Genomic DNA, 67,434 nt, shown 5'->3' on the forward strand with positions numbered 1-67,434 from the left:
TAAATAAAAATGTAAAATGTAAATATAAAAATGGTCAAGTATATATATATATATATATAGACTTCTGTGTGCTGGGGGGGGGGGGGAGCAGACAGCCTTATGATCCAATGCTATATCTTTATATTTAATTTCTGATTAATTGTTTGTAAAAAATACAGGTGAAATTTAGATATTGTATTTATCTGACAAACAGCTAAAAATGTAAATTATTATGTAAGGCAACAAGAAACAGCATTTAAAAAGCTGGAAACTGATTTTTTTTCTTTAAAAGATATTTACCTGAATGTGATTCTTAAAGACTTCTGCAAAAGAGTCCCTATTTATTTACCATTACTTTCATGTTTGGAAGCTCAGTCGCGCCATATGTTGAAATGAAGTAATCTAGGTCAACCCTAATAATGCAAAACAGCAAAAACGTTGTGCACAAACCACATGATCAATGATTTCTTGGCAAAATGGCACGAGTCCATCATCTGGCCAGCCACCTTAAAACTCGCTCCTGACTGCGCGTTCCCGCGAGAGCTGTGAACGGCTGTCGGCAGTGAGATCATGGGAGAGTCCATGCTTGGAGAAAGTGGGTTAGCAGGGTAGAGTGAGAGAAAAGCAGGCTGAGACTCAGATCGCAGAGGGGGGGTCCGATCGCCGGTCGTCCACAGTCGGACTATTCTGTCAAAAAAAAAAAGAAAAAAGTTGGGTTAAATCTATTTACCAGCGCACTGAGACGGTTACGATGCGATCCACAGAGACTTTACGCACTCTTTTATTTCGGTCGGAATTGACTGAGCGATAGAGGAGCGGAGTTTCAGGTAGTTTTCTTTTTTGCTGGACGAGAGCTGTCTCCAGTCGGAACGAAGTGAATCTCCACAGAGCCACTGTGGTTCTGTTCTCCTCCCTTCTGCATCTACATTAAACCACATGTAGCCGAGTGGTTGTACCGTTCAGTCAACAGATACACACCAACATGAGAGGTAAGTTGATCTTATTAGGCAATTGAGCACTGCATGTCCAGTTGTGCTTGAATGCTGAAGAATCTGCTTCTGCACGACAACATGTATGCGCACGGAGACTTTGAGTGCGCCTGTTGGTTTGTTTTTTCCTCCCCCTGTGCGCATTAATGCTACACAGGGACCGGGGCGGCGTGCTCCACGCTGACGGTCAGCACGCACCAATAGTCAGCTGGTTGCAGCTTGTGCAGAAATGAGAATGAGTTCAACGAGATGGGTTTCATATCATCTCTCGTGGCTGTCGACGGTGAAATCAGTCCAAGACACACATGCACACACCATTACTTTATGGTTCATGGCGAAGCCAAATGGGATCGCGTTTGAACCAAAGTGAGTGAAATCTCACTCTGGGGAGTCATTTTTTTTTCAGGGGATCCCTGTTAGAGTTATGCAATGGGGAGAGGGAGGGGCGTCCGAGGAGGTTGTTGTTGTTAAACCTGCAATTATGTAATCAAGATGTAATGCGAGATCATCGGGTTTGTGATCAGCTGAATTAAACAACCAGATAGCGAGCATTTACCAAACGTCAGCTGACACGAAGGATGCGTTAAGCTATTTCAATATTCAGGTGTCTCGTTATTTTTCAAGAGAAACCCGTGTTAGTGCACTTGGTGAGATGTTGTTGTGTGATGGCTGTGCCTGCATGGCCTACTGTGTGAGCGGACAGAGGGAGAGGGATCTGGCTGTTCCACTGACCTAGTTATGTCACCCAACATTATACAGCATGCACAGCGGAGGGAGGAGGAGAGGCTCTGGGAAGCGCCGCGCCGCCGGCGTGCAGCGCCATGGCGCGCACGGACGCTCGGCCTTCATGTGTCACTTCAATGCCAGGCCGAGCTTGAACTTGGGCAGAGGGCTGCAGATAACTGTTATTAGCAAGGACGTTTGTTTCCCGTGGGTTGATTGTCTGCAGCATCCGAATATCGTTTAATTGAAATAAATCAATCATAATTATTTTTGGTATATTTAAGTATAAATATGAGCAAAACACAGATGGCGTTAGTTATTTAATGTCTTTACATATAGGTGATTTAAAATCACAAAAATCTTCATGCATTATAGTTGAAAGAAATGGTGTCGTAAATATTCACTAATGCTAGGTTGCTTTAATGATGCAGTTTAGCCCTGCAATCTTTTTTGTGCAGGACAGGAGATTAGTCCTGTCCTGCACAGACTTTGTTTTTTAATGGGGGGAGGAAAGAGATGTTTTTTTTCGGTGAAAGAGGAAGAAGCCGTGGGGGGGCTGAGATGGAAGGAGGCTCCATTTCTGGCAGGATATCTAAATGTAAACAAACCATGGACGTTTCGTAGCACACTGCACCGAAAATATAAATGAGTTGCTCAATCTGCCGTCTGCTCATAGAAAAGCAGCTCAGCATTTTTTGTCCCAGTTTGAACATTCGTCCCGATTGGTCTAAATTATTGAGTCATTCCGACAGCTTTGGCCTGCTGACAGACTTTTAAAGCCCTGGTGGTGTCTGAACTCCTGACACTTCCTGTGGTTTATTTTACTGGACAGCAGTGTGCATTTAGGCAGAACATATAGCGACAGTGTAAGATCATAGGACAGACAGAGTGACACCCGGTGGAAGAGGCCTATGACATTCCTACTCCCCCCCTCTTTAGGCCTCCTCTGTTGTTTATCTTTTCCAATAGAGCCCCTTTATTTGAATGCACCAGTAGCCACAATATCCAGTATATGTGTATTTTTAGCATGTGAGTGAAGTCTCGTGCTTTGTTTGTCAAGCTTTATCATCCTGAATCCACGGTCAAATTTTTTTTGCAGGAGTTATGTGCTACAAGGTGTCAGCTCAGTGAGACAGTCATACGTTCAAGGTGACACCGGGGAATCAAAGTGGGTCATATCTGCAAATCTATTTGCTCTTGCGCTGGCCATGATGCTTTGTAAATGCCTGAAAATGGAATAATCAGGATATTCCTGTGCACTTAACTTGACTTCATAAGATGAAAAGGGCAACTGCATTGGACTGTTGTGATGCAGCTCTGTGCTGCACTGACGGCCTCCCCCCCCCCCCCCCAACTGTGAGGCACGACACAACAACTGCTTCAGAATTGCTGATATGTGTCGAGGCCGAGCACAGGGCCCCTCGCCTCCTGTGGCGTGTCCCTTTCACAGCTTGCAGTTTTTCTTGAAGCAAGGTAATGAAAAAAAAGCCTTTGCGTCAATCTGATCCTCAAGGGCATTTAGCTTTAGTCTTCAGGGTATTGTGACCTGTAGCAGAAGCACATGGGATGCTGACAACAGAGAAGTGATGTGTGGGGGAACATGTAAAGGGCCAAAACGTATCTTTTCTTTTAAAATATATCCACATGCTGACTGTGTTACTCCCAGGTCATGGCCCCCCTGCTGGAAGATATTTGGCTCCTTGTTTTACTAGATACCAAGAACTGAGCGATTGGATGCGAAACGTCTGTCTCTACGTCTGAACCCCTTCCCCTCCCCCTATCCCTACTGAATTAGCCTTTTTCTTTAACACATGACGCGCTTACACATTTCGCGCTGTGAAAAAGACACTGCAGCCAGCGTGTACGGAGACAAACACTAACCGTTTTGCTGCGGTTGTGCTGCTGGTAGAAGTGCTTGGGTTTGCCCCCCTGCTGCTCACACAACCACGTCAGCCACTCCGTCCTCGTGTTAGTGAAAAGCAGGTTTGCTACGGATCCCCTTAGTATGCAGACGGTCTCTGGAGAGCTAAAGGTCAGGCGCCTCATATGGGTGTTTTATCACAGGTCAGCAATGACATTCGGGGTTCGAGGTAAATGTTTCTTTAACAAATAGTGCGGTTACTGCTGCTATGTCTCTCTCAGCACTGTCTGACATTTCAATGTGTAACATCTGTTAAGTACGCACATTATCCCCTTAGGTGCACATCTCATAACAGAAGTGTTTTCTCTAGATCAAAAATTATTATTCACCTAATACATTATTAGTTCTCTTTTTGAAGCAATAATGCGGAAGATACACATGTTACAGCTTCAACATTGTGCACATGGTGTTCTTCCTGACATTAAATTGTATACTATATGTATATCTTTTCCAGTCTTTTGGCCATTTAAAAAAAGTTTTCTGAAGTTTTTACAATAAACGATTACTGAAGTAAATAGTTCAATAAAAAGAGTTGTTATCAGTGGCTGTTGTTTTGATTCTCTAATGAAACAGCGCTTCAAATGTTCAAGATGTCCCTGTTCATTTTCTGTGCTTATTGAATCATTGTACGTAAGTAGATAATTGTTTCAACTGGTAGACCTCTATCTAGTAACAAGACAATTACATTAAATAAAGGACTTCAAAAGGATACAAATAGTTTGCTCTCTCTGGACTATGCCTGTATATCTGGAGTGTCAGAGAAGAGGAGTTAAGAATCATGTATGTGTGGTTGTAGCTAAAGTTGTGGGCGGCTGGGCATCTGTGCAATCCTGGCTCACAGCACGGGACGAGAATAGATCGGGTCGAAGAAGAGGCTCAATGTCAAAGACTGGGGAGTGGGCCGAATAACTGACATTCAAGGTCAGACTGTGTCTGCTTTGCGTGTTGACTCTTGCCAAGCTACTACAGACTAATCAAATGTGATTTCTCATTAATTTAACGGCACCAGTGCATAGAAACAGCCCATACAGAAGTCTTTGGGGAAATCAGTGCAGATCTGTGTTTTGGCACCAGCCGAACTCTTCCGTGTTATTTTTCCTAGGCAAGTTATCTTTTCCATGCTTGGTTCGTTTTAATGGGAAAGCTTGAGCACGGTTCAGTGCTACCTTAAAACTGGTCTGCGGAGGGACGGGCCGTGCATGCCGCCCTCCTCCCTCTCCCCCTGCAGTGGGAAAGTGTGTCAGTGGGACAGAAGGTCCACATGGGCTGACAGGCTGCAGCCTCCGTGTGACGGAAGACTCGGCCAATGCCCAGGAAGCTGCGAACGCTGCTCGGCCAGTGGGAGAGAGAGCGAGCCCGAGGAGGGGCGGGGTGTCGGTGTGCTAGAGTGAGCCTGCTGAATGAGTGTTGTGAGGAATGCTCACAGACGAGTTATATAATCGGGAGATGAGGGAGGGGTGGGGTGGAACATGAGAGAAAGGAATATTTTTCCACTGATGGCCTGCAGCTGCCTCGATCAGTTGGAGTACTTTCGTCAACAGTTTGGGCGAAGAGACAGTCGACTGTGGGGAAAAGGAAAGCTGAGCGGAGCCATTCTCCCTCAATAACATAAACCTTTTGGGTGTCAAAGATTCTGTGAATAAGTCTAAGATTGTAAGCAGGAGAGAGCTGAGCAACAAGCATCAAATGTTGTAGCTGCATTTTTTTGCCCCCTTGGTCGATAAGGAAAGATTCTTTGTATGTGTGTGCAGGAGTCATGTGAGTCCCTATCAGTTTGTGTACTCTGTTCCCTCATGGGGGCCACAGGAAGGGTGCAGTCACACAACGTTCCTTGAAAATTATCGTACTGCACGTGCTTGTTGTGGGTCAGTTTGTCTTATGGATAGCTTCCATCTGCAGGAAAATGAATACAAATCAACACTTGATATTATGTACCAAATACTATGACATTAGATGTATAGATGTGGCTCTGGAGAGACATCGCCGCCCCGCTAACAGTCATGTTTGAACCAGAAGGACTAACACCTGCATCATACTGTACTCTGACTCAATGGGGACTGGCATGAAATGTGTCAAAAACCCTCTTACATTGTCCTTAAATATAATAATCTAAAACTCACGGGCTACCAGAGATGAGAGGCATGAATAGGTGTAACATAACAGCACTGCAGCTGCATTACTGCAATCTGGAGGGCACTCCGAGTACAACTGTGAATAGAATCAAGCATGGTTGACCTTTTCAAGGTCTACAGAAGATACAAAGGAGATAGTTTGTTCCAACGTTTATGGATCGAGAAAACATGATAAAAAATGACCAACTAAAGAGAGAAACAAAAAGATCTTGACCGTGGTACAATTTGGCCATTTTGTCAGCTTTTCGTGGGACCAGCTGTATCGTTAGAACATTTTTTGACGATATGCCACAAGGGCTACGAATAAGTTTATGTATTAAAAGTTTGTGTTAAGTTAAGAGACGCAAGACCAGTTAAAACCTGGGCTCAAACTAAAAAGCAAACAAACGCCACAATCATTCGTGACCAATAAACAATTACTAACAGTTGATGGGCCGTTACAGTAGTCGGATATCTAACTTGAGTTTCTCAAAAAGATAATTTATCTTGGATTTAGGCGCTCAAAGTGGCGCTCAAAGTGAAATACAGGCTTTCTGTGAAAGGCATGAGTGTGAATGAATAGATCATGTGACCCAGTGTTGTTTTTGAAGACAACCCAGAGAATGACTCCGCAAGTGTTGATCCGCTGCTCTCTTGCTAATCGGATGTTAACTGATTGTTTAATCTCTACTTCACTCTGCATGGAGATCTCACCTCTTTTGTCTGTGTTTGTTTTGGGATCCTGTAGCTCAGATCGAGGTCATTCCCTGTAAGATCTGCGGGGACAAGTCCTCAGGAATCCACTATGGAGTCATCACCTGCGAAGGCTGCAAGGTGAGGAGGAAACCAGACCCTACCCAGCTTGACCTCCGCTGCCCTATTCAATCTCAGAGGTGCCCGTCATTTACAGTGATGTTATGTGTGTGTGTGTGTGTGTGTGTGTGTGTGTGTGTGTCCAGGGCTTCTTCCGCCGCAGCCAGCAGAACAACGCCATGTACTCGTGTTCCCGCCAGAGGAACTGCCTGATCGACCGAACTAACCGCAACCGCTGCCAGCACTGCCGCCTGCAGAAGTGTCTGGCTTTGGGCATGAGCAGAGACGGTAAACGCATGCAAACACAACGTAGTGAAGACAATTTATTTTGATTTTCATTTCAGCCAGGTATTACTCATTTCCACCGTATGTCAATGAGTTGTCCTGGTTCTGTAATGAAAGGCCCTTTCTCTCTGCAGCGGTCAAATTCGGCCGCATGTCCAAGAAGCAGCGCGACAGCCTCTACGCTGAAGTGCAGAAGCACCAGAAGTCCCAGGAGTGTGCGGGCTCGGCCGGCGGGGGCGCTGCGGCTCTGTCCGTTCCCAAGGATGAGGGCGTCCGCGGCGGTGGAGGGGAGGACAGCAAGGAGGCTCTGAGTCGGTCCTACAGCAGCGGGGGCTCAAGCTCCACCCTCAGCGACCTAGAGGACATCGCAGCGCTGCCGGACCTGTTTGACCTGCCGCTGACCCCCGAGGAGTCCAGCGAGTACTGCGGCCATGAGCTGCTGGGGGGCGGCGCCAGCACGGGGAACACCTCCAACTCATCCTCCGCCTCTTCCTCTTCGTCCTCCTTGTCCAATCAGAATTCCCCGGAGCCGACGATGCTGGACGGAGCGGACAGCGCCGGGATCCACCTCTTGCACACGCGCTCTCTCGCGCATCCTCTGCTAAAACGCACACACGCGCTGCTGGATCATCTGCCTGAGGACTGCTCAATAACAGAACTTGGTGAGTACTGACAAAGATGATTGTTTCTTCCATTACCAGGAGGGTATGAGCATTCACGCATCTCTCCAATAGCTTTCACGGCTTTTATGCACTCAAATGAAGAGGGAACTCAGCCTTTACTTGTGACTAAGTATAGAATATAATAAGTGACAGGCATTTATTTATTCATTTATTAGGTGCCTTTTTTCATATTTCATCTTTTTGCTACGATTCAGGGAGATGCTTTGCTCTTGACCCAAACTCAACACTTTTTTCAAGATATTAACAATAAGTCAGTGAATGAACAGAAATTCAGGTAGCACTTGCAATACGTTTTTACTTTGTGCAGCATCAATTTAGATTAAGCTTATAGCAGGCAATGCCAATTGTAATTATAAAGGAGTAATTCAAGTATAGTAAAAAAGAAAATGGCATTATGTCATACTGTTGGATAAATATTTCTATGAAAATGTATTATCCAATAAAGATGAAGCACAAAGAAATGTCTATAAACAGGCTAGCAAAAATAATAATTGCTAAAAGGATAAAAGCAAGAACATTAGCTATATGAAACCGGCATAAGAGATCAAGCTGAATAAGATAAAAAAACGATGAAGGCTATCAAAATTGCTGATTGTGATATTTATAGTAAGGATAAAAATTCTTTAGAAAAGCGTCGGTGAAGGACTTGCTGAACATTACATCTCTATTGTAACTGGGGAAATTAGTAAATCCAGTTATCAGTGCAGAGTAAAGCTGCAGATTCAAAGATGTAAGAAGTAGATGATCCGTTGCCACTTCATCTTGTTTGCGGGCAAGAGTGTTGGTGCAAAGCATGTCTCACTCCACCCTGCTGCCATCACACACCACTAGAGTGATAAATTCTTATCGGCTCGTGTTTGTTTTCCCCAGAGCGCATCACTCAGAGTATTCTCAAGTCTCACTTGGAGACGTGTCAGTACAGCGCTGAAGACATGAAGAGAATCACCTGGGCACAATACACACCCGAGGAAACGCGTGCTTTTCAAAACAAGGTACACGGCGCTCAGGTTGAATTCCATGTGTGCTTTGTGAAGTCTCAAGAAAAATATGTCAATAGGATTTGAAGCAGTTTCAAATTCACTATGGCATATCAACTCTGTATTTTTAATAACTTAAATAGCTTATTTTACAGACGTATTGTTTCAGTCTCACATGCAAAAAAAAAGTGCTATTATCAGTACTGCGAGTATTGAATTTGATCTTATTGGAAAAAACCCTAAAAAGATATTATATACTATAACATTTCTCTTGTGTGTGTTTCTCAGTCAGCCGAGTGGATGTGGCAGCAGTGTGCACACCACATCACCAACGCCATTCAGTATGTGGTGGAGTTTGCCAAACGAATCGCTGGCTTCATGGACCTGTGCCAGAATGATCAGATTATATTGCTGAAAGCAGGTCAGTGCACAGGTTTTGTTCCAAAGTGATGCAAAAGAATACTATGCCATTCTTTTGCATCACTTTGGTTCAAGCACTCAAATGATATTCTTTTATCTCTTTGACACACACACACACACACACACACACAAAGATATATGTGTGTGTTGGATATAAAAGGCATATATTTAACAATGCGTTACTCTCTGAACTTTTATCAAAAAAATCGTTCTGGATATTAATTTTATGCTGTTAATTTTTAAATTGTTAAAAAATGTCATTGCTTCATCACCAATCTGGGTCAAAATGATTTGTGTTTTATTCTATCGTTTTGTGCATGTTGGAGCATCTTGGCTCCTCTTCGTCCCTCCCTCGCCCTTCCTCTCCTTCACCTGCGTCTTTGCCTCTCTCTGTGGCTCCCCTTCAGGCTGTCTCGAGGTCCTGCTGATACGCATGTGCCGGGCTTTCAACGTCAACAACAGCAGCATTTTCTTCAATGGAAAGTTTGCCCTGGCTCAGTTCTTCAAAGCGCTTGGTGAGGATCAAATGTAGTTTTCGTGAGCTCTAAATAATTCAGCCACTTAGCAGGGTGACACGGGAGATCCACACTATTGTGTGAAAGCCGTTTTCATGCATAAAGGCAACTTGTTCATTGCTAAGAAAAGGCCCCCTATCCTTACAAAAGTAATTCATTATTTGGAATTACCTAACTGCGTAATGTTCTTAAAATGACACCGTAAGACCATCAGCTTTACACTCATCGACACCAGAACTGGCTTAAAACGGCCTCGCGCTGGACATTGTTTCCGACTTCTAAGGGGGTCAAATTGGATCCTAATTTGGTTTCACACTTCCCATTTTTGTCCAATAAGTCCAAAAAAGTGCAAATTGAGTATTAAACATCCAGACACTAACCCCATGTATTGACTATGTCAATTAATCAAATTAAGTAGGACTATAAATGTATTCAAGCCATGAGTGTTAACAGTTAAAGTATGTATTTGCTGTGTTTATGCAGGTTGTGATGACCTGGTCAGTGCAGTGTTTGACCTGGGTAAAGGACTGTGCCGTCTCCAACTGTCTGATGAGGAGATGGCCCTGTTTAGCGCTGCCGTTCTATTATCTCCAGGTGGGTTTTCTCTTCCTATGTCTCTGTTTCTCAGAGATACACCTATTACTACCAAATGATAGTAGTCTATTACAGACCATTCGATTGATGTCCATCCGCAACCTACACATTTAACTAAATGTATAGATTTCTTGTGGTAGTCTTCATTATACATGTGATGACAGATCATTTTAATTATCTCTGAAAAATTTGCGTTTATTATTACATTACATTACATGTCATTTAGCTGACTCTTTTATCCAAAGCGACGTACAATAAGTGCATTTCCACATAGAGATACAAACTCAGAAGAACAAGTAACAAGAAAGTACATTTTCATCAAATAAGCAGTTTCAAAACATGTTATAGAAAAGTGCCATTATAAGTACAATTTAAGTGCTACCATTTGTTAGTGCTACGGTTTGCTAGTGTATTAATTATTATGTTGTTTATTATGTTAATGGGAAAACTTTTTTCCTGTAGATCGGCACTGGCTAACAGAAGGCCAAAAGATTAAAAAACTCCAGGAGAAGGTCTACCTGGCTCTGCAGCACAGTCTACACAAGAGTGGAGCTTCAGAAGAGAAAATGGACAAGGTAAAGACAAGCAGTCACTACACTTCTAAAATGCATCCTAAAGTATACGCATGAAGAAACGCGTGAGCTTACATGTCTTCCTCCCCTCGCAGATTGTGTCGAAGCTGCCCATGATGAAGTCTATCTGCAACCTCCACGTGGATAAACTTGAGTTTTTCCGCTTGGTCCACCCAGAGACCGCCTACAGTTTCCCACCACTGTACCGGGAAGTGTTTGGCAGCGAGATGTCTCTGCCGGACTCCACCAACAGCTAGAAAGACGGATGGAGAGTGTATTGAGAAGTAGGGAAGCAAGTAGGCGAGACAGAGAAGGATAGATTATGTTGAAGCTCACCAACCAGCAGTTAAGAGACAATCCAGGATTTCTAATACTCCGTCTCCCTCGATCCCAAAGAAGTCCTCCACCCTCCCAGCAGGCAAAGCACCTTACACTACAGACCACACATGCTCACGGCCCTCTGCATACTGTAGCATTGACAACACGCGAATGGGTATAGAGGTAATAACACCCCACTAGAAGTGAGGCTCTTTTATTGACATCAGATCCACTGTGGATCAGCAACTAGTTATGAATGTACCTCATCGATACGCACCAGTGCATAAGCCAGAACCCAACAACGGCGAATGTACAAACCTGAAATCCTTGTGACAGAGTTTTACACTAAGTATTAGAATGATGTTGTGTAGATTCACAGGTCCCACTATTAATACACCTCTGTCAATATTTCTTTCTGTATTAATACATCTCCGTAGCGTACGCCCGCGTATTCAAACAGACAATATCCGCCGCACTGACAATCGCTTAGGGACTAAGACCTTGGGTCATTTTCTCTGACATGAAACACACAGATGTGACATGACTCTGGGCTTGGGCCGACCTCTTCAATCAGCTGAACCAGTTTCACACACAGTTAGACAGTGTTCGGTGCTGCCTTTTTGTATAGGCTCTTGTAATGCAATGAGAAACCTCAGTCCCATGCACCCCTTTCCTTGTAAATGCCACTTAGAGACAGGATAAGATGAAATTATCTTTAATTTATATACACATTTATACACATATTTTAAATAAGAATGTAAATAGATTACTAAGTATATGGAGAGAGTTGGAATGTGTGAGTTCAGTACACCAAGAGAGGGAGAGAAAAGTACGTTGTAAGATGTGGAACAAAGATGGATGATATCTGGACTCAAATCGTTTTCTGGACTACATCTCCTCCTGGCAGTTTTCTCAGGTTCCCATGGAAACAATCCCGTCTTGCACTGAAGGCAAAACCCAGCGCGGTTATGGGAGGTCATCACGCAGGTGGCGGGCACTTGTTTTAGAAGCGACACAGCAGGGGGTGCTGTGTATCTTTACAAAGACACGTTTAAATGAGTTTTCAGGCTGCGCTATTGTGCCCTAACTAAAGAGACGAGAGACACATGGAAACTAAGAGAAAGCAAGGCAAAAGATGACTTCCTGAACTTTATAATAAAATGGGATGCACAGGATATCCCCACCTCTTTCTAACCAGCAGTCAGTACAATAAGGGGTAGTGAATTTTCTTTCACTCACAGTTTCAGTTGGATAATAGTCAGAACGTGGATGATAGATATAATATGTATCATGAACCGTCCTTGCTGGTTGAAAGAAAATTGTATTATTTTGTACATTTGCTGTTCCTCTCTCCTGTAGTCCCTAACCCAACACTTGTCCAAACACCAAGCACTTATACTTTCCTCACTGGACACTAATCTATGGGCAGACAGAGCTACTAGCCCCCCCTGAGTCGGGCCCAGAATGCCAGTAAGACTTTAGGGTTGTTTCATTATTTTAGTTTTTTATTCCATATCCGATACACAAGGTCACCTATAACTGTTTACATTGTTTATGTACATAACACTATCTGAAGGTTTGTTACATTGAGCAGAGTCTGAGGACCTTCTGTCTACCACTCAGGGAGCTGGCTGTGGTCTCTTGTCCCTTTTTATTACCAGTGTCGTCCTTTAGCATTGTGCTTCTCACACATTTGCACCTAAAATAAAACCCATTACCCTAATTAATGTGGACGTAATTTCTATTTTTGTGAATGTCACCCAAAAAGTGTCGAAGCCCACCCCTTTTGTCCTAATATTGTGAAATCAAATTGACAACATAGGAATTGAAAAATATATATATATTTTAGCATTACAGAAGAATTCATTATTAGGGTTTAATGTTTCTTTTTGCTGTGATTTTCTTTTATCCACCGTTTCCTTTGTGTCTCCACTCTTGTCTTGTAAAGTCAGTGATCTATTTTTTAATTCAAGAAAGACTAGGTACAAACAAAAAAGAATACTTTGTCTCACTTCTCTTTCCCTGTATGACACAATGTACAAGAGGTATATTACTAGTCCAAGAGTAACTGAGTTACACAGCTCTATATATATTGTTGTCCAATGGGATGCATTATATGTGGTTTTAAGAATGTAATAAATGGTTTCCTTTTCTTTTAAGGTGTTTTGTTGACTCTTATTTGAGCGGAATTTTATGGGGCGCAGTTTTGGTACATTTAGCATTATCATACGAAAAAAAAGCAGGACAATTTGTCACTTTTTCAAACATTTAGAGAGAAATTCATGTAAATGCATGCAATAACTTTTCCAAGGATAATGTTTGGCAGTAACAGAGTTGTTAAATAGTACAAATATTTAATCTAAATGTAAATGTTGAGTTTAAATCAGATATGACGACTGAACATTACAATATTTACGGTAATTCATGCAGCAAGCTAAGATAGCAAGTCCGTATGAATTAGCTCTTGTCATAGAGCAGAACCACACACTACTATTTGGTGCATGCGAGCCATCGCCTTAGACATGCAACGAAAAGTGAATTAATAAATGGACCAAAATTGGCCGTAATGCTGATAAATATCACATCATGGCAGTGTTTAATCATTAAATCATTCCATGGTTGCTGCTTTTTTGGATTTGGACTTTCTCCGTTATACATCGCAAAGTAACTGAATATAATGTTTGAACATTTGAGCAAAGCTGAGCACACAATTCGTCACTTGGAAAATGCGATTGTTTTTTTGTGTCTTTTTCAGCCCTACACAAACATTTGTGTTGAATAATAGTTTTGGAAAAAAACAGAAGTATACAGCGGCAATACACAATGAATAGTGTTTTTTGGGCGTTGAGGGATGTGTGGTGCAGGACGGGACCTCCCACAAATGAAGATGGGACCAGGATATTAGGGTTGCTTTACAAGTTTTACATCCCCGGTCTGTGGACGTACTGCTCGGCTGCTGCTGCTGGACACTTGGAAACTAACATCAACTATCGAACAAAAGAAAACTTTCCTCACTGACTGTGCAAGATGTCCGTTGCAGGGTTTAAGAAGCAGTTCTACAAAGCCAGTCAGGTAAAAGCCCGACTTTAAGTAGCTCAAATCCAACGTTAGCCGATAGCTTAGCTAAAGCTAGCATTAGCTCACCATCCGTACTTTTATTCTTAGTTTACTCTGGCTTAAAGCTAACTTTATACGCCTAACCTTAAGTTACGTGAGAGACATTGAGATCGACGTTATCTAACGTTGTATGACACGCCTCAACTTGATGAAAGTAGGAAAGTAGGCGAGTAGTATCATTGTTGTCAACCTCTCAGGTAACGTCAAGTTAGCGTTAGCTAACTGACAGGTAACGTCACCGATAGCCCTTTAAGTTAGCTTTGTAGTCTTTTAACGTAACGTCAATCGAAATGATGTTTGTTAACTTTTAAGTTACTCTAACATAATCTAACGTCAAACATGTTTTGTTTTTTTCTCGTGGGCTTCCCTAATAGGGTTTCACCGTATTATTGAAACACCTCCAAAGGCTTAGTGGTAAATTAAATTAGTTGACTGCACGGTAGGCTAACTTTAACTTTTTATTGAATTAACGTCAAACTACGTAAACTGTATTGCTCAATTATTAATTAAAACTGCATTTGCATATAATTAGTCGATGTTTGTGACTGACACCGAGCTTTGGCATTTTGTGTGTGTCAAACAGCGAGTAGATGAATCACTCAAGTGTAAATACCTTAAAGTGATGTTTGTTTCTGATTTCTAACGTGTTGGATCACACTGTTTTCAAAACAAGTTAGCCAACGCGATGGGAGGATACTACAGTCCATCTTTCACCTGGATGTGTTTATGTTTCCAACAATAGATCTGAGCCTACCTGTGAGATCATACCGTAATTGAGCTATATCATTTATATAAGAATATTACAACACCTCCCTATTCTAATGTTGTTACTTAGCAGTCATGCTGATATGAAGTTGATTATTATTTTCTAACATATACATAACTCTACAATGAGATTATTAACGAATGAGCTATTAATTCCAGGGTCATGTCTTTTATTTTCGGCATTGCTGTCTCATTAAGGAAAGGTGTTACAGATGTTGCATAAATACCAAACTGAAAGCACACGTTATGACTGATGCCACATCAAAAGTGTTAAAAAAGCAAGTTAACTCAAATGAGAGTGTCCGTCAAAGTCTGACTGCCGTATAGTGAACAGACTTTAACAGTAATTTGATGTATTAAAAATCAGTTAATTTATGAACTGCCTCCAATTGCTTAACTGTAACTGTTGGCTCTTGAGAAAATGAAAATTTAAACTCGTCACCGCACACGTAACGCTAAACAAGACATGTGTTGCTAAACCGGTGGCCTCTGTTTTGACAACAGCTGGTTTGAAACGGGTTGATGCTTTGGCGTAACACTTTTTCACATCCAAGTTCCGCTTCCCGTCTCAATGGGTGTGAATTGGAATCCAAGCTATGTGACGTGACTACCCAAAGGAGCATCCAGGGTTAAGTAATGCCGGAGACACAGATTTAGTCTATGCGAACAATAACAAACCAGGGGTCAGTGCACAAAAAGCCTTCATTCAATAAAAAGCGTTTGCAAAACTCAAGCAGTGCTTTTGGTGTTGGCCAACTCCCAATGCAAAGTCCTGGACTTTTTATATAGCTTGTAACCTGTAGGTCCTACAGTGTACACCTTGCCCTCTGCCACCACCGGCCTGGCTGACATGATGTCTGTTTTTTTATTTTAATAACCCACTGTTATCAGTTTTGTAAATTAGTTGCTCAATAACCTCCACGTCATAATGTCATAAAGATATGTTTTATTCAATCAATGATTTACCTGAAATGTCAGGGATGTTGCTGTGCAACTTTAAATAGTGCCCACGGGTTATTAATTATGCTGTTTTATTTTAATCCACAGCGTGTATCTGGATTTTGTCATTAACCAACTAGACTAAACCCACATGGGCTCCACAAACAAGCTAGAAATAATCTGAAGCTAACTATTTTATAGCAATAAAGACATTTTTATTTTGTTTTTCAAGATGGATTACACACTCTAGTCTCATCAAGAGGTCAAAGTTTATCAGTCATGGACTAATGCTCTATATGGAAGCCAGATGGGCTGCTCAAAGTGCATTCATTTCAATTTCACACATTTAAATGCCAAAACACTGATAGATGCATTAATTGCATTTTAAATTATATTTATAAAACCATTCTAAAAAATTAATATTTGTTGCTGAATTATATCACCGAACTGCTGAGGGTATTGACTGACTGTATATAGTCTGTATATCATATAAACAATGGAGATTGATGGATCCATCTGGTCATAGAGTTTCATCTGCAGTGTCGTGCCGACAGCTGCACCGATTTGAGAGAACACACACGTGCCAACTGCACTGGATATTAAAGTTTGTAGCTGTGGATGAGAAATGGAGAACTTGTGAGTCAGGCTAAGAATTGAGAGCGTGCCTGCGTGTGCGCTTTAGTTAAAGTGTCCATCTATGTGGTTGTAGTGTATAAAACTGAAATGGCTGAGCTGATGGAAAAATAAGGAAAACAAAGTCTCTCAGTAGAAAGGAAAGCCCAGTTTTCAGAATGAATTTCCTCAAGCAGACTTGAGGCTCCTCCACTGATGGAAAAAAGTGTCTGTCTTGGAATCTAAGAATTATGTAAAGCAGGCCGCGAAAATAATGAATGGTGGGAATTTTTGAATACCCATTTAAGTTTGTAAATAAACAGCAGTGTGGTTGTGAAGGTTAAGGCCCCTTTGCCAGCCGGTTGTGACTTTGCTTCACTGCTGTGTTTGCAGATGGTGAGTGAGAAGGTTGGAGGTGCTGAGGGAACCAAACTGGATGAAGACTTCAAGGACCTTGAGAGGGTAACGTACACACATTTTCACAAAATATTCATACTAAAACAATTACACCAGTATGTTCTTTTGTTACACTGAATGTTAAATGATCTCCCCAGAGGGTCCTTTACTCATTTAAACACACTGCACACGCAAACACACTTACACGATTGTTTCTAACATGTTCTCCCAGAAAGCGGATATTACCAGCAAAGCAGTGGTGGAAATCATCAATAAAACGTCAGAGTACCTCCAGCCCAACCCGGCAACGAGAGCTAAGCTTTCGATGGTCAGCACAGTGTCCAAAATGCGCGGGCAGGTCAACAGTCCTGGCTACCCGCAGCCTGAGGGCCTCCTGGGGGAGAGCATGACAAAATATGGACGGGATATGGGCGAGGAAACCAACTTTGGTAAGAGCCGTGGAAGCCTTAGATATCTGATGAAAGAGAGGTTACCATCATGGTTGTGGTTTATGTTTGTGCATTGGGATCCACGAGTGTCCTACTAATTAAAAATGAGTGTGTGTGTGCACTGCAGGTGGGGCTCTCACAGATATTGGCGAATCAATGAAAAGGATGGCTGAGGTCAAGGACTCCCTGGACATTGATGTGAAGCAGAACTTTATTGACCCACTGCAGGCAGTCGCTGAGAAGGATATCAAAGACATTCAGGTAGAGTCATAGAAGAAGGAGACAGCTTCTGTACAATTTTATCAAAACCGTCATATGCAAGGGAAAACAGTGTTCTGCTAAACTCCAACCTCCCAATCCCAACTCTTTTACCCCATCAGTACCAGCTGAAGAAGCTGGAAGGCCGTCGTCTCGACTACGATTATAAAAAGAAACGTCAGGGTAAAATCCAAGATGAAGAGATCAGACAAGCCCTGGAGAAGTTCCACGAGTCCAAAGAGATGGCTGAAGCCTCCATGTACAATCTGCTGGAAACGGATGTGAGTATCCTTCAGGCTGTGGTGTTTTCTAGGGTTGAAGGGTTTTTTTTCCGACTGGACTTGCCCAATTTACATTGTAAATGACACATAGAAACCCACCAGACCCGTTTATAAAACACTGGAAAACAACGACTCTTAAAAGAGTATAATCCTGTTGCTAATGACATATTCTATAATGAGTATTAACTTCATGCCCATTCACAATAGAAGTAATGCAAACTGACACCAGATTACCATTAGAACTTTATGCAACATGATAGCCAAACATAGAACAAAATGTATCATTCACAGACTACCTGATTTTATTGTGGTTGTAAATTTCAACTTGTATTTTCTTGCTATTTTCTAATGCATGTAGCTTACCAGCTAGCAAGCCACATGTTACTTCTTTAAAGAAAGAATGTTTCACGTTACACCTCCTTTTTTTCTCTTCTTTTTTTGACACAATGACTTGCACTACTGTGAGCCTGTCAGACCGGTCTTGCTTTGTATTTACCGCTTTCCTAGCGGCCATTATGAGATTTCAACAGTTATTGGGATAAACAAGTCTGACCTGACGATGGAATGACCTGAATGTAAGCAATTAACCGGTAAAAAATGCTCTGAAGGACCACCGGCCCTTTTTTAGTTTTGTCCTGAAATAGCTTTTTTTTCGCATTTAGGTGGAGCAGGTGAGTCAGCTGTCTTCATTTGTGGAGTCTCTGCTGCAGTACCACAAACAAGCTTCAGAGATCCTGGAGGAGCTTACCGGAAAACTGAGAGAAAGGTCAGTGCCATGACTATTTGTAGAAGGATGCAAACCTTTTGTGTATTGATGCTGCTTGATTTATCAACTATAGTTTTTTTTTTTTTAGTAGTAATTGGATAGCCACATTTTGCCACATTTTGTCTCTTTGCTTAACCAGCCTGTATAATTCATGTCGTAACCCCCCCCCCCCACACACACACACACAATTCTTAGCTCATTGAGCTGAAAGCTTTCATTCGGATTGTGTGCAGGGTGAATGAAGCTCAATCTCGTCCAAGACGTGAATACACACCCAGACCCAAACCAACGTATGACTATGGAGAGGTGGAAGAATCAAATGGAGGATACTCACCAGCTGCATCAACCTCTCCAGCTTACTCTTCCGGTAAACTTGACTTTTTGTATGTTTTTTTTTTGTTTTTTATCAGGCAGCAATTTATTTATTTCCTCAGTAAACATTGTAAACTTGGGTTTATGGTCATAAGCTGTGTCTCAAAGTCGCTAGGCTGCATCCTTGTAGCCTCCAGCCTTCAGCAGCCGTCGTGGTAGACCTGGGCTGGTCCTCCAACAACCGCATAGGCTGAACCGAGCGGTCTCTGACATGGGGCGGTCTGTCCTACGGGGGTCCTACTTCCTGTTGCGTCATCAGCATTACCTCCGTTGCTCCCGTTGCCTAGCAACCTGCTGAACTTAACAATAGAAGCCGTAAAACCCGAAAAACTAGTGTACAGATAAAGAAGATAAACTAATTTAATTTAGGAAATACACTTCTCCTCCGGAGCATAATATTTTTCAGGCTGAGAGAAGACCATTTTCTGGTTATTTTAAATTCTAATTAAATCAGTTAATGTATAATACTTTACTAATTAATCATCTCTTTCAGATTAAAGTAATATTACAATCTTAAGGCAGAGAAGATTCCATCAACGTTGTCAATAAAAACCACAACGGCAAACAAATGTATTAACTTGAATGCAGGCCGATGGAATGGGACAGGGAAGTCGCAGCCGAGTTGAAGTGGCGTATGCGGTCGACTAATATGTCCGTAAGGATGCAGCCTAGTGACTTTGAGACACAGTTACAATCTCTAATTTGAGGTCTTCTGCAATGGTCAGATGGTCAGAGTAAGGACTATGCTTGAGGGCGGGGCTGCCGTGTGAGTGACAGGTTTCACAAATTGCCAAACTCAAGGCTTAAAAACAAAAGTCGGCAAACCAATGGGTGACGCCAAGAAGTCAACGTCCACTTTTTGATACAGGATATGAGCGCGTCAGCGTCTACGCATGAATGTGTGCAACTTAATCCAATCTCAAGACTAATGTGTCTTTCATTTTGCGATCTATAAACCAGCCCCTGCACAATATCCAGGTCCATCCTTCAAAGGATCCTCCAGCAAGAGCCGACCGAGTGAGTGAGACTGATGAAGATAACGTGTCACTTACACAGAACTAAAAGGATTCCCTACCTGCACTTACTCTGGTGCACATTTTTGTGGCACGGAGCTGTACGCATGTTGGTGTGATGGTAACTAACGATGTTGATTTGTTTGTTGGGTCCACTATGTGCAATCTGTCAGGTTCCCACACCAAGACTGGGCTTGTGTGTGGCCTTTTTACCTGCAGTCATGATTCTGCTAATGTGTATGTTTGATCCTCTTGAACCTTAAGAAAATTAAGTTATGGCACATGGTTGCCTTTACAGCTGTAGTGTGAATCGGATTATTCACCTCGTTCCTTATGGTTCAGGAGGATTCTCACTCACCACTTATTGATGACTAACTCATGAACATCTACGGTTTTAATGGATTCCGTTTCATGGTCCCACTGTCTGTTCTTTCCCCTATTTCCCAAAAAAAAGTTTGAACCAGATATTTTATTTTCACAACATGACCCCATTTGTTCTTTCTCCCCCCCTGCGTCTCTCTACTTGTGTGTCCCCCTCTGCAGCTGAGCCGTGCTGTAAAGCTCTGTACGACTTTGAGCCAGAGAACGAAGGGGAGCTGGGCTTCCATGAGGGCGAGATCATCACCTTGGTCAATCAAATTGATCACAACTGGTTTGAGGGAGCCATTCGAGGCAAAACTGGATACTTCCCTAGCAACTACGTCGAAGTGATGGTGCCTCTGCAACACTGAAAACCGCAAAGCGAGAGGGAAGTGGAGAGGATAAACATGGGGGATGGTAGTGGATCATCAGCTCTCAATAACCAAAACATATCTAATCTTTGTTTTATTTAAAGGGTAAACTAAGACAGGGACCTAATTTGAACCAAGGAGTTATTTCAGTATAGAGCTTTTTTTTTCTTTTTTTTTAAATGTGTGCGGTCTATAAGGATAGGGAAAATCAGTCAAAAAATGACACCACAATGTGAGCATTCACCGTATTCTGAGTATTTACAGTCATTCTCTAACCACCGGTGCACTTTCTACACTACACCTCCATCACTGGGACTGATGAGGCAAGATCACGAGAGAATAACATCTTCATGTTAAATATTCACAAACACTAAGAAGTGCAAGTACTTCTTCCTATATTCCTTACCGATTTGATACTCACAAGATGACGTTCTATGTATTGTTGATGTTGGTACGGCATGCATGCATGTAGAGGCTTGTCTTCATGGCCTCTGTCCATGTTTGAGACTCCGCTGCCATCTAGTGGTTCTACGGATCACTCTTAGCGATGTAACGATGCTACTATTGCTTTCCAAATTCACGTTTGGTGTCTTGTGTTTGTGTGGATTTTTTATTTGAAAAATAGCCGTAGCCAGTCCATAGGTTGACTGACAGCTGTAATCATTTGTTTTGTCATTACTACACCACTGCCAATCAGATTTCTTCTTTGGCAGCTCTACAAACGTCAGCAGTTTGTTTGAGACCAAAAGGTTGTTTTACAGGCTATTCCTGTTGGGATTGTTTTTCTATGAATAAGCTTCAATTTTCAATCTTTTAACACAATCAATTGTTGTTTCTTTGCTGTTAATTTACCGACCGCAATGTTTCTCACTGCTTCTCTACTCGTGGATGAGACAGCCTTTGTCATAAGAAGGAAACATATTTATGTTCCCATGCATGTGCAACTCTGCAAAATGTTTATACTCCACATTTTAAAGTGGAACCTGACTTACAAAAATGTAACGTGAATCCACCCCACCTCAAATATTTTTGCAGCATTAAGCCAAAGCCATAAGCCTCCTTCAGTTCCTCTATTTTCTCAGGCTGAATTGATACTGCAGGCGGTGTCACGCACAATGTTTTCTTGGGCTTTTCTACCAAGCTGTTTGACAATGAATTTTGGTCTGTTTGTGTCCCCCCCCCCCTCCCATCATGCTGAGGTAAGCTTGGCTTTAGTACTCTTGACATATAATTTGGAGCATGTAAATGAATCTGATGTGTTTTTGTACCTGCCTCAGTGTTCAGTCTGAAATTGTGCTCCAGACCGCACAGAAAATGCTGCAAAACTATCATTCAAACAATCGTGTGCGGCGTTTACTAATAATGAGGAAGGCCTCTGCACAATGGCTAGTTTCAGTTCCAATTAAGCGTTTTACACACTGACCATGAGCTGAGGAGGGTTTGTGTTGTTCACTAAAATACCAAACTTTCTCTTCCTGTCATGATCCCCTTGTTAGGCCCCACCGCCTCCACCCCCCCCCCCCCCCCAATCAACTCATCTCTCCCATCTCTGTTTGTACCGGGAGTGGAACAGACAGGTCTTTTCAGAAGGGAGGCTACCAGCAGTGGATTATGCCCTCCCTCCCCCAGTGGTCTTTATCCACCACCTGCCCCTGTACCCCCCCCCCTTTTCTCATTATCATCCCGATCCCATGGTGTCTCTGGGAGCCTCCCGGTCCGCAATAATGTCCTTGTATTTTGTTCATAGTCTCTTACGTGTTATCTTTGCATGTGCTGAGCAGTAGCTGTGAGGTTCAGGTGTGGGTTTACGTGCCTCATTACACTAAATCAAAAGCCATGACTTTTTTAGAGGGGAGAATAGGGTCAGGGGTCCAGCTGGAGCCATTATGCAGCTTGTATAATATTGATGATGAATAATGTTGTTGTGTAAAAGGCGAAGATCAATTTTTGTGTGGCCCTGCTGTCACATCTGAAATAGCTGTCTTAATAGCTTGGTTGACATTTATTGCAACACTACATTCTGTGATTGCTCGTACTGCATCCATAGCCATGTGTCTTTCAACTATGCAATAATGATGAATGAAGTATTATCTGACTTTTAAGCTTTATTTTACTATGCACTATCTTATTGGAGTTTTCTTTGTTGAACTGTAAACGCTTTGCATGAGTCCTCATTGCAGCCTTTGTGTCTTACACAATGTCTTATCTTTTGTAACTGACACTGTGGGGAGGCAAAAAGTGGGGTTATCCTGGATTAGTTTTAGGAGATATAGATTACCTCTGTACAAAGTGTATCTGTGTATTGTATGCGTTTGTTACCATGTAAAGGAGAATGGATGCTGCGGTCACTTCTTCAAATAAATATTAGAATATTCATTTGGCTCTGTGTTTTTACAATCCTCTTACTGAGTTTACCTTTTCCATTTCATATCATTTGATCAAACTGTGATACTGATGCAGGAAATTGAATAAAGGCGAAGGAGCATCCCTTTATTGATTTCTTATTGAACTCCATCATTTGACATATTTTCACAACTGCTCATTTCTCTGAATATTCTGGACATTTATCTCCCAGCCATCCCGTGTTCTAATCCGCACCACCAAGCCCATCTGCACGATCCCCACGGACACGGACGGCGGCAGCAGCCAGCTGTTGGATTACCGCCAGAAGCACCATCTCGTCGTGGAAGGCGTGTCACTCCCAGAATTAGTCAGCGCCCCTTTGTCCTCGCGCGGTGCCCAGCCAGCGACACTCATGGCGGCTGCACCCGTCAGGCAGCGCTCCGGGCCGGGGGGACCCCGGGCGCAGCTCCCCCCCTGCTACTACGAAGGGTACCTGGAGAAGCGAGGACCGAAAGAGAAGGTAAGCGCTCCCCGGCGCAGTGCCATGTTGTTCTAGGGTGCATGATGTGTGGGTAGCGGTGGTCGGTGAACACAGTCGCCCCCCGACAACCCTCATAGCCCATTCCCAGAGAGCTGTCAACTTCCCCACGGGGGGAGACTGGGCGAGGCGAGACCGCGGCTTAAAGATCGCTCCACGTTGCGGATCACAGATTAGTTCCGTTGAGTCCGGATTTGCAAGAATCTGCGGGAGTTAGTGTGCAACAATCCTTGAAGGAATCCCGACATGTCAATCATCGCATGTCATTTGAATCCTATTATTTGACTGTGGCTGTTCCCTGATAACTGGGGTGTCTGTGTCACATAGGGGAGCGTGTGTGTGTCTGCCAAGCGTTTGCATCACCCACAATTCAACGCATAAAATACTCTCATTTGGACATATCACTATCTCCAATTACAAAGTTGCATACAGTTATGAAGGAACCATTATGCTCCTTCATTACTCTCTTGCCTATATTGTTTTTTTGACCAATACAGACTGGGATACCCTCCCCCCAGAACCCAGTGTCTCATTAAATTCAATTTTAAAGCAAAATGGACATGTAACGTGAGCTTGGCTCAGGTGCAGGGCATCTCACTGATCCATGGCCACAGAGAGCAGCTGGGGCTCACTTCCTATTCATCTCCTGGGACAGGAAATGGAGGGGTGGGGGGGTGTTAAATAACAAGGGAAATATCCATTACGCACATGAGGCTGTAAAGTGTCTCTTATTTGCATGTCTTCATCTTTCGGACAGGCGGCCAGGCGACTGTGGACCTGTCTGTGTGGCAATTCTTTGTACTTCTTCAATAACGCCAAGGACAGTCATGTGAGTTTCTGATGGTTAATGAAGCGTTGTTAATGCGTCATGGTGAATTCCCAATGAAACGTGTGTGTGTGTGTGTGTGTGTGTGTGTGTGTGTGTTACAGTTTGTGGAAAAACTGGACCTCAGCGGGTTTGTGTCCCTGAAGGACGACTGCAGCCGGGATAGAAATCTGGAGGCAGCCAGACTCATTCTACGCATGAAGGATGGAGAGACCAAACTTACAGTAATGCACAACACACACACACACACACACACACACAACAAACACATTTTGTAAGATGTAACAATGCCGCTGTCTTTACCAGGCACCAAACTTGGAGTCAAGGGAGCTGTGGAAAGGTTTCCTCTACTCCGTTGTTGACGTAAATATTCATCCGTGTGTCATTGCATTCATCGTTACCCCTCTTGTCGCCATCTTAAAGACGTTCTCCCCTCTGATCCAATCACAGCTGAACGTGCCATCCTGTCTCACGCTGCTGCCGGGCCAACTGCAGATGCTGAGGGAGATAGTGGACAAAGAAAGGTCCAGGAGAAGAAATCGCACACCCACTCGCGCTCCTCCCTCGCCTCTCTCCGTGCCTTTAGTAGGGGAGATCCCCCCGTGAGTTTTCCTCGAGAGGATGCGCCGTAGCTGTGTAGACCTTTAGTTCATTAGCAGGACGGTGTTATCATTCTTGGTGTCTGTGTCGGTGTGTGTGTGTCGTGCAGGTGTTTTCGACCGGTGTCCCGAACGGAGGCTGAGGTCCTCCTCGAGAGACACCCAGACTGTGGCAACATGCTGCTCCGTCCAGGCAGAGATGGCTGCTCATTGGCTGTCACAACCAGGCAGGACCTCAATGGGTAAACACCTGGCGAACATCTGAGCACCACGGCTGCAAATCTAGTCGGGCGCAACATTCACTGCAAATGTTACACAATTTTTTTTGTGTTCCAGGTCAGTGTTCAGACATTACCGTGTGACTCAGAGGGACCAAGGGGGTTATGTCATTGATGTTGAAAACCCTGTGAGTGTTTCATCCTTGCAGAGCATCATTCTATATATTTAGTTTTTATTATTCCCAGTGCCAGTGCTCTCTTTTACCTTGACTAAGGTAATCATTTTATTTTATCACTTTATTAAAGGAAATAATTCATTGCAGATACCATCTCTCCTTTCAGGGGATATTTGGTATGGCATGGCAGCCACTCACTTAAAAAAGAAAAAGAAAACACCATATTGACAAATATGAGTAATTCTCTGAGAACAATGTCTGTGTGTGTGATTAGCATTAACAGACGAGATGCTTTGGGTTTCCACCTCCAGATTCCCTGTGCTACGCTCCACGAGGTCATTGACGCTTTGGTGGAGAAGACGGCGGGAACTCTGCAGCCTTTCCTGCTGGAGGAGCCGTACGAAGAGAACATCAGTGAGGCCACCACGCAGCACGCACATATTCACAAGACTCTTATTTTGTTAAACGGCTGCCCTGATAAAATCCCGTTTTTCTTATCAGCATACGTTTCGGCCAACGATGAGAACGGAGAAAAGATTCTCCACACTGCCCCCTCCAGCCCTCTTCCAAAGGCCCCCGCCCTGCCTCCAAAACAGGGTTTGTCTCCTCCACATCAACGACGTGAGGGCAGTCGCAGACGGACAGGCTGCAGTAATGAGCACCTCTTTTGTTCTGGTGCAGATCGTTGGCCCAGCAGCCCCCTGTCCCGGTCCCCCGCCACCGACCGCCGCATCCTGACCTCGCCGGTGCCGGCCTCGCCCACCAATCCGATGCGACGGCTCATCCTCTCCCCATCGCCTCTTGCACAGAGTTAGTTTATGCGAGGCTCACGCGCTGCAAATCCGTCCCGACAAACCGTTTCGATTTAAATATTCCGAGGAGCGATACATTCAATAGTGTTTAAATATTTAATATTTCAGACATAACATGACGTGTTTCCTCTGTGTTTCCCCAGCGCTCAACGAGGAACTCAAAATGAAGCTTGAGATGAGGCGAGCCGGTCAGGAGTGATTCGCCCGTTAGAAACAACCTCCTGTCCCATCACAAGTAATCTTCAGTGCCAAAACCCCTTCTCGCCACAGCTATGTATTCATCCTGTGCCTTCATGGTGGAGACAAGAGACTACAAGTACTGCCACTTGTAGGGAGAAGCGAAGTGTTGGACTTTGATGTTTAAATGAACTTAGCTCCATAAGAGCAAGATTGGCTGGTAAACACTGGATTAAGGGTCATAAAACCTCACAGAGCGCTTCCTGCCTTAGGGGGGGTAATAAGCCACTAGTTATTGTCCACTTTCATGAAGCTTTTTTTCAAATTGCCTCTGATCAAAAGATGCAGTGCAACCATAAATGATTCAAGTCATTCAGATCAGAGTCCACACTGAATCAATATACCTGGCAGCTAAAAGAAAGCTATCGGAGAAGCATTTCCACGTTCAGGACCACCAACTGAGAGCCTGATGTTTTCACCTCTGAGCCCATGTCTGAATGCTGAGCTCCGGCAACAGAAGAACACACAAACCACTGCCTGTTAAGATCAACACCAGAGACCCGAGACACTTTATCTGCTCTGAAAAAAACAACACCGTTCAGGTTTCAGCAAATCTCTTCAATCACCTTATCATCACATGGAACGTGACTGAAAAAACAACCGTCTGTTGCTGGTGGAGCTGGTCAGAATCTGAAAAATGCTCAAAAATCTCTGCCTGCTGCTCATGTGCTATTTGTGAATAATAAGCAACCTGTAATGTATTGTTGATTCAATGGCACCGTTGCAGCTCATATGTGAATCAACCTTAAGCGTACTGTTGGTGCTAATTTGAAAGTGTTTCCTTATTCTCTCCTATGCTGTGTTCATGCTACTGTATGATTCAGTGGCTCACGGGTGCTCAGACCTGCCTGGAAACTCCAGGGGATTTTGGTTCCTCCTCTAGCAAATAAACCGTATTCGTATGTGATACTGACCTCTGGTACTGATATGTGTCGACTAGACAGAAACCTTATCACCACAAGTGCGAAAGACTTTGCAGACCGAACCAGCCTTTTGGCTTCATCACAGTAGTTACTGCGTGTCCACCTTTGTAACAAAATTCAAATTTGTTAAAGGCCAATAGATTTGTGTCTGATTGGCAAATTGTGATTAACCGACTCATAGGTTTCCTTTTACAGTGAAAGGTTTCTTGTGTGTGTTTTTACATGTCGTCTCTGCTTCATCAGTATCAAAGAAAAGTGTTTGTTAGATATCAAGGGCATTAAATGGTTTTGCATGGATTCTATTGGTCCTTGTTGTGAATTGTTTGTGTCCCACTTCTTTCTTTTCTCAAGGGTCAACAGTAAATCATGTTGGTGTGGTGGAAATTGGTGAGAAATCGAAAGTAGGTAAAGAAGTGTGGAGGAATGCACACTTTGACCCTCTCCGTCACCCTCCTCAGTGTGGCCATAGACAATCATTGTTTGACACACAGATCATTTGAATAAGACAATAAAACACTGTGCTGAGTGTAGGTAACTAAGTCACTGAGAGAGGGCACCAGTTCACGGGAGAGGAAGTTAAAGAGACTCAGTGTGCATGAGATTAACTCTCAACCATCAGTTGGCTTTAATCAAAGAGGAATACATCACGTACACCACATTTCTCTTTATTCCTTAGGAAAAAATCGAAATTATTTCATTTACAGCTAAAATCCCACATTATCTTCTTATATGCATGTGTTTTTTACTTTATATACTTTTGTTCTTAATATGACAAATTTCATGAGAGTTAAAATTAAAAAAAATATCGTAAAAATGATATTTCACCACGTCAAGTCACGTTAGTACTCTTTTTTTGTACTTTTGTACTAGTCGTGCCTCAAACTCGTCCTGAATCAGCCGTGCCCTTCTCCAACGTGTAAACGTACGCCACGACAATGGATTCCGAATCAGACCTGAGATCAGCGTGCCACTGTGGTTCATCCGCAGTTTGAAAGGAAGTACCGACTTCAACCTGCGGGGCCCCACCGGAGCCGCTGCCAGCCACCCGGGACTCCTCGCGCGCCGCGAGACTGTCGCCACAGTAACGGGTGACAGCCGCGCGACTCTCAAGAGGACCCGGCGGAGGCGCGCTCAGACGCGGGAGGGAGACGACATTATCAGCGGGTCCGAGGTTTGGGGGGGAAGTGAAACTCCTGCCGCACCTTTTCTCGGGGATACAACTTTAAAGGAAGTGGCGGACTGACTCGGGGCGGCGTGTGTTATTAGGCGTCAGCAGCGCGTGCGAGGGGGAACCAGTCGGCCGTTTATGGATGTTGGGAGATACTTTTTCTACAGACCTGTTGGGTAATGGGTCAGAAAGTTTACGTCTAAACAGGTGTTGTGATTTTCCCCCTTTTTTCACGGAGGTCTACGCAGTCTTGGGCGTGTCAGTGCGCAGGTAAGTGATCAACACTGACCGTTTTCTTTGCCTTTTAACCGCTTGACTTCGTTGACTTAACCGTCTTTCGTAAGTGCGCGTGCAGGTGCGAGTCAGCTTTGAGCTCGAAGCTGTTCACATCAAATTGGTAAAACTGACTTTAAAAAACAACAACTAATGAGCTAAAACGAATTATCTGAGCGACATTTTCTTACTGAACTCATTTTAAGACTAAGTTGTCGACGAGCTTATTGTCGCTGCGGGACATATGGCGCGTGTGTGTGTGTGTGTGCGTGCGCGCGCTTTCGACACATGTCCAAATATGCTAAACTTGGGCGCTGCATTCTCTGACATGCCGCAGCTCATCAGCCGAAAGCGGCGCACTTCACTTGGGAAAGAAGCAACCAAGCGCGCGCACACACCCACCGAGCAGGCTGCAGCGCACTGCTGCACAAAACCATAGACAACTACAGCCCGTGCTGTCATTACAAGAGAATCTAACCGGCAGATTGTTGTGCTGTTGGTAGACTCCCCTATGTGGTAAAGATGAGTCTAACCGACATGTTTCCGGTGTGAGTGTGAGTTCATTTGAGAAACGGCGCTTGCACCAGAACTTCTGCAAGAGCTCCTCTCTAATCTGCTCTTTGATTCTCTTGTGTTAGGGTTGGCACCGACCTACACACCTACCTAACCGACCTACCTAAGTACATACATACATTTGTTTATTGCATCAAGGCTTTTTGACTTTGTCAGGGACCTCTAATTCAACAAAAGAAAGCAACAAAAAAATGTCACTGAATGATAAAATGCTCTGATTGAAATGAAGTTTGTGTCGTCCGGGTTGGTTTTGATCCAGTTTAAAAATAATTAAATCATAAGTTCACCGTCAGCCATTTTGCCATGTTATCTCGTAAACCTGCACAAAAACAAAGGTGTGCCTGTGAGGTCCTTTCAGTACAGAGTTGACTTGTTTTCAGTGTATTTTACATCTGATTTGCAACATTATTAACACCAGAGATGTGTTAGAAAGCTAACACAAGAGGAAGGTTGAGTTAGTCCTCTCGGTGACTCCCTCATTGTGCGCCTGTGTTTGGTGCTGCAGGAGAGCTGAAGTTGACATGGCCTGCACCCTGCTGAAAGCCTTTCATAGCCCTGCATTAACATCACTATGGCACTGACAGAATTACTGCCGACTTCGGCTCCCTCTGCCCTTCTCTGGCTGTTCCTACGCTCTCTTCGTTGATTCTCTCCCCTTTTTTGTTTTCAACATTTTTCCTCACAAGCTGTTTTCTCATCTACTTTGTGAGATTTTATTTTATTTTTGCTTGACACATATTTAGAGTCTCTTTTTGTCAGGTGATCCGATTGTGGTGCTCATACAACGTTGTGTCTTTCAGCCCTCCTGCGCTTCGTTTCTTTGGTCCGTGCCATCCATCTCGTCATGGACTGCCCGCTGAGCGGGGCCAGTAAAGGGGCCTGTGCCCTCCTTCACTCGGAGCAGACCTCATCACGTCACAGATGCCGCTCGCTCGTCTTTGCCCCTCTATGAGTAATTGCCGAGGGAACAATAAAGCCTAAATTCCTCTTAGTTTGAACAATAGAGCCATGCATCCGCTGCTGCCCCTCTGCGTCTTTTGGCTGCTGCCCTTGGCTTGGATGCTGGAGAAAGACTCCCGCCTGGCTTACCCCCGCAGATCTGTGCCCTACCATAGTGAGTGTTAATTAATGTTTTGTTTTAGTCAATATTACTTTAGACAGCAGAGAGTCTGGGCTCTCTCTCACAGAGATACATTGTGTTCCGGGTCAGATGATCAGTTTCCAGATAATCTCACAGGAACGTGTGGTGTTTTATGTTCTAAGTGCAAGATAGTGACCTTCACTGACAGTAAGATTAACAACACTGTTTTTGTTATTTGAAGACAAGATCAAGATCTTGTCCAGACCTCTGTTTTAGTGTGTTTATGTTATCTTAAACTTTATAGTTCAGAGCCGCAGAGGAAATCCTTCGAGAAGCCTTGAAGATGAGATTTCTTTTCTCCTGTCTTTAGAGGACAATTGCCACCGGTTTCATGAGGAGGGAGTGTTCAACTATTCCACCATGCTGCTGAGGGAAGATGTGGACCTGCTACTGCTGGGGGCCAGGGAGGCAGTGTATGCTCTGGACCTCAATGACATCTCCAAGAAACTTGCTTCGGTAAAAGCATTGTCAACAATGCAGTTTTTGGCCAATTCTGAACGCAGTACTCTGACATGTGACCACCTTTTAAGATCAAAGCTACGTGCGAGCCTATGCAGATGTTTTAAGACCTTTTACCACGTCACAAAACATACTAAAACCTCTTTACCAATCTTTACTGGAAGTTGTTTGCTGACTTGTACTGTTAAACCATCACTTCAGTTGCATTTGGTAGGGAAGGTTAGCTGCTTGTTGCACATTCCCCTTACAACTGTATTATGTGTTGCCTTGTGGCATGTCATATCTGTCTTTACTGCCCCCCCCCCCCCCAAAACGTGTCCTATCTGACAAATAAAGGCATGGTATACTTTAACATGGAAAACGGAAAAACTAAACTAAAGTTGTTTTTTTTACTCGTTTAGGTCAAATGGGAAGTGACCCAAAAGCAAAAATATGAGTGTAAAAACAAAGGAAAAGATCCCGAGGTGAGCCCCTTTTGGACCTCTGCTATTGAAGACATATTGCATATTGAGTAGATGTAGTCATTCCTCTCAAAATGCATTTACAGACCGAGTGCAAGAACTATATCAGGATCCTGCATCAGACTGCGGATAATAAGACGTATGTGTGTGGAACCAATGCTTTTGATCCCGAGTGTGATTACATGGTGAGACAAATTCAGAGCCGAGCGCTCCTTGAGCTCACCACATATTCCATACTGTGCAAATGAATGCTGTGTAGTTGATTACATCCAAGTCATATCGTATGTAAAAAAAAAAAATAACTAAGCTGACCCTGTTTGTCTTCAAAGTCCTACGCAGATGGAAAGCTAACCCTCGAGAAGAAAAGAGAGGACGGCAAAGGGAAGTGTCCTTTTGATCCTTTCCAGAGATACGCGTCCATCATGGTTGGTGAGTGGCAATTGTACAACAGCTAACACATCGGACAAGAGCGGCAGACAATCTTAATCCACCGGTGTGTCTCACCAGAAAACAACCTGTACTCGGCCACTTCAATAAACTTTCTGGGCTCTGAACCCGTCCTGATGCGCAGCTCTCCCACCTCGGTACGCACCGAGTTCAAGAGCTCCTGGCTCCACGGTGAGCAATAGCTGTGTTATCGATGTGCAAGATGCCACGGTGATATTTTCCACTAGCTCCGTCCAACTTTACGTTTTCTCCCTCTCTATGGCAGAGCCCAACTTTGTTTCCATGGCCCAGATGCCAGAGAGCTATATGAGCAAGGAGGGGGATGACGACAAGGTCTACCTGTTCTTCAGTGAGACCGCTGTGGAGTGCGACTGTTACAACAAACTGGTGGTTTCCCGGGTGGCCCGTGTCTGTAAGGTGAGGACGACTTAATTCACTTTATTTGTCTCCGTTTCCCAGAGCCTAAAGAATACTTTCCCCAACCGGGCTCATTGCACCCTTTCCGACACCTGATAGTGCATCCCGTCGTTTTTCTCTGCCCCGTCAGCGTGGCACATGGTTGTCTTTCTGTGCTCACAGGGCGATCTTGGAGGTCAGAGGACCCTGCAGAAGAAATGGACGTCCTTCCTGAAGGCCAGGATTGACTGTCCGGGGCTGGAGTCTAAGCTGCCGTACCTAATCCAGGACACCTACCGCCTGTGTGACCCTCTGCGGCAGTGGAAGGACTGTTTGTTCTACGCCATCTTCAAGCCGCAGTCGTACGTTTTTGAACTGACAAAACGCGTCTGAAGGAGCATGGTCTCTTTCTCTTTAACGGGCTTTTGGCGAACCACTCGGCTCACGCTATCTGTGTTTCAGGGAAACGTCGGACCTGTCTGCAGTGTGTGCGTACCGCGTGTCTGACATCAGCAGAGTGTTTGCGGAGGGGAAGTATAAGACCTCGGTCCCCGTAGAAACCTCTTTTGATAAGTGGGTGATGTACAGCGGAGATGTCCCCGTCCCTCGGCCCGGAGCTGTGAGTCTGTCCTCTTTTTTTAGTGTGTGGCTGTGTGTGTGTGTGGCTGTGTTAAAAAAAATGCAAAAAGCAACTGATTCCTTTTGGACTCTGTTCTTTCCTTTCCTTCTTCCCCTGCCAGTGTATAGACAATGTGGCTCGTAAAGCAGGCATAACTCAGACCCTGGACCTCCCAGACCGGACCCTTCAGTTTATCAAAGATAGGCCCCTCATGGACCAAGCTATCCAGCCAATAGGAGGGAAGCCTCTTCTGATACGAAGGGGAGCTACATTCACTCGCATCGTAGTCAACCAAGTGCAAGCGGCAGATGGCGAGCAGTACAGTGTGATGTTCATAGGCACAGGTTGGTGTACCAGCACATTTCTTCCTCTATATATTTCCCCTTGATGCGTTTCACAGCTCGGCATCGGTGGTAGGCGTCAGACAACATCAGTCGGCACGTAAATGAAGCATGCGTCTGTTTTTACATATGAAGAGAGAGGCACAATACTGAAAGCAGCAAATCACGACGGAGAGATGTTCATCATCGAGGAAGTGCAACTCTTCGAGCCTCCGGAGCCAATCAAGATTTTAAAATTCTCCAACGTCACAGTAAGACCCTGTTGTAGCTGTTACTTTCAAATCACTATTTGAAATGTGTCCGTTCATCGTGTAGTACCCATGTGATGGATCCTTTGTGCACAGGGTCAGCTGTACGCGGGCTCTGACTACGGAGCAGCACAGATACCACTGGCCACCTGCAGGAGGTCCTCATCTTGCATGGACTGTGTCCTAGCCAGAGACCCATACTGCGGCTGGGACACAGTGGATAGGAAATGCGTTTTCCTTTCTGATTCACCAAGGTAGGTGGCTGTCTTGAGAGCTAGCTCTGATATCGGTTTTATCCAAACTGAATTTCAATCGTTGCTTTCTTTCTTTTAGAGGACTAATCCAAAGCGTGAAAGCTGGAGATGCCTCTCTCTGCCCAGATGCTGGTGAGTTGGTGCACACCATCCCATGAGTAGTTTGTTCTGGAATGAAAACGTTACGTGGTAGGAGTTGCATAGTTTTTCACTCCTCAAACATGTTGGTTAAAGAAAACTAAAATGTCTTTGATGTTTTGTTTTAAGATGTGAAGTCTATGAATCTGACCATCTGGCCTCAAGGGAACCAGAAGCTTCATTGCTCATCACCCTCCAACTTGGCGAAAACCAGTTGGGAGCGGGATGGCCGCCCTCTGACTCCGTCCACTCGCCTCCAGGTTTTGGAGGACGGACTGCTCATCCTCAACGCCACCGACTCTGACGCCGGCTGGTACCGCTGCCTGTCTGTGGAGCACTCCAGAGCCACCATGTACACGACCACCGTGGCAGATTACTGGGTCAGCGTGGATCCAGCTGGATCCAAGGACACAAGGGCGACTATTGTCGAGGCTCGGGTGGACGGCCCCTCTGTGGGCGGACTGCAGGCTGCAGTTGCGTTCCTGGTAGTTTCTCTCCTTGCCCTGTTGACTTGGAACTTTTACAAAGGCCACCTTCCGCTGCCCTGGACCTGCACAAAGAAGAATGTAGAGCAGTACCCGGAGAGCCATGGGCAGGTTGGTCTGGACACCTGCCAGGAAGCAGCCAGGTCGGCACCGGCGGAGGACAAGCCTCTGGTGGCCGGAGCGAACAACGGCCGCGACAACCACCTCCTCGAGGAGAACGACGTCCCGAACGCTCTCCTCCCGTCTCTCCAGTATATCGACGACGAGTCCGAAATTTGAACGGGACAGGCAGCTTTACTCCCTTTTGTTTACCTCACCGCTTTTAAAAAATGTCAAGCTGTTTCTGGGCAGAATTTTTGGATTTAGAATTTTAGCTCTAATGTTTGCGTGGAAAGCTCCATGAAAGTTAAATGTTAAACTGTTAACTCAAATTGGAAATGAGGATTCCCCCAAACACACTCAAGTGTCCGTAAAGCTTCCTAATAATTAAGCCCCATTATTGATATGATGTACCTAAATGTAACATGCTTGTGTATGATTTTCCCAGGGAGATGGAAAATAACTGAAATTGAGCCATTCATTTCTAACCACTAGATGTCAAGATGTTGTTGTATTAAACCTTTTCTACCTGTTCCTTGAGTTGTTTCAGTGTATCTAAATACAGCCAACTGGGTTTATTGGTTTTAAAATGAGACCAGACATGCAAAGAATGTAGAGAACAGATGTGGGAGATACCTGCTGTTATGAATCATCTTTGTAGTTTGGTGTGTATGTAACTCTAAAATTACATGTTTTTAAACACGTGTCCAACAACACCAGAGGAAACGTACAATGAGTAAAAAGGGGAAAAAACTTTAATGTCAAATTTCTGACAACATTACAAAGTACTTTTGCAGATAACAGTACAGAATTTGATGCTTTAACCAACTGCTTTTTGGTGTTGGAGCAGCTAAAAACCATAAAACAAATAATGTAGAAAGTATGGTGAACACCCTGCAAGCTGGGGTTCTGGTCCCTGCCCTCTTATCTCCTGTAGCGGTACCTCTTGAAGTGGAACCACAGCTGGAAGATACCGTTGGAGAACTGGCAGCGGAAGCCGTGCCGGTGCGAGTACTCCCACTCCCTGTTCACGATCTTAAAGGCAATGTCCTCGTACGGCGGGCCCGCGTGGAACCGCAAGGTCCCAAAGTCCTTGTTGTCGGGACTGGGCTCGAGGAAGTACTGCGGCGTGGAGCGCTTGTCGATCAGGTCCGGGTAGAAGATGTTGAACTTGTAACCCTGGACAATCTTGGGCGGAGGGTTGTCGAAGTCGTAATGGGTCTGGTTGTATTTGTTCCACTCGAAGCCCGTGTGGACCCTGTTAAAGAAGCGGGGCTTCCTGGGCCGGTACTTGTCCGCCCACAGGTACATCTTCCCGGTGATCGGCAGCTCCACGCTGAACTGGGCCTCGTCGTTGCCCATGCCCTGTTTAGCGCGGCGTATGAAGGCGTCCTCTGCACTCTCGCTGGCGTCGCCTGACGGAGAGGTAAAAGAAGCATCGGGTGGGTGAGAGGAGGGGCGGGGACACACACAATACATGCTATAGCTATACCACACACACACACACACACACACACACACACACACACACACACACACACACACACACACACACACACACACACACACACACACACACACACACACACACACACACACACACACACACACACACACACACACACACACACACACACACACACACAGTTATGAAATGCTTTACTTCCTCCTTATTTTCTGGCGCGTTAACGTCCTCATACCTGTGACCTGTAGCTGTGTGCGAGCTAACTGCAGCCTCGTCTCATCCTCCTCCGGGGTGGTGGTGTGGGTGTCCAGCGGCAGCTCGGAGGTCGTGAGCAGCGTGGGGCTGTAGCGCCCGGAGTCGTACTCCGCCTGACTCTGCTGGATCAAATCCTCCTCCGTCAGCACGGCCTCCACCACCTCGCCCTCTTTCTCTTCGTTCTTCTTGTCTCCTCCGTCGGCGTCTCCCTCCGCGGACGTCGATGGACCCGCCCCCTCGTCGTCCCCTTCAGTCTCTCGGTTCTTATCTCTTGTGGAGGGCGATGACGATTGGCCAGGCTCCTCTGCTTTGGTCTCCCTATTTTATTTTATTTTTTAAAACACAGAAGTGAAAATTGACGCATTGTCAAGTCAAAGTTGAACCTCAGGTCACTGTCGCCAAACTAAGCCTTCATATCCCCCCCCCCCCCCCCCCCCCCGCCCACCCAGTTTCGGGATGCGTATTGTTTCGATGGAACTTACTCGTCATCCTCACTCAGCTCCTCTTTGATGATGGGGAACAAAGGTTCACTTTCCACCCCTTGTTCCTGTTTCAGCTTGAACAGCTTCTGCCGCAACACATCTTGATGCCTCTCCCTCAGCCTGGGATAGAAAATTGTAGTTTTACACACAGACACTTCTCCGTCTATAAGCTGAGGGTGGACCTTCTCAGCCAGCTGATTAAAGGAGCACAGCAAGGGTTCCCCCACATTGGTACCTTGCCCTGGACATGTAGACTCTGACTTGCTGCAGCAGACTCTCCCAGTAACCGACATCCAGATTGGATCCTCCGGCCCGAATCTTCGTCTCGATGTTCAGGTGCAGCGCCTGCAGCTGGCTGTACGTCTTTCCTTTGAACACCGTCTGCACATCGATGGTCACAGCTGTGTTGATGCCCTCACGACGATCACCTGAGGTTCCAGAGAAGGTGGAAAGCGGAGCACGGAGGTTGAACAAGTTCCCAGGAGCCCCGGTGCAAACGTGTAAAAACAACGCAGGCAAAATGACGCACCTGGTCCTTTCCCAGAAGCCTCCAGTTTTCTCAGTTTGCTGATCTCGTCCTCGGTGATGGTGGTCATGTCCCTCCAGAAGTCCACGTTCTTCCCCTGCTCCAACTCCATGTACACCTGCCAGCACAGCAACTCTCCATTGACACACATTTGGTCTGCACTTGATACACTGCATGTGATCGTTCTAGATCAAAGGGTATGTCTGCGATGCAACGGGCATTGTGGTACGGGCACAGAATTGTTTTGGCAATTTAATGCCCAACTCAACACAGTTGAATACAGCCAAAGTCTGTCAGGGTGAGACATCCCAATACTTTATTAAAATGTTGGGATTTGATGCCCCTCTGTGGCAGTTAATAGAAAACGACAGCGGCGGACCGATCGACCCTCAATATCATTTCAATGACGCTGTAATCAAATTCTGGATAAAATGAAATGATAAAATGAAAATAAAATAATAAAAAAATAATAAAATGATAAAATGGCTATAACTTGCAACAAATTAATATTTCGTTTTTCTACTAGACATAACGTATACTGACTGTGGCGCCTCACATTGAGTGGATTACAGCCGGTGGTCCAACAGTAATACTACTTCATTTGAAAATGAAGTAGTATTGATGATGTAATGTGCGTTAACTTGACATTTTTAACAAGTAAAAGGTGGCCGCATTCTTAAAAGTGCACTTATACTGCTTGCTGCATCTCCCCCAGAAAAGCGCTACCCGTCATAAGAGGTGTTTAGAGAAGGCCGTTCACACTTCAACGTACACACAACCTCGCACCTTAATGTCCTCCAGCAGGTCGTCCATGTCCGTGACCGTTAGCCCGTTGAGGAAGGTATACGGCTCGTGCATCTCCACGGCCAGATCGTCGTCTTCGGCACTGATGTACTTTGCCAATAAATCAATGGGCTTGGCTCGACCGTCGCGGATTCGGATCTTAGACCTGGACACACAATATGCCAAACGCTGCGAGTCAGCATGGTGCCAGGTTTCATCACGGAGCAGCAGCAGAACTCCACTGGGACGTGAGAATAGGACGTACAGCCACGGTTACCTCAGTTTGGCCTGATGCAGATGGAAGTTGTCCTCCTGCTCAGCCCAGGTCTTGAAATGTTCGGCTTCCTTCTCCCTCTGAAGCATCTCCAGCTCCGTCTCTCTCATGGCCTTCTCCCTCTCCCGCTCCAGACGCAGCTGTTTCACCTACAAGCACAACATCGCAGGTCAATGAAAGGGTTCCGTTGCTCCCAACTGTTACATCGCCACGAAATGAGGCTCACACCTTCTGCAGCTCTCTGCGATTCTCCTCTTGAATGCATTTGTTTCTGTCTTTGAGCTCTTTCTCTCCCAGATGGCCGATGCCTTTCTTGTCCAACGCCTGGAGTATAGACACACAACCAGATTCTTGAATATAGTACAATGAGAGATGGGACAGCAAATGTATTAAAACTACAACTCATCAACTCACCTTCTGCCATTTGAATGTTCCCAATAAGTTGTTGTCGCCAAAGGGATTGTCTGCATTGGTGTAACCCATGTACTCCTCACTCCAGCCCATCTTTTCTCTCCTTTTCTTCTCCTTCGCCTCCTTCTTTGCCAGTCTCCTGGACCTCTTCTCCTCTGGCGTCTCCAGTGCCTTCATCATCTCCCTCTGATTTTTCTTGTCCTCCTTTTCTTTGACTACGCGGCCACCATGATCAGACTCTGAGCTATCAGACGAATCGGGGGAGCTGGAGCGCTGCCTGCCCCTGGCGGCCGGCTCTCGGCCTCTCTCGCTCCTCCCTTGCTCCCTGTCTTCACTCCTCTTCCTGCGCTCTAGGCTTTTGTCTCTGTCTCCTTTGCCTTCCCTGTCTATGTCTCTGGTGTTGCTCTCCCACCTCTCTCTGCCTCGGTCTCTATCTCTGTCCGGCTCCCTCCTCGAACGATTTCTGGTTGGACTCCCCCTGTCGGGGCTTCTCTGCCTTCTCCTTTCTATGTTGCTGGTCTCGTCATGGGAGTCAGAGCTGGAAAGGGACCGTTCCCTCCTTCTCTCTCGAGAGTTTCCACTCCGGTTCTTCATCTTCTTTCCCTGCCTCCTCGCGTTGGGATCACATGAATCCGAACTGAGAGAGAAAAGTGGTTTTAGTACATTTTTACTCCTGGATGGAAACTAAATGAATCCTTTTCTCTTGAATAACCTTGTTTGCGTCAGAATCATTGAGATGAGAAGTTAACCCCAATCTTTCTCAAACTTGGGTACAGATGCCCAACAACTATTAAGGAATTAGTGACATGGTTAATATTTACATGAATGTTTTTTTGTTTACGCACATATGTGTGTGTGTAGATCATTGCCTGGATTGGAAGTTAAAAAACGAAAATAGTAGCTCGTTTGAAAATAAGCACAGCAAAAGCAGTTGTTAATTATTTAATCATCACTAAATGAGATACCCTTCTCCCCGCAGACGAAAATGAGGCGGTCAATCGCAACTATCAGTATCATTGTGCATCAGTCTGGAGTCCGTTAAATAGATCCACACTCGATGTACAGAACGTGTTAACTACGCTGTATTGATACTACGTATCTGTACTGTATTCCATTACATCGACTCGAGCGGCGAACGTGTTTAACACCCACACCGACGAACCAGCACCAGACCGCAGGCAGTCACCTTGATGAGCGGGCCCTGGACCTGCTGCCGGGGCGGCGCGCACCTCGCCTCCTGTCGCTCTCAGAGTCGCTCCTGGAACCCGGCCGGTCTCTGTGTTGGGGCCGACGTCGGTCGGGAGAGCCAACGCTGGAGTTCCTGCTGCCTGACCGCCCCCGTCCGCGGGCGGTTCTTTTCGGATCGAAAGACGGACTGCGGTGTCTTCTTGTCTCGGGAGACCGTGACCCGCTTATTCTGGATCTGTTTCGCCGATCCCGGCTACGGCTTCTGGACTTGGAGCGGGAGCGACGTCGTGATTTGGAATCCATCACGAACTTTCCGTCAATGAGGGGTCCTACGTTAACTCAGTCGCGTAAATAAGAGGTAACAAAGAAAACGGGTTCCTGTATTTACACCGTGTAGGGTATACCTGTTATTTAAAAAATACAACTTGAATAAAGTGAATATATATCCATGTCTTACCTTTATGAAAAGGGGTAGGAGTGGACTGTCTATTTAAAAAAAATACATTGATCAGACAGGCAGCAGGAAGCCACTTTAAAGGGGCTTTCTACAAAATGGCACATATTTTAGACGTCATGAGTAAAGCTCGAGAAAACAAATTATAATACATGCAATTGGATTAGTTGCCGTAGCTATGGTGCACGGGGTATCTACAATCAATCCAGCGTCATCGAAACATGTTATTTTTTTATATAACGTGCGAGTGAAATTAGGTCATGGCTGGTTATCAGAAACACAAACAACATTCGCATTTCTGTGACGTCAGACGAATGTAGTCTTCTCCATTCAACTTTTAAAAATATTTCTAAATAATGGTGACATATCAACGATATTTTTCTTGGTCCCATTCCCCCCATACAAACAAGGGCATTAATAAACCATTGTGTGAACTTTATTTTCTTTGTACGGCTAAAAGTAATGTTTACAGATGAAGCGTGGACTACAAATCCCAGACGACACGGAGCGCCATCGCCTGTGTTGAAATGAGAAGGGACTCCTTTCAGCAACATTCTTCTTTACCCAGTCTTCTGTTCGGCCGTTATTTACTAAATCGGCGGCTTATTGTCACATTTTTTGCCCGCTAGCATTTCGGATCTGCAGTCGTGTTTTCTTTTCTCATCCGACTCTCGTTCGGAGTTAGAAAGTATTCACGTTGAGGTAAACTCGTCTTCAGCTGGTCCGGGGAGGCAGAGCTTGTGAGCTAGTTTACGTTAGCCAGCAGCTACCAGTAGATTTACGGCTTATACCCGAGGCTGCCCTGCCAGGTAGATCAACTAAAGCTGCAGGCGCGTGTCAGCCACGATGGTTTGGTCAGTTCACCGATTTATTGATCCGACTTTGAAATAATTCCGCTGGTTCGGGTGAAATCAACGCAACCTTTGTCTGACTTATAGGCAGCCCGTCTGGTTCGGCCTGTTTCATTGTCTCCGAAACAACAACAGCCAAGTGGGGTTTTTTGGGGTTGTTGTTGTTGTTTAAGTGTCAGTGAGTTGTGTAAACAAAACCTTTCAGCTGTCAACTTCCAGATCATCTCGAAAGCCACCTAGCAGAGTATGGCGCAACACAACCACTCTCATGTAGCCAGTTCACAGAAAGCCCTCATGTTGGAAATGAAGAGCCTCCAGGAGGAGCCTGTCGAGGGGTTCAAAATAACACTGGTGGACGAGGCCGACATGTACAACTGGGAAGTGGCCATTTTCGGGCCCCCAAACACTCATTATGAAGGAGGGTATTTTAAGGTAAGAATACAACTTTTAATAGCCCCACCTGGAGTGGAGAATCTGGCCGGTGGTGAAAATGTACAAACACTGCGCGTGATAATAGCATTTCTTTAAAAAAAAAAGATACACATCAGTACAAAATCTATGACAATCAGTAATATGTGTATTCTGCAGTGATGTGATGACCTGTTGTTGTTGTGTCCCAGGCTCGGATCAAGTTCCCTATAGACTACCCATACTCCCCACCGGCCTTCCGCTTCCTCACCAAGATGTGGCACCCCAACATCTATGAGGTAACGCTCAGCCCCTGATCTTCTAACATGAAATGTGATGACTCTGAATGCACCCGTATCATTAGATTTCATTCCACGTCTTTAGTGTGTTTTATAAGATGCACCGCATAATGAAAGGGGGGGGGGGCTTTTTTCCCCTGTTTTTTTTAGAACGGGGATGTGTGTATCTCCATATTGCACCCTCCAGTGGACGACCCGCAGAGTGGAGAGCTGCCTTCAGAGAGGTGGAATCCCACCCAGAATGTCCGGTTAGCTCTCTCCCTCGACATCGCTCCTCTTACGTATCTCCTTTCTGGGTGCCTCCCTTCTTTGTCTTCACCCAACCACCTCAATGGTTGACCTGACTCATAACATGACATGTCATTTTCCTTTAGTGGAGACCCTTCAGACTCTCACGGGTGTAATCGGCCGCTGTCATTAGATATCTACCTTTTTGTATGAGGGTTAGTTGTGCGATATTTGTATAAATGTGTAGTCGTTTAAACAATAATCCTTAAAACAAAATGTGCTCATAAAAAATTGCAATGGTAGATTTGTCTCAGTGCTCCGTTTCCTCCAAATTATTTATCAAACTTTCATTTATTAAGGGCCGCAACATCAAGAAACTCAACATCACGGCTTAAAATAAACCACCTACGTCGTACGCAGTCACAACAAAAACATTTTCAGTTTCTTTTATAAGTCAACATAGCAATGATTGGGAATCACATGAATAATTTGTAGCATCTTTGTGAATGAGTCACATATGAGGTGATAGTAACTTTCCTCAAGGGAAGACTAATTAACTAATAAACATATAGTTAAAGTGAACGAGTAAGATAACCAAACAAAATAACCCTCTCTGATAAGCTAGCGAGGTAGAATATATGGCAGATATTCTAGTACAGGTCTTACTCTCTTCAAAAGAATCGAGAGTAACGTTAGGAGGAGGGTCATTTTAGCTTCACAGTTGATAATCAAATATACATTTCACGTGTTACATCCTATAAAAGAATTGCAATGTTTTCCTTTTTATATAACTATAATTTATTTCTTAAGATTAAACACATGTCACTCACTGTTTTGTGTTCCCATCCAGGACGATTTTGCTAAGTGTGATCTCGCTGCTGAATGAACCCAACACCTTCTCCCCAGCCAACGTGGACGCCTCCGTCATGTACCGCAAGTGGAGGGACAGCAAGGGCAAGGACCGGGAATACGTAGAGATCATCAGGTAAACCACAGCTGATCGTTGTGACCCTCAAAAGACTCCTTACAGGAGTAGACTGCCTTTTTAAAAAGCCTCTTTTGTCAAGTGCCAGTCGTCCTACGCATTCTCTACCATCTCCCTCAGGAAACAGGTTTCGGCCACCAAGGCAGAAGCTGAACGCGATGGCGTGCGGGTGCCCACCACGCTGGCCGAGTACTGCATCCGCACGCGCGCCCCGGCCCCCGACGAAGGCTCCGACCTCTTCTATGACTATTACTATGACGACGACGACGTGGATGGCGAGGACGGCGACTGCTGCTACGCTGAAGATGACTCGGGTAACGAGGAGTCATGACCTGACGTTTAACTGCATCCCGCCCGTAGCTGACATATTGCTACCAGTCTTTTTTTCCGTCTGGGTTGCTAGAAAATCTTGGTCGACACCCAAGAAAGATTTGAAGCTTCCCACTTCTCTAAACCAGTGAAAAGAGATGTTTGTTTCTCTGAAATACTTTCAGAGGCTAAAAATCGATGCACTGTTGTAGAGGGGTTAGACCTAGTAAACTTTGCACCAGCACAAAAGTTACCAGTTTCCTCAATTTTACAGTCATAATCAATTACAGTCCATTATCACCTATAACCTCACTTTCAGAGAATATTACTCAACCCCTATTCAGCTGTACAGTCCACTGTGCAGTACATCATATGATGGGGTTAATACCACTTTTAACAATCGCCACATTTGCACTGGTGCAAACACTTCCAGACTCAACTCAGCATCTCTCTCGACTATCTATTCTTTCCATAATTGCGGGTGCCGCTCACCAGTAGTGTCACCAGTCAGCGTCCGTGACTGGCGGCCGATTGAGGGCTTCATGCACCCTGCGTTTGTCCAGGACACCCCATTGCAAATCCGCCGAATCTGACATTTTCAAATTTTACAATCTGTCGGGCTTCGATATGACGGGATGTCACAATGTCCTCAAAGTTCTTGTGCATGCCGGGAAATGATCTAAAGCTTTTTGGCTCTGTTACCGATGGAGCGTTTACCCCCATCGGGATGCGTTCTCAGCTGGGTGAGAAGAGAGACTGATGATGACTGAGATGCCAGAGAACTTTGTATTTGGACGACCAGCTGGCCAGCTGCGTCAGTGGGTCAAATCCTCCATGTGAACTGTTTTGGTAACAAGAAATTGCTTATTTGCTGTTTGATGTGTTTCTGTGTCTTTCTGAGTGTGGGGTTATGTTATTTGATGTAGCTCAGAATTAATAGTTATTCAGGGGGGCAGAACTAATTACTGATCAGAATTGTATTTCTCCTCATGTTCGCTCTCTGAGAGGCTTGACGGAGCCAAAGACGCATGGCGGTGTAAAAGAAAGCCCAAACTGACGGATGTGTTCTGGTCTTTGGTTGCTCTCCTGCAGGCTTTGTTGTTCTAGTCTCTTTCTTTGGTTTGACGTTATTTCTGCAATCTTGCTTGGAATGATTTACGTGATGAGATTTGGTTTGATTGGCAGAAAATGCTTATATAGGAAAAATGTCTGTCAAAAAGTGTTGTTGCGGTATCGGTCCGAATTGTCAAAGTTTTAACGCCCCTGAAACGAAAGAGAAGAAAGCCGTCATGTTCAGTTTTCATTTATATTTTTTGTGTCAGCAGAGAGTAGACAGGTTTTGATATAATTTTTAGAGTGCATGTGTATTTTTGCATAAGCAATATTGATTGTTTAATTAACTCAAATTAGGACTTCATACTGAATTTCTCAGGATAATGAATTGCTTACGACAAAACAATTAATACAAGCAACTAGTTTACTCTTTTAGGTGGTCTTCAGAATTGGTTTGAAGCTTCAACAGGAACCATAACTGATATGCACATGTAGCTCCATGTATGATTGCTGTATTGTTTTATTCAGCTGTGTTTATTTTTTTTATTTTCGGCTATTTAAACTGAAAAATAAAGATTTATTGGAAAAAAAACGTTTTTTTTTATTGCTTGGATTGGTGGCACTCTCAATATTGGCTATCATGATGCTATATCATTTGATTTTATTAAAGCTGTCTTTTTAAGGGCTCGTATACTTCTGCACATAAGCTTTTCATCGTCTTTAAGGATTAATTGCTGCATGCAAACTGCATCACAATATTTTCGTCACTTGTATGAATGCAATGTTGTATCTCGTAGACAGGTTTGAAATGTGGATGTACACACGTTCATTAATTTTAACCGGCCCACTTGTTGACGCCTGACTTCTATAGATTTGACTGTCATGTTAGAGGTTATTTTGTAAAGTAGGAAATCTGTAAGTAACTCCGATACTTCCGTGATTGTGAAGACACGGTGCTGCATTCACGTCAGATGGGAAGGTTAGTTAAAGCGACGACCCTCCGAGTGAATACTTTTTTGATGCTGTGGTTCGTCTGTTATAAATGTCCACCATAACCCCCGAAGCTTTCATAAACAAAAATATAGATGCTAGCTTTGGTTACTTTTATAATGGGACTGGGCCTTCAGACACTTGAATTTAGAGGGAAATAAATTTACACAGTGTCCACATGGTTAAATACAGCATATTAACGGTATTTTGGAATATGTTGTTTCAAACTTTGTTTTGAAGAAGATCTGGCCTTCTTGTGTTTGCTGTAAATATGTATTTTCCATTTGAAGGTGTAACGTTAAATCGATAATCGGTTTCTATGGAGAGGGAGTTGTGCATTTTCCCAACTTAGTGAACGCAACTCACATTGTCGCTTAAAGATGACGTCAACCAACCATTAAGGAACTGTCTGGCTAGATTTTTCAGTTGTATGATACAATAACAAATTCCTACACAACTAAAATAAAGACACGATACCAACAACAGCCATGTCTGTGAATTATGCTGCTGGCCTTTCACCGTACGCAGACAAAGGGATTTGTGGACTTCCCGAGGTAAATTAAATCGACTGTGAGCTAACGTTATTAGCTTCTTTTCACCGGCTAGGTGAAAAGAAGCTAATAACGTAACCCAGCAGGTTAGCCATGCTTTTGCCTGCTTCATTTTCAGTCTTTAGGATGTTATATTGAACACAACAAAAATACATTTAAATGGCAATACATCGACATGACGTTTACTTCAAGATAATTAAAGGTTGTGCTATACGTTGTCCGAGGAAAAAACGACGAGAGCCCCCGTAACGTTTAAGCATAATGGTCTTTGTTTAAAAAATAAAAAAGGTCCATGTTGTACGTTCATTATAAACCATCAACGTTAGCTCATGTGCAGTCAATGTTCATAGCTGAACTGTACCAGGTGGTGGCTCAGCTAGCACTGCATCGTATTGTTTATTGTGTATGTTAAATGCTAAAAGCCATGTGCTGGATAGTTGGGTATTATTTCAGACAGAATGTGGTATTTCAGAATCAGCCAGCTGTTTTAAGCAGATGTGTCCTGCTCTGTGGCTCTGTGGCAGGTGTTTGACAGCCCTGAGGAGCTGAAGGCGAAAGTGGAGACACTCGCCCAGTTGATAAAAGAATCTCAATACTTGGTTGTCCACTCTGGAGCAGGAATCAGCACCTCAACAGGCATCCCTGACTTCAGGTGAGGCCTCCACTGACTTTTTGATTCTATTTCCCCTTTTCCCCAACAATAATCTTTCCTTAGTAAAGTTTGGGTTTCCCTTTCATAAAATACCAACTTTTTACATGAATGGTCTGGAATACCAGCAAACCTTTGTTTAGGTTTATCCAAACTATTTTTCCTATGTATATCTGTTATGTATGTCATGTTGTTTCTCAAGAACGCAACATCTTAGGATGTTCATTTGAAGATAATCAGTTAATATCTTCAAATTTGGCTCAAACGTCCAGTTGTCTTCCAGAATAAACTAATTCAAATTTGGAGGTCAAAGACCGTGGTCCCAGAAACCCCACATCCATCCCATCCTTTTTAGTAATTTTAGTTATGTAAAAATGAATGATTGATTTCATATCATTGCGATAATGTGGAAAATGACCGGCCTTGTGGCATCTAATGCAAATACTGTAATCAAATGAACTGCATAATCAATTAAGCCAGGCCACAAATGATTATTTGGCTTAAAACATTTTATTTTTAGATTCTTTTTCCATTTCATTCATTTCTTGCTTTCTCTTGAAGTTCCACTACTTGGACAGATGAGGGCAGTACTTGTTAATTATTCTTGAATACATACAGCCTTTTGTAAAAACATATTAAACGCATTTTAGTAACTTCTGGCTCTTTTTCCATCATATTGCAAGAAAGTACTATGATACTGTGCAAACAAATATTTTGCCATAATAGCTTAGTTGCAGCAAATAGGATGGAGAAACTTTTACTCATCCATTTAATTCATTCTAGTGTGAATATCAGCTACTCACAAGTGAGAGTTCACATATACATTTGTAAACGTAGCTCTGACAAATAGATATTTGATCCGTCCGGCAGAGTCAATCTTTGAAAGCAATATTATTAAAGCTGAGGTTTGTCCACATCAGGCACACTTAACATAAATTATATTCCTTGCTGCCGTGCACACACACTAACACACACACGTACACACACACACACACACATTCCCCACCGGAAATCCAGCCCCTCGGGATCAATATCGACGACATTTATCTTACAGACACCCGCTTAATAGGTCAACCGTGACTTTTCTGTCCTGCAGCATGCTTTTGTGGCAATGGCAATTTTTGTCTCCTCTATGTCCGGTGGGCTCAAACGTGAAGTATTTTACAGCATGTTGCCAATTCTGTACAAACTTTGCAAAAACTCCTCTTAGATTTTTGATACTCAACCATGAATACATACCTTTCATCCCCAAACCAAATAGAGACACAACATTCCCCCACTCCCCCCTCTCTATTACAAGCTGTCCAATCAGGTTGTCTCTTCATCACTATGTTCTCTTTCAGGGGTCCAAAAGGTGTGTGGACGTTAGAAGAAAAGGGGGAGTCACCTCACTTTGACACCACGTTTGAAGATGCCCGACCCAGCGTGACTCACATGGCTCTTCTGGGACTGCAGAGGGCCGGCTGCCTCAAGTATCTAATCAGCCAGAATGTGGACGGCCTACATGTGCGATCAGGCTTCCCCAGGTAACCCCGTTTTTTTCTGTGAGTGAATCTACCAAGAAAATACTGGAAATCTATTTATTACAAAGGACTATTTTATAAGTGATATAAATTATTCAGATAAATCATTTTGCTTATTAACCCATTTGAAAATCCCAAGAATCTAACTTTTAACTCGGCACATGAACCCAGGCTGTTATGCATATGTTTTCCCTGGAAGCTCTTCCTTCTTCTACACTCCCATCAGTCAGGGTTTCTTGGTTGAGGCCAGAAAGCAAAACAGCGGTTCTCTGAGGAAATTATTAAGGGCAGCAGACAGACTAGTAAAGCAAACTGTCAAAAATAAAAGCCAATTACAATGCAGACATTACATTACATGTCTTTAAGACCTCCGAATATTAATCAAGACGGCCGAAACAATCTGTTGGAGGGACTTACAATATTTTCTTTTTAATCCTCCAGGGATGTGTTATCAGAGCTCCATGGAAACATGTTTGTGGAAGAGTGTGAAAAGTGTGGCAGGTATGTGCGCGCACACACACACACACACACACACATATATACTGTATATACTGATGTTGAAACTCTGCAATATTTCCCATCTTTCACTGACGTTCATCTTTGATTGGCACCTCACTTACACTCACTCACACGGCTGCAATCCAACGTCTAAGACGTGACGGCGGGAGGGAAGCGCCCACCGTCCGTCCCGCCTCGTGTCAAAGAGCAAAGCAGCTGGTGTGCTGACCACGTGTTACAAATGGAACAGCCCAGCGGGATAATGCATCGCACGTTGCTCGTTATCTTAAAAGGGTTCCAGGATTACGACGGTGACGTTAATTTCACTCAAGGAAGCTGCTGTGTTCATATCTCCTCCAAGGAGATCCATTTATGCGATGCAGTGAAAAATGCCACTGAGTCTTCATGATCGCTTGTGTGCTTTCAAGATTGAAACGTTACTAATGGAAAGCTGCTCGGACGGAGATGTAACCTGTAGGTTGTTTTTCTAGGCAGTATGTCAGAGAAAAAGCCATCGGTGTGATGGGACTGAAACCGACGGGGCGTCACTGCGACGTGGTGCGATCCAGGGGACTCCGAGCCTGCAGGTCCGCATGCTTCCACTGCCCTTTTCAAATATCCAAGCATAAACTGTGATCCAGTTATTATTATACCAGAGTATTCTTTTTTTTAAATGTTTTAAAAACTAAAACAGAGGAAAGCTGATCAGCACTATACTGGACTGGGAGGATGCTCTTCCCGACAAAGACCTGAACAGAGCGGAGGAGGCCAGCCGGTGAGCAGCAGCTGTGCTTTCAGTGTTTCTGTCGATGTTTCCCTGCATCCGTCGACCCCGACGAGGTTTTTATTGTACGCAGTGACATAAGAGGAGCCAAATCTTCAATGGCTTGTCGGATCGCATGTTTTCAGATCCAGCCAGCCAACAAAACTCTTTCACAGCTACACAAATGTATGAGCACATGCACTTATAAAGGGAGTTTTTTCATGATGTGTCCCCTTTTTAAACAATAGCAAAACATGTTGTTATTTTCAGTGCTTGATAATTGTGATTTGATCACTACATATTCTAATTTTCATGCTAAAATTATTACGGCGGGGGTTTCTCATCAGCACCACAGTATTTAATGAGGATTTATCATTACAGGCCAGGTTGTTATTTTGATGATTTGTAAATCTCTACTACCACGTTTTTCTCACTCCCAAAGATGTCTACTAACATTGCAAAGTGAGCTAATCCCGTCATTTAAGTGCTCATTGGTCTTCTGTCTCCCCCCCAGACGGGCCGACCTGGCGCTGACGCTCGGCACCTCCCTGCAGATCAAACCCAGTGGAGACCTTCCACTCCTCACCAAGCGCAAGGGAGGGAAACTCGCCATCGTCAACCTGCAGCCCACGAAACACGTCAGTCTCAATACTGCGCCGCCACCCGGCTCGTATGCGTTGAAACATGAGATGGCTCTGCAAATGAACAAGTCAAAGGCAGCATTGTGTTCAAATTCTGCTCATGTGCTCTAGTAAACATCGCCAGGTCAACTGTTTCACTGTCATAATTTTCTGTTTTGCAGGACAAGCACGCGCACCTGCGTATCCATAGTTACGTGGACGATGTCATGAAACAGCTGATGGAGCTGCTGGGATTAGACATCCCGAAGTGGGAGGGACCGACGCTCTGCGAGACCTCCAAAGCCACCGCCACCGACGTCACACCGCCGCGTGCCGTTCCAGAGAAGAAGGTGAAAAGCGAGCCGACAAAGGAAGGCAGGAAAAGAGACACGACGGCACTAACGGACGACGGGGGCGTCAAGGAGGAGACGGGCTCGGTGAAGAGGGAGAGAGCGGACTCCCCAGTCGAGTTGAAAGAAGAGAAATAACCTCAGGTCGAACTACAGGACACAAACCCGTCCAAAGATAGGCTTCACAGCAAAAGGGTCCAGGTTTGATCAGTTTGCGAGTACAAAGGTTGTTTTCATAAGACTCTCATAAGACTCTGGTTACCACAGTGGTTCTGTCTTCTCACAACCTCCATCCAGCCACCGAGCACGGGGACATGAAACATATCATAGATGACCACCCCATGAAGTTAACTACGTGACCAATGGGATGACTTCTCATTAGGTGGATGTTTGAGTGGAGTTTTATTTTGAATTTTAGTTGAAAAACAAGTCTTAAAGGTGAATGTGCCAATACACAGGCAAACCAGGGGCTTTATTCGATCCAGTCTTTAACTGACGAGACATCAGGATGAGATCTGGAGCACACAGTTAGAAATACAAAAGGTGTGTATGGTTGTTGTGTTTGTATTTATAACCATGCACTCCAGATCCCATCCCTACAGATCCAGATGTTAAATACACCATCAATACTTCAAAAAAGAAAAGCCAATAAGTTAGCATCCACGTCGGATTGATTATTAGTCTCATACAGCTGTAAGACACACATGTCCTTGCTCATTTTGTGAATGAATTCCTTCCTCTGGCACGATTTGTAAATCCAACTGCTTGTTTTGTACATGAATGGATCACCTGCTGCTATGAACGGACCATAATCACATTTTACGTTTTACGAACGTTTTTTTATATCAAGAAAAGTAAAATATTGTATTCTGAGGAAAGTTTTTTTACATATATATGATTTTTGGCAATAAACACAAAAAGTTCCTGGTTAGTTCCTGGTGGTGTCTGTGCGCTGTATTATGGGTACTGTCAACAACAGTGACCTTCCTGCAAATGGGAAACGTTTCAAAGGAAATGAAGACCGGATTGCGTTTACTTACTTACTGGTTGCCACGTCTCCAGAGACACAGCTAGTTCTAAAATTAAATGCTTCGCTCCTTTGTTACTAGACTAGACCATAAAATCTCTTTCCTTCTAAGAATTTATGTCAAAGGAGAAACGCTGCAATGAGAGAACTGGTTTTTGGAGATGATTACTGTTGTTGTTGAATATGCATTATCTATTCAAACACATGCAGAGAGCAACTGGCTGCTCTGAGATTGGGTCATTACAGCGCTCATTATCGTGCTTATGGCCTAACTGTTCTCACCCTGTAGCACCTTCGAATGTACTCTGCCTGTTGTTATGTCTCCATGACGACCGCGGCAATTCCATTGGTTGTTAGGACATTTTTAGGTCAAGATTTTAACTGTGCCATGTTGTTTTAAAAATGAATATTAAGATTGAGGTCGTCATTGTATATGACTGTGTAGAAGTACCTTTAATAGGGGGCCGAGCAATATTCTCCCTTATGTCGGTCACTTAGAGGCATTATTATTCATTTGAGTCATAACCAGCTAAAAGTTCAAGGCATTGACAGTCAAATTTTGGGCCCTTTTTAAAGAGGAGCATGACCTAGTCTGTTCTCTAAGGGAACACTTTAATAGCAACATGAATTTAGAAGCTTGCAAACGGCACAAACTGCTGCATTCAGATCCAGCACCCGGTATCGATGGAGATGACTGAGAGCGACTTGTTTTGCTTCTGTCTGTGCTTCAACACATTGTGCAGTGCATTACATTGCAGCACGAATGTGTCCTTCTGACACCCAATGATCATGTTCATTATCTGGAGTCGGACACATACAACTTTTTGATTATGGCTTCACTCATCTAGAGAGGTGAACTTGCATGTGGTGAAAATGCAACTCTCACCCCCTTGTTATGCAAGGCTTTTTATTCCCGTCCCTCCAGTGAAGCAACAGATCGGACCGGTTGAGCTGAATACCTCTATTGTGAGCAGCCCTTCACATGTCATTTTACGAAAGCCAGGTGCTTGGTAAAGCTTTTCAGAATATATATTATAATATTTCACTATGGCTTTGTGAAAAGTTAAATACATTTTTTTAATTATCAAACATCACCCTTACTTTCTTTATTACAAAGACAGTTGTGTAAGCTCTCGACTTGTTGATGAGTTTTTGCCCTTTAGAAATGATTCGCGTTGAAGGTTCTTGTTTCCAATTTGAGCTCCAGACACCACACATTTCATTATATTCAATCCCATTAACTAAATGGACCCTGCATATCAAAAGAGCTTCAATGTTGTCAATATATAAATAGACTTTTCTTCAGCTGCAGCGCTTCGGGCTGTTTTCTGAACCTCCAGAAACCAGGTCTCCCACGATGAGACCTGCAAATAAATGCGTGTGTCTGATTAGGGAAGCAATTTCTTCTAAAACGGCCCTCTATGGGACAACGGTGGAGAGTGTGTGTGCTATTTGCATGTGAGCTGAAGATGGTTATCCATGCTCAATACTTTAAAGGTTGCAAAAGGGCACAAATTGTGGTGCAGCTTTTGTGGATTTGACTTCGTGTCGTGGCTGCACACAAGATTAACTTTCCAGAGACGTAACTCTTTTGACCTCTCGTTTTATTTAATGTCACTTCACACACAAGTAATCACAAAACTAATTTCTGGCGGTACAGCAAGGCGGACACCCGGAGACCTGATGATGGGTGGCAGTTCCATGCTAGGTTCTACTCCACGGTCACGCAAGAGAGAACAACAGAAGCACAATTAAGCATTTGAAAAGGAAAACGAATGAGTGAGACAGAGTGTAATAAGAAACTAAAAGTGCATAATGAAGCTGTCATACAGGGACACGGTTAGAAAACGACACCGAATAAGACACGGCTTGTAAAATTGACTCATAAGGGACAATTTCCTTTAGTAAATAAAGCTTGCTATTTCGGGGAATGCATTCCCTGGCATGCCTTCATTTTTCCAGCCTGCAAACACGGAGGTTGGTGATTATCTTCAAAAGGAAAAAATTGCATTCACGTCCAACCCGTCCTCTCAGTGAATCACATATCGATGTCTTTGTGCGTCATACCCAGGCTGGCTGGGGCTTCCTCTGCCTGCCTGCCTCTCCTACGGAGGACATTGTGGACGGAGCGCGACGCTCTCAGCAGAAGCTCCTTCAGCCCGGCTCGGTACTCTTTTCGGATCAGGCAGTAGAGCACCGGGTTGAGACAGCTGTTTGCGTGCGCCAAGCACACGGTCAGGGGGAAGGCATACGCCTGGGTGTTGTAGAAGGCCTTGCTGAAGGGCACCAAGTCAAATTTGATCAGCACCCCCCACAGGGTGAGGGCCTGGTTGGGCAGCCAGCAGATGAAGAAGGACAGAACCACGACGGTGACAGAGCGGGTGACTTTGGAGCGCCGGCGGTGGCGTCCTCTCTCGTACTCTGACCTCTCGGTGGCACCGCCGCTGACCACGGCGCCCACGACGCGCCGCCTCAGGATGAATCTCAGGAGGAGGAGGTAGCACACGGAGATGATGATTAGGGGGAACACGAATCCCAGCAGGACCTTCTGTGTCTGATAGAGTCCGAGCAGGACTTGAGGATCCCAGTGGCTCGAGTCGGAGAAGCGCACTAAGCACAGGACGTCGTCTGTAGACACCTGTGAACACACAAACAGAAACAACAACAACCACTGCACAAGAGGTTTCAAACCCAGAACGGAAAAGACGGCGCCTGAACTTGACAAACCTGGACTGTGGTGGAGTAGAACGCGTGCGGCAGCGTCGCCACCATTGACACCAACCAAATGGTCAAACTGGCCCATTTGGCCCGAGCAGTGGCGACTCGAGGGCTTCCCATCTTCAGAGAGGTGACCATGGCGTGGTAGCGGGTCACGCTCATGGCGGTGAGGAAGAAGACGCTGGCGTACATGTTCAGGGTGGTGACCGAGCTCACGATCTTGCACATGACCCGGCCGAAGGGCCAGCGGAAGTCCAGCACCGTGTCCACGGCCCAGAAGGGCAAGGTGAGGACGAACTGGAGGTCGGTCAGCGCCAGGCTCATCACGAAGCAGTCGATGGAGGAGGGGTGGTGGCCCCGGTTAAGGGAGCGGAGCAGGAAGAGTGCCAAGAGGTTACCCACAAGCCCCAGAACGCAGACCGCCAGGTAGACCAGAGCGATGACGACTCGCACCTGTCAAACACATGCAGTACATTTGATCTTGTCAACAATGTGGCTGAAAGGTTCACACGAGGACACGGTGGGTGGAAACCCCCGTCCTCCTTCCTCGAAGCACTCTCTATATTGACATGTTTAGGGAATTCATGCAAAATTCAAGTCTGTGTAAGGGAGGCTCGTGCTGAGCTGCACCTACTGCCAGGTTCGCGCTGTCCGCGTGCAGGTCATGCGAGGACTCCTTGGAGAGGATGTGGAGCCAGCAGTTCAGAGACAGGTTCAGATGAGTCGTTGCTCCGGTGGCGCTGATGAGTTTGGAGAGTTCGTCCTCGTCCTCCTCGCCTCCGCACACGCTCGCGGCGGCCAGGTGTCCGGAGGCGTTGCTCTGCATGCTTCTGCAGAGGATGAGTCCTCTTGAAGTAACAAGTCACGGCCGGTTTCTAACTTGCTAACTTCGCAAAGCGCGCCGTTGTGGATGCATACATGAAACCCATGGTTATCCGCGTTCAGAGCCGAGCCGAGTGACCCGATGGGTTCCTAAAATAGATGCGAGGTGTGAGAGCTGATTGATGCTTTCGGGCTGAGGTGCGCCGCGATGCATCCGCAGCTTCTCTCGGTGACACTGGTCGCATCCTGAGGCTTTTATAGTCGCCGCGTCGCTGCTCCGCCGCCCTTCAGCGCGCTGCACGTGCGCGTAAAACCAAGGCTTTAGTTTTACTTTAAGGAATTAAGCGCCACTCTCAACAATTCTGGTTTTAAACTCAGAGGACGCCAGATGCGTGTTTTCATTCAACAGATGTTTGTTCTCCATGGCTTGTGTGGTGTGAAAGATGATTTAGCAGTTATGAATTATCTTTGCTCCTAATTGAATAATTCTTAAAGATCAGAAGCTCAGAAACAGCTTGAAATACTTGTTTTCTGTTTTTTCTGCTTTAAATTGTCTTTCAATCTGCATGCTTTAAGCTTTTGCTATTCATTGTTTTTCAAATTCACCCTTTTGATGGAGCCAGCTAATCACCCAGATGTTGTGTCCATATATTCCCATATTGCACAGGAACGTATTAACAGAAAGGCAAAGTATTGTTCACGCCCATCCGAAAGAATGCAGATTGCAGAAGACTGATTAATTAGATTTCAAACAACTTTCAGTCTTTGAGGGGGAGCCAGAGAGAGAGATGTGTGTGTCTCTGATTTACATTTCTAAAGGTCACAGGAATTTTCCCGAAGCAGCAAGAGCATAGGCCTTTAAAATGTGGCTTTGGGTGGAGTGCAGTCAGGGAATCAATTCTCGTCCTTGTTTATTTGATTTAGCTCCATGTGCCGTCAGGAACGACTGGTTGACAGTTTCCTTATAGGTTTTATCAGTACTACGATTAATGGAAATGCCCGACTGATCTCTTTTGAAGCTGCTGCTTGGCATTCTGCTGAAGCACTTGTAATTGCATTTTTGCACTTTCATGTTTTATTGGCACCTACTGACAGCCTCTTTCTTGTCTATTGTTAAGATGAAAGTGACTTACGGACATTTAAAATGTTAATCTTTCACATGCTCAAAGTGAAAGTTTGGAATAAAATTAACAAAATACCCATTTTCTACACTCCTTTGCTCCAAAGTGTTTTAAAATTTACAAATGGATAACCTTATCTTGCAAGACAAAATGCAGGAATTAATGATCTTTTTCACATTCAGGTTGCAGCCCTCTGCTCAACTCTGACATGACGGATTATCTGATGTTCAGTTCCTAAGTGGATGTATAGGTTTCCTCTCGTGCCGACTCAAAAGTCCCCCCTTAAAGCAGCCTGATCAATAAGTGTTCTCACATCATCGTTTGGGTGTCCTCAAACCGTACATTTTTCATTTTGAAACCCTCTTGTTCATTCCCAAAGCTCTTCTTGAACATCTTGAACAATCACCACTCTGAGATATCTATTAAATGTAAAAGGAAGAAGCCTGAAATGAATCCATAGTAGTTGTTACCTTCTTGCCTTGTTGTCTGGTGTCCGGCACTTGAAGTATTTAATTGTGTTTTGTGGTTTTGTAGCAGGAGCCTGGCTTGTGGCTTGTGTGGTTGTTGAATTTCAGTGTTCAGTTTGTCCACCACTTTGGGTGAGGCTGAAAAATCTCAACCACTATTGTAATGTTTGTCTTGAAATCTTGCACAGAAGTGCTTCATAGTTCTTAGAGGATGAAACGTATACACTGACCCTGGAGACCCTCTAAAAGTTTCCTTAAATTTTCATCAATCGCCATCAATTGATACAAATTTCCAAACTAAATACCTTTTTCAAAACATGAATCGTGATGCATTAGAGTCTGGAACGGAGATGAAGAAGAAAGCAATGAATATTCTGGACCGAGAACATTATGTTGTGTAAATGAGTATGTGCAGCAGCAGCAAACCAGAGACAATATTAACTGGTGAGTTGTTGTCGTTTTAATGGATGGACTCCATGTAACAGGCGGCAGTTTCAGTCAGACAATTTTCTTTGGCCGCACTGGAAATCAGGCCATAACATAATGACCAGCCAATGATTATATTTCCACAGATAAAATAAAAAATATATTAGTTCAAAAATAGAAATACGACATCCAATATTTTTTAATTGAGATCCACATTAACAGCTTCCATGGATTTGAAGCGTATTCTGACTTCTTTTTTTTTTACCTTAAAGTGACAGTCTTACAGCAGTTCTTGCTAATAAAGCTATTTTTTTACATATTGCCTCATTATTTTTGCGATGGAAATCTCATCTAAACTTGACATATGGCATCACTGAAGGAAACAGATCCTTTCAGGGGCTCCTCCAAAAACCACTCAGTCAGCATTTTAAATCTCTTGTGCTTTGTCAGCATTTTAAACTAAAGTGCTACAAAGTGCACATTTTTTGCTAAACATTTTCTAACATACAGTTTAAAAGTAAATAGTAAAATACAGCAGTATGTATACATTTGTCGTTGAGCAGATCTCCATCCTGCAGCATTTATAGGATACATGCTCCACCAGGACCCTGAGGCTGTGTTTTCCAAAGCAACATGGACCATGACAGAAGTTTGGATGACCTCCTGGCTGACCTCCATCAGAGGGAGTGAAACACACCTGAAGACTTCACTCAGTCTGCAGACAGAAGCACACGTTGCTCATTTGGATTCTGCGCCTTTCCTTTGCGACGTCTTTCCTCTTGTGCGATCCCGAGGGCGAGGGGATGGGAAGTCTAGCACGTGGAAATATGCTCAGGGTCAGAGCTTCTCCTTCAACCTGCTGAGAGCCTCAAAGCCTCTGGAGATGGAGAAGAGAGGAACAGGAGCGGCATCTCGCACTTCATCCATCGACTGCAGGGCGCGGGACGGCACTGAGGGGGGGGAGACGGAGGGGAGAGGGGTGAGTGTGTGTGTGTGTGTGTGTGTGTGTATGTGTCTAAGAGAAAGTGTGTTGCACACCTTTGGTCTGTGTGTACTCTCCCTGGATGGGTTGGCTGTAGGGGTCCGGCTGAAGATTTGCAGAGATGAGCAGGGAGAAAGACAGGAGCAAAATCTGGACATGAATAAAGTAAGCAGGAGACATTCAGGACAACACAGGAGAGAAAGTGGAATTTTCAGCATGACCTACACACATTTTTGCACAAATCGCTATTGGTTAAAACCTTAATGTTATTTACAGCAGTTTACTGATGTGCTCGGCCCCTCTAGTGTCTATTATATATAGTCATTATTCTCTTGGGTGTGAATCCATATAAAGTTCTATTTCTCACCAGGAGGCAGGTCCCTCTGTGCGTTGTTTTGCTGGAGCTGTTAGGAAGGAGAGCCTGGAGCCGGCTCAGCTGCTCCAGGAGATCACTGCAATGCAAGCACAGACAGGAAGGCAGAGGAGACGTTGTTGAATATGTTACATGGGTGCCTGCGGGAAACCTTTTTCAAGGGCATTGTTCACAGGCAACTCAAGGTGGTGGAGAAGTAAAGGAGCACGGCCCTCTGCCAGTGTCACAAGACGGCAGGATGAAGAGGAAGCAAATCCAGACAAAAGCCGTGTTCGGTATAAAAATTATATGAACATTTTGCTCTGGCAATTATGCACTCAGTCCTGATTTTAAGTAATTTAAAAGATTTCTTAACTGGGTTTTCAGCCTGTGGTTAGGGAGGATCCAGGGACAGACACAGATGAATAAACACTATCACACCCATGCGTCAACAAGTAGTAATTGGTAAATGGAAAAAGACAGGACAAGACCTGAGGATGGCACACGACTCATACAAACACCATGACCATGATGTCATTGCTGACTTCATGCCTTGATTGTTCTGTTTCAGATTCGGTTTTTCAGCAACATGTTATCTGTGGAACCGTCGGGAGCGTATATAGCTGGGACATTTCGTTTGAAAGCAAGTCCCCGGGAGTCTGGGCCATTAAACAAATCATGGAGCGAACAAAAGTCTCATTGTTAAGCTACAGCTGATGAAATCTGTCAGTAGTAGTTTGTTATTTTTATGATGGCAGAATATTCAAACAAGAATGCCGTGTTCTTATCTTTTACAAATCTGTACACAGCGACCCTGTGTGAAGAATAAGCAGCTTTGAAGGTGGATGGTGATTTCCTGCTCTACTTTTTGAAAAACCCCAATTGAAAACAACAAGAAAGATCCAACCCAAATGAAAACCACTGTAAATTGCATCGGCCGTTGGCTCATTTGATGACTTACTTGTTTGTCTGCTCCAGCTGCTGGATCTTTCTCTGCAGCTTGAGGTTGTGAGCTCCGCATGCAGACATCCTACAGAGAGAGAGAGAGAGATATGATTAGATTAAATAAGATAATTGTTTATTAGTCCTGCAGCGGGGGGGACGTTACCAGCATTTACAGCAGCGTGGAGTAAAGTGCAAACAAGAGAGAATCAAGTTCAAAACAAGTATTATGAAAACGTAATAAGCGATAAAGGTTATACAAACAATATATAATGCACAATAACTGAAATATGAATATAAAGAGAGACTAACTATGATTGGATAGTGCAGGGGGGGGGGGGGGGGGGATATTTTCTCCTTTACACAGCGGCTGGTGTGTGAAGTCCTGCACGGGGGGGGGGGACGATAGCTTAGCCTGTCTCCCCCCACCTCCCCCTTATCCAGGGGGAAAATAAAGTCACCATTAGGAAATAAGGGTGTCGTATATCACTGTGTTATGGTCTTGTTTTGTGTCCCTTTGTTTCTCTCTTTCTCTGCCAATATCCGTCCGCTGAGGGTTATCTTATCATTCTGTCATTCAGTGAATCGCTGCCCCCCCCCCCCCCCCCCCCCCTCCTTCTGCTGCTGTGCCTCCTTTCTTTTGGCCCCTGTGAGTCATGCTCATTATGGCCCTAGGACCGAGCTGAAACATGACTGATAATGGCACCACGTTGATGCGCTCTGCTCGCAGGTGACACGTTGACACACCAAGGAACGATGACTCTGCCCTCTGGAAGTGATAATATATCATCATGAGAACTTCCATACAAAGGCAACAGAGCTTGTGCTTAAATTAGATGTAGATATCCCACAGATATTTAAAGCTATTTGGCCAGTAAAAATAGTTTTGAGGCAAATTGCTCCTGGAATCAATTAACTTTGGGTACAGTTTGGTTTAGAGTCAAAGAAATACCACCCACTTACTTAGTTTGCTTTAGTTGTTGCAGCCCCCACAGCTTTATGCTTGATGTATTTATTTTATCAATGCAAGTTGGTCAAAAATAGAAACTTGGTAGACAAGGAAAAAGCTTTTATGAAGAATGAGGACTTTCTGTCCTTGCGTCTTGTTGAGAGAGGATGCTGAGTGCAGCAGGCTCCTACCTTTCCTCCAAACTATCAACGTATTCCCTCTTCTTCTTCCGGCTTTCTTGAGCCGAGTGCTTGTTGCGGATTTTTCGCCGGATCTTCTTCAAAAGCCTTTCTTCAAACTTGTCAGGGTGATCAAACACATGGGTGCATGGGGACAAGAGGGAAGGAAGCAGGTGAGCGGCGGGCGTCCACATTTAGATTCTGATGTATGCATGTGTGTGCCACAGAGAGACAGCAATGTGAACGGTTTGTGCCCTTCCTACTGTACGTGTACGTGTGAATCTTGCTCGTGTACCTTGGACAGGGGCAGTTTGCTGGGTAAGTTCACCCCTTCTTTAACCAGGAGCTTCTTCTCATCCTCATTAAGGACAAGTTCCTCTGGAGAATACTGGGCAAGTCGCTGCGCCTGTAAACCAGATGGACAGAATAATCCAGAGTGACACCCTCTGCAGTTTACTGGAGTGGACTGGTTCAACAAATTCTGTTTGTTTTCGTGCAACGGGGGGCTCGCTTTTGCTCTCAGATAAAGGACAGGTAACCTTAAGAAATGTACAGTTCATATTTTATTCCAAATAACCTCTTTGTATTCATTGGCCCTGACGGTCAGAGAATTTGACCAGAAAGTCAAGTGAAGGGATGTTAGAAGGTTTGAGAGGAATATTCAATCTTCTCTCCTTACTTTCTGTCCCGGACTGGAGAGCAGCAGGTCCTTCACTGTGAGAGTTTGAGTGGACGTTTGACTCGTAGTCTGGTAGTGGATGATGCCAAAAGGCTCTTGGAGGTCATCGGACTCCCAACCTGCAGATTGAAGCAGTAAATTGAGACAGTAAATTGCAGAAATGTGCCCTCATTTCCCATTTAAAAAACTCAACATACTTTTCTCCCCTAAATTAAGCCTCTTAGACTCCGGCACCCAGCTGTTCTTCTACAAAACACTTAACTGAATATATGTCTCACTTTTCCATGATCCATTATCTTTGTAATGCTGCAAATTTGGATTATTCCCTCAAGTATTTCACTTAGAGGTAATCATCCATCCGGAAGGGAACCAATATTCAAAAAGCCCTAAAAAGACAATATCCTTAAATGATGAATGAGACCTTTTATCCTTTATACTCCGAAATGGGAAAATCGAATGATTTTTTTTCTCCCTCAACTGTGAAAAGGCTCGGATAGCAGCTCCCCTTATTCTGCAACAGACACTCAAAAAGGATTTTGATTTATACCTGACTGCCCAGTTGTCTGGTGCACATCTTTCCTCCAAGTTATTCGCATCTTAACATGACGGTTGTGCTCACTATTGAAACATTATCTGTAGCTGCATGTTTCTTCACATGATTTTCCTGACCTAGATCAATTGAAACGTCAGAAGTCCCTTCACGCGGCGGCGAGTGGCTCTCTGGAGGCTGAGGCCCAGGGAAAGACTGAGTGTCAAAGGCGGGAAAAACTGAGCAGACGGGTGGGCGGAGTCTCTCTCCGGGGGCCGCCGGCGCGTCCTCGTTGATGCCGCTGTCAGTGGTGCAGGGGGACCACAGGGAGGATGCTGAGGCAGAGGAGGAGTCGCTCCCACCCAGCAGGGCGTCCAGGAAGTCAACGACAGCACTTCCTCCGGGGCTCAGGGCCTGAGGTGGAGGCGGAGGGTTAGTAAGCCGTATCATAACAACACCTGAGCCTTGCTGAGAATACAGATCACACTCAGATTTGCATGTCGAGATGTGTGGTTCAGGTGGACAGGACTGAACTGTGCACAACTGAGGCTGCACTCACTTCATGAATTGTGATGGTACATGCTGGGTTGCTGTGGCGACCGGTGGTTTCCTCCGTGTTCCTGATCAGGAGGTCAATAAAGTCCATTCCACCATTCACCTGAAACGAAGAACTCCTCTGAGCATCCGGTTTACATGGAGATGATCATCAGTTTCTTAAAGCACGAGCTGTGCAGCCAGCCTGTAAAACCTACTGCATGAACATAGTCTTCAGCTTTTTGGATGAAGACTCCTCGAAATAATAATAATGTAACCTTCTCTCATTTCAGTTCGAAAATATTTATTTTGTATAGCCCAAAATCACAAATGTGCCTCGGGTTTTACAATCTGTACACATCTGTAACATGCTCCGTCCCGGGACCTTTGCCTCAACCCCAAAAAAACTACCCCCAAAGGAATCCTTTTAGCGCAGCGAAAAACAAAGGAAGAAACCTTAGGCAGAGGAGGGATCTCTCTCCCAGAATGGCAAGAGGTGCAATAGATAGCAGTAGAGGTCATGCATTCTGCGATCTAGTAACAAATGTGGCTTACCTTCTCCGTATTCAGTGTCATAACTCCAACGTTAAATCAGCAGCTGATGAAATTAGTGTGAAACTCCCCAGCGGGAATAAAACGGATCAATACGTTCCTCTCTGTGGCTTCGATGTCTGGGAGGAATGCGTCTCAGTCTGTTGAAAGGGACGACGTTGAAAGGCCATATCACACAAAGCTATTCCTCAAACCCACCTCATCACTGGCCAATCAAGTCTTTGGCAGACAGCTGAGCCAATGGGTGCGTGAACAGGACTTGATGAACTACTCACAGGGACCCACAGGTAGCCTTCAGTGACCTTTGATGTCAACATGATAAGGATGTGATTCCCTGTGTGGTTTCACATTCATTTGTTGGCAGAAGTTGGAGGGAGTCACGCTTTAGACTTTCCAGTGGAAACCTCCGATGTGTTTGATGAGATCACTCGGGGTACAAAGAAAAACTGTCTGCCCTTTTATTCACTCGTCAGTTCACTTTTTCTTGACAACAAACTGTGTATATTTTATGGTTATTTATGAATATAACTTTTTTAAACCTTCTATTTTCTCACTCACTCACCATTACGTCACATTACCCCAACAGGGACAACCATTCGATTTATTAACAGGAATTAACAGGAGAGAACACATTTCTTAATAAAACTAACTAACTACTTTAAATTCAATTAAGAGGTTCTCTGAATTGGTCAAAGTAAACTTTAAAAAAGAACAATTCACATTTTCTTTGTGCAGTTTCCATCTATTTGGAACAAGGATGATTTATGTCTGCTTTTCTATAGCAGAACAACCTCACCTCGCCTCACCTTTGTTTATCTTTATGGCTATAATTAGTAGCATCTGTTTCGTGCTATTTTGAAGCAGTCACATCATAAAGCCAATGAGTTACATAACATGTAAGTCACACAGGAACACGCAGGATTGTAAACTGTGTCTATTATCACAGTGGGCAGGATATTATTTCATTGGCTGAGTTATTACAGTTATATAGAAACAATCAATTGTTTGTCCTCGAGCTTCCAGAACATATAAAATCAACACATCCATCAATCCATCTCTTGACTTCCCAGTAGTGTTTTACCACTGGGAAAAAGACTCCTATGTGCAACTTGAAGGAAGAATAATTGAATTTGATCTCTTGATCTCTTTCTAACATGTTTACCGTCATGAGCCAGTTAGAAACAGGCATGTTAATGAACATTACGTGATTTCTTTCAAGCTTTTCATCCGCTCAACAGGTTCAGGGTGGGAAGGACGGTGTGGGAAGACAGGGAAGCAAACACTGATGCAAAGTGTCAGATTTAGATTTAAGTGCCACACATCTTAGAGAAACACATCTGATGTATAAACCCTGGAAGAACTTATTTGTTTGTCATATTTTCTGATAACGTGTCAGTCACAACACAATTTGATTACATCAAATTCTGAAGCAGCTCTCAGGACTTTGGTTGCCATTATTTCGACAGCTCATCTGGACCTTTATTATAGTCTTTGTAGAATATAAATATACAAGAATGTTAAATAATTGATGTCCCCATATGTAAGGATGCAGTACATACACTAGGATGCGGTTTAAGCGTGAGTTAGGATTTTAATTATTCATCAGGAGGCATCTTTTGACATTTTATCAATCAAAACAAATTCACCTGCGTGAACCCAATGCCATCAACATCCCTCAGACTTTCAAGCACTTGCCTCAGGTATATCTGATGCACTAAATGATGCTATAACAGAGAGCCAATGATTATCAGTACTGGAACGAGTGTAACGGAGCTCTGCTATCTTTATTGTTGTTCTTTCTCCGATTAAAGAGTTTCAAAGTACATGCAGATATGATCAAACTAGAACATGTTTAGCACAATGCTGAATATCAATAATAATGCAGCTCAGTAGAGATAACACAGATTGCTGATGATATCATAATGCAAATATACATATATTACCGTGTCAATCTGGAAGCACGTGACTCAGGGTCAAGAAGAGTTTCATCCACTTATGGGTGTAGCTGGAATGAACGGATGCCGATTCAACATTTCTGGAAGTGATTTACCGAAAAATATGAAATTTGCCATGAAATCATGGTCCAGCTGCTGAATCTGGCAGGTGAGAAAAAGTCCCAGCAACTGAGATGGATCCAGAGTGACCTGTATTTCTCAGAAACTGCGCTCTAAGAACTAAGTCTTATCGCTCCACGAGCCGGGAGACGCATGTCAGATGGTTCTTATCTGGAGCTCAGTGATAACTCTGATTTGCACAAAACGATTCAGTACCTGTAGCTTGGTAAATATTCTCAAAGGGCAAAAAATATGAGCCAAAAATATAAATAGCCAAATATTTAAAATATGCCTGTTTAGAGGTGAAATGTATAACATGACATACATGTGATAATTGAATCCTACCATTTTAATTGGTATTTATTAACTTTATTTGAAGATAAATAGTTACTTTATCCTACTGGAGGAAGCTTCAAGGTGACGCAAGCGGTTAAAAAAAAGGCATTATGTATTGGCATAAAACAGGCACTATTTTTAAACTAAAGAAGTGGGTGCTCATCTCCTTGAATGACTGCACACCCGGCAGCAGGCTGCATTTGCACCGTACTTCACTGTCGGCTGTTTGGTGGAGGAAACATGACACAATGCTACGAGAATGAAATGATTAGGGAAATAATTGTTTTTGGTCTCATTAGAGATTTTGTTATCCTGCCTCCCTTGAGTTCATCGTGGTTGTAGAATTATTTTATACAATCTTTTTTTTTTTACCTTTAACTAGACTTGATTTAGTTTACGCGTTCTACCAAATGGAATCCATACAGTTACAAATGTATTCTCGATTGTATAGATCACTTGAGTAATATTTACAAAATGAATGAAAATAAATTAAAAAATAATTTAGGTAGTGTGTATTCTTGTGGTTGCTTTGTTATTTTACCTGATAAAACCTTTGGAAAATGTACCACTTCCCTTCCAAAAAATAATCATAGGAGCATCCGGATAAAAATCCATTTATTGTGTGAGGATCATGTCCACTGAAAATGTTTCCGATGATGTTTTGCCGTGCTCTGCCCTCAGCTGGTGGAAGACTGCAACCCTTCCTGAAACAGGGCAGCCTTTGCTTTGATAAGCACAGGATCCATATTCTCTGATGAGAAAAGCTGCGTTACCCTCTACGTGTACATACACAACAGCACTGCTGCTGCTCTGAGTGCTCGACCTTTCTTCACTACTTTCACCAACAAAATGTCATCAAAATAAAGACATGTGAACAGGATGTCCACATTTAATCACAATCTAAAGCAGAATACAACCAAATCCACACAGTTCAAATTATAACGGTTACAAATTTTGTAGGAATTTGTAGGAAGGAAGTTTTCAAAAGTTTAAAAAAAGAAATTTATGAGTGTAATTGAATATCTGCAAAAAAAAACAGTGTTATAGGAAATGGGAATGGGAATGGAACAAAAAACAACATTCTCTCCATTTTGTCTTTGATTACAATGTTTTTGAGTATTTTACTCAAGAGGGAAGTCACTGGATGGACTTTATACCACTGGAAACCAATAGCAACCCAGTTGTAAGGCGAAAATCAGATAACTGTCAATAGCTGATGCAGCTTAAATAACTCATGTAGACACAAAACAGCTAACATTAAAGTTAAATTTAAATTTGTCCTTCTAAAAAAGTGACTAGGCAAGCTTAGCAGAGTGACATTTAACAGTAGCTAAGCTTACTCCCTTTTTAGCTTTAAATGTGACTTTGCATTATCGGTTCGCACCATGATTCAAAATAATCAAAATAATAACAATTTAAAAATCATTAAAATACATTTTTCCAAAGCATTGCACCGGACTCTGTGGGAGCAGCGCCCCCTGCAGGCGGAGCCTGCGCGTTGAACCGCGACAGCTCGTCCGCAGCAGCACCAGCAGCAGCAGCGTCTCTCCTGTCTCCACCGGGACCGCCTTGTCCTCCGAGGCAGTGTGTCACAACCCTGCACAGTCACAGAGACCAGACACCCGAAGACAAAATGGTGAGTGGAGACGGGGCTGCTGTGCGCGGCCCGTCCTGTGTGTGATCTATTTGACGCAGGATCAATGCGCGCTGGGATGTAGTTTTAGTTTTTTAGAGGGTTCGGTGCAATGCAGCCTGTCGAGTGTGTGTGTGTGTGTGTGTTGTTTTTGTGTGTGAAACAGGATGTTATGGGATCATGTAGAGGCTCTGCGTGCGACATACGCAGCAGCAGAACCGATAAAGGCAGCAGGGCCTTCGCTTAGCGATCCGCTCCCAGCAAAGCCTTTAATATCGAGCTGCTGCTGCTGCTGCTGTAGCACGAATAGACACATCACTAAAGTGCAGAAAGTTGTCCAAATGTGGGTAAATGTGTGTGTGTGTGTTTACATAGATTATATTACAAGACCATATCTCATGTAATACATAATGTATTATTGGATATGATACGTCACTGACAGTGAGAGCTGCAGTGGATTTCGTTTCAATGGTGGATGGTGATTTATAAAAGCATATGATGGGTTATTATGATGCTGCAACAGCATGTGATTGTCTCAGTGAATGTCTGGATACTCCAAACGTTAAATTTCTATCCTCATTATGTGGACAGAACGACGTTAAATAAATAATAATATAAAATATAAAATAAATAGTGCTGCTTGTCTTTTCATATTAAATAAATTCATGATACTGACGATCAGGTAGTGTTCAAATGGGATTTACAAAAAGCCTTCATCAACTCAGTCTCTTTGATTCGTTTATTAATATGAACATTGATACATTTTTACACAATTTCAAGCCTCACTTGTTGCATTGTTGATCCCAGAGGATTGCACATGAGCAACACATGTTGCTTAAGATAT

The 67,434-nt window shown here is 44.1% G+C and overlaps 10 protein-coding genes across 11 annotated transcripts in view; 7 read left to right on the top strand and 3 right to left on the bottom strand.

The window, feature by feature from the left end:
• The first annotated feature begins 515 nt into the window (after positions 1–515).
• Positions 516–13,063, top strand: rorcb (RAR-related orphan receptor C b). The gene is made up of 10 exons (XM_037458679.2): positions 516–968; positions 6,472–6,557; positions 6,683–6,824; positions 6,956–7,483; positions 8,375–8,496; positions 8,770–8,902; positions 9,309–9,416; positions 9,900–10,010; positions 10,473–10,585; positions 10,678–13,063. Exons 1-10 carry the CDS (start codon positions 962–964, stop codon positions 10,837–10,839), a joined length of 1,512 nt encoding a protein of 503 aa, XP_037314576.2. The 5' UTR covers positions 516–961; the 3' UTR covers positions 10,840–13,063.
• A 693-nt stretch (positions 13,064–13,756) lies between these two features.
• Positions 13,757–22,977, top strand: LOC119209661 (endophilin-A2-like). 2 transcript variants are annotated; one of them, XM_037459120.2, is made up of 9 exons: positions 13,757–13,972; positions 16,727–16,795; positions 16,962–17,178; positions 17,306–17,439; positions 17,559–17,717; positions 18,380–18,483; positions 18,717–18,850; positions 19,816–19,872; positions 20,412–22,977. In XM_037459120.2, the coding sequence occupies exons 1-9, from the start codon at positions 13,928–13,930 to the stop codon at positions 20,597–20,599; spliced, it is 1,107 nt and encodes a 368-aa protein (XP_037315017.1). In that variant the 5' UTR covers positions 13,757–13,927; the 3' UTR covers positions 20,600–22,977. The 2 variants fall into 2 exon arrangements, with proteins under 2 accessions (XP_037315017.1, XP_037315018.1); XM_037459121.2 differs by lacking the exon at positions 19,816–19,872 and having other exon boundaries at positions 13,758–13,972.
• A 156-nt stretch (positions 22,978–23,133) lies between these two features.
• On the top strand, positions 23,134–27,569 carry stap2a (signal transducing adaptor family member 2a). Its single transcript, XM_037459505.2, has 11 exons — positions 23,134–23,462; positions 24,238–24,309; positions 24,411–24,530; positions 24,613–24,669; positions 24,757–24,908; positions 25,016–25,147; positions 25,242–25,311; positions 25,611–25,713; positions 25,801–25,896; positions 25,981–26,109; positions 26,255–27,569. Exons 1-11 carry the CDS (start codon positions 23,355–23,357, stop codon positions 26,308–26,310), a joined length of 1,095 nt encoding a protein of 364 aa, XP_037315402.1. The 5' UTR covers positions 23,134–23,354; the 3' UTR covers positions 26,311–27,569.
• Positions 27,570–28,244: 675 nt separating this feature from the next.
• On the top strand, positions 28,245–34,905 carry sema4e (semaphorin 4e). Its single transcript, XM_037459588.2, has 15 exons — positions 28,245–28,709; positions 30,086–30,399; positions 30,737–30,882; positions 31,287–31,349; positions 31,433–31,531; positions 31,676–31,775; positions 31,854–31,964; positions 32,059–32,210; positions 32,373–32,551; positions 32,652–32,808; positions 32,930–33,152; positions 33,285–33,400; positions 33,494–33,651; positions 33,731–33,783; positions 33,919–34,905. The coding sequence occupies exons 2-15, from the start codon at positions 30,294–30,296 to the stop codon at positions 34,551–34,553; spliced, it is 2,298 nt and encodes a 765-aa protein (XP_037315485.2). The 5' UTR covers positions 28,245–28,709; positions 30,086–30,293; the 3' UTR covers positions 34,554–34,905.
• Positions 34,906–35,110: 205 nt separating this feature from the next.
• On the bottom strand, positions 35,111–40,204 carry cactin. The gene is made up of 10 exons (XM_037459587.2): positions 39,756–40,204; positions 38,573–39,206; positions 38,387–38,482; positions 38,162–38,307; positions 37,888–38,050; positions 37,105–37,219; positions 36,811–37,003; positions 36,576–36,695; positions 36,074–36,411; positions 35,111–35,788 (listed from the first exon to the last, which is right to left on the bottom strand). Exons 1-10 carry the CDS (start codon positions 40,058–40,060, stop codon positions 35,298–35,300), a joined length of 2,601 nt encoding a protein of 866 aa, XP_037315484.2. The 5' UTR covers positions 40,061–40,204; the 3' UTR covers positions 35,111–35,297.
• A 498-nt stretch (positions 40,205–40,702) lies between these two features.
• Positions 40,703–44,936, top strand: cdc34b (cell division cycle 34 homolog (S. cerevisiae) b). Its single transcript, XM_037459592.2, has 5 exons — positions 40,703–41,494; positions 41,683–41,769; positions 41,920–42,017; positions 42,848–42,982; positions 43,103–44,936. Exons 1-5 carry the CDS (start codon positions 41,309–41,311, stop codon positions 43,311–43,313), a joined length of 717 nt encoding a protein of 238 aa, XP_037315489.1. The 5' UTR covers positions 40,703–41,308; the 3' UTR covers positions 43,314–44,936.
• A 761-nt stretch (positions 44,937–45,697) lies between these two features.
• On the top strand, positions 45,698–51,219 carry sirt6 (sirtuin 6). The gene is made up of 8 exons (XM_037459591.2): positions 45,698–45,888; positions 46,410–46,537; positions 47,878–48,060; positions 48,499–48,558; positions 49,047–49,142; positions 49,250–49,330; positions 49,833–49,956; positions 50,121–51,219. The coding sequence occupies exons 1-8, from the start codon at positions 45,823–45,825 to the stop codon at positions 50,424–50,426; spliced, it is 1,044 nt and encodes a 347-aa protein (XP_037315488.1). The 5' UTR covers positions 45,698–45,822; the 3' UTR covers positions 50,427–51,219.
• Positions 51,220–52,909: 1,690 nt separating this feature from the next.
• LOC119209939 (relaxin-3 receptor 1-like) lies at positions 52,910–55,187 on the bottom strand. Its single transcript, XM_037459589.2, has 3 exons — positions 54,668–55,187; positions 54,043–54,486; positions 52,910–53,953 (listed from the first exon to the last, which is right to left on the bottom strand). The coding sequence occupies exons 1-3, from the start codon at positions 54,857–54,859 to the stop codon at positions 53,354–53,356; spliced, it is 1,236 nt and encodes a 411-aa protein (XP_037315486.1). The 5' UTR covers positions 54,860–55,187; the 3' UTR covers positions 52,910–53,353.
• Positions 55,188–56,790: 1,603 nt separating this feature from the next.
• Positions 56,791–62,819, bottom strand: LOC119209940 (cyclic AMP-responsive element-binding protein 3-like protein 3-B). Its single transcript, XM_037459590.2, has 10 exons — positions 62,571–62,819; positions 62,041–62,139; positions 61,622–61,895; positions 60,953–61,071; positions 60,569–60,679; positions 60,286–60,392; positions 59,165–59,233; positions 58,219–58,303; positions 57,908–58,001; positions 56,791–57,819 (listed from the first exon to the last, which is right to left on the bottom strand). The coding sequence occupies exons 1-10, from the start codon at positions 62,589–62,591 to the stop codon at positions 57,707–57,709; spliced, it is 1,092 nt and encodes a 363-aa protein (XP_037315487.1). The 5' UTR covers positions 62,592–62,819; the 3' UTR covers positions 56,791–57,706.
• A 3,615-nt stretch (positions 62,820–66,434) lies between these two features.
• LOC119209910 (elongation factor 2b) overlaps positions 66,435–67,434 on the top strand; it is a 6,418-nt gene continuing 5,418 nt past the window's right edge. Inside the window, exon 1 of the mRNA XM_037459547.2 lies at positions 66,435–66,593. Coding sequence (XP_037315444.1) covers positions 66,591–66,593 — 3 coding nt within the window. The 5' untranslated portion in view covers positions 66,435–66,590. The remainder of the gene's footprint in view (positions 66,594–67,434) is intronic.

Source organism: Pungitius pungitius, chromosome 15 (genome assembly GCF_949316345.1).
Source record: "Pungitius pungitius chromosome 15, fPunPun2.1, whole genome shotgun sequence".
NCBI lineage: Eukaryota > Metazoa > Chordata > Actinopteri > Perciformes > Gasterosteidae > Pungitius > Pungitius pungitius.

Coding starts and splice junctions, on each gene's coding strand:
- rorcb (XM_037458679.2), top strand. Junction 7,484..8,374: donor CTGCTCAATAACAGAACTTG/GTGAGTACTGAC, acceptor TGTTTTCCCCAG/AGCGCATCACTCAGAGTATT. Junction 10,011..10,472: donor TGCCGTTCTATTATCTCCAG/GTGGGTTTTCTC, acceptor TTTTTCCTGTAG/ATCGGCACTGGCTAACAGAA.
- LOC119209661 (XM_037459120.2), top strand. CDS start 13,928: ATGTCCGTTGCAGGGTTTAAGAAGCAGTTCTACAAAGCCAGTCAG. Junction 17,440..17,558: donor AGGATATCAAAGACATTCAG/GTAGAGTCATAG, acceptor TTACCCCATCAG/TACCAGCTGAAGAAGCTGGA. Junction 19,873..20,411: donor CTCCAGCAAGAGCCGACCGA/GTGAGTGAGACT, acceptor CCCCCTCTGCAG/CTGAGCCGTGCTGTAAAGCT.
- stap2a (XM_037459505.2), top strand. CDS start 23,355: ATGGCGGCTGCACCCGTCAGGCAGCGCTCCGGGCCGGGGGGACCCCGG. Junction 25,312..25,610: donor TCATTGATGTTGAAAACCCT/GTGAGTGTTTCA, acceptor TTCCACCTCCAG/ATTCCCTGTGCTACGCTCCA. Junction 25,897..25,980: donor CGCCCTGCCTCCAAAACAGG/GTTTGTCTCCTC, acceptor GTTCTGGTGCAG/ATCGTTGGCCCAGCAGCCCC.
- sema4e (XM_037459588.2), top strand. CDS start 30,294: ATGCATCCGCTGCTGCCCCTCTGCGTCTTTTGGCTGCTGCCCTTGGCT. Junction 31,965..32,058: donor CAAGAGCTCCTGGCTCCACG/GTGAGCAATAGC, acceptor TCTCTATGGCAG/AGCCCAACTTTGTTTCCATG. Junction 33,401..33,493: donor TAAAATTCTCCAACGTCACA/GTAAGACCCTGT, acceptor CTTTGTGCACAG/GGTCAGCTGTACGCGGGCTC.
- cactin (XM_037459587.2), bottom strand. CDS start 40,060: ATGGATTCCAAATCACGACGTCGCTCCCGCTCCAAGTCCAGAAGCCGT. Junction 36,696..36,810: donor GTCTACATGTCCAGGGCAAG/GTACCAATGTGG, acceptor TTTCTATCCCAG/GCTGAGGGAGAGGCATCAAG. Junction 36,412..36,575: donor GAGCTGAGTGAGGATGACGA/GTAAGTTCCATC, acceptor AAAATAAAATAG/GGAGACCAAAGCAGAGGAGC.
- cdc34b (XM_037459592.2), top strand. CDS start 41,309: ATGGCGCAACACAACCACTCTCATGTAGCCAGTTCACAGAAAGCCCTC. Junction 41,770..41,919: donor GGCACCCCAACATCTATGAG/GTAACGCTCAGC, acceptor TGTTTTTTTTAG/AACGGGGATGTGTGTATCTC. Junction 42,983..43,102: donor GAATACGTAGAGATCATCAG/GTAAACCACAGC, acceptor CATCTCCCTCAG/GAAACAGGTTTCGGCCACCA.
- sirt6 (XM_037459591.2), top strand. CDS start 45,823: ATGTCTGTGAATTATGCTGCTGGCCTTTCACCGTACGCAGACAAAGGG. Junction 48,061..48,498: donor GTGCGATCAGGCTTCCCCAG/GTAACCCCGTTT, acceptor TTAATCCTCCAG/GGATGTGTTATCAGAGCTCC. Junction 49,331..49,832: donor AGAGCGGAGGAGGCCAGCCG/GTGAGCAGCAGC, acceptor TCTCCCCCCCAG/ACGGGCCGACCTGGCGCTGA.
- LOC119209939 (XM_037459589.2), bottom strand. CDS start 54,859: ATGCAGAGCAACGCCTCCGGACACCTGGCCGCCGCGAGCGTGTGCGGA. Junction 54,487..54,667: donor CGGACAGCGCGAACCTGGCA/GTAGGTGCAGCT, acceptor TGTGTTTGACAG/GTGCGAGTCGTCATCGCTCT. Junction 53,954..54,042: donor TCTACTCCACCACAGTCCAG/GTTTGTCAAGTT, acceptor GTGTGTTCACAG/GTGTCTACAGACGACGTCCT.
- LOC119209940 (XM_037459590.2), bottom strand. CDS start 62,591: ATGACACTGAATACGGAGAAG. Junction 60,680..60,952: donor TCTCCAGTCCGGGACAGAAA/GTAAGGAGAGAA, acceptor TCTGGTTTACAG/GCGCAGCGACTTGCCCAGTA. Junction 57,820..57,907: donor AGAGTACACACAGACCAAAG/GTGTGCAACACA, acceptor CCCCCCCCTCAG/TGCCGTCCCGCGCCCTGCAG.